Source organism: Mytilus galloprovincialis, chromosome 8 (assembly GCF_965363235.1).
Source record: "Mytilus galloprovincialis chromosome 8, xbMytGall1.hap1.1, whole genome shotgun sequence".
Classification (NCBI taxonomy): domain Eukaryota; kingdom Metazoa; phylum Mollusca; class Bivalvia; order Mytilida; family Mytilidae; genus Mytilus; species Mytilus galloprovincialis.
In genome coordinates this window covers 21,855,613-21,927,701 of record NC_134845.1, presented here as the reverse complement: position 1 = coordinate 21,927,701, position 72,089 = coordinate 21,855,613, and the positions used below count along the sequence as shown (strand labels likewise).

Genomic DNA, 72,089 nt, shown 5'->3' with positions numbered 1-72,089 from the left:
CACGTTTCAACGGGTGCAGGTTTAAGATGCTGTGCATGTACTTTAGTTGTTGAACCCGTTAATTGATTTTTAACTATAAAACTGACAGGTGATCTTTGTTCAATTATTCTATAAAACGGCTTCCACTTACTGTCTAGTTTACTTTTACGGAGATGATTTTTAAAATACACCGCGTCTCCTACTTTAAAGTTTATGTCTTGCCTATTTTTATCTGCATATTCTTTTTGTTTACTTTTAGCTTTCTTCAGATTCCTATGCACAGTAACAAATGACTTGTGCTGTTGTTCTAATAAAATTTGATGCGGACTTTCTCCCGCATATTTACGTCTCGGTTTAAGTAGATTATCTACCGGAAGAACAGGATCTCTGTTATAAAGAAGGTAAAACGGCGAGAATTTAGTAGATTCATTTTTACTACACCTTATTGCAGCCAAAGTTTGGTTCAAATAAACATCCCATGTCGATGGATCATCTTTTATTTTTTTAGCAAGAATATCATGCATGAAACGATGTAAACGTTCTACCTTGCCATTCGAGCCAGGGGAATAAAATGAAGTTGTAACATGGTTTATTTTCATCTCCTTTAATGTTTCCCTTACCATATTGTTACAGTTTTCGGAACCATTGTCACTCAACAGAGTCAATGGACAACTATGCCTCGGAATAATTTCATCAATCAAAAGCTGAACAATATTAGCGGCGCTTTTATCAGGAACAGGAAAGCATTCTGGGTAACCACTGTAAATATCAACAAAACTTATGATATACTTATTACCGGAAAGAGACGTTGGATAAGGTCCAGATAAATCCACGGCAACTTTCGCGAACGGAAACGGTGGTATATCGGTTTCTTGCAATAATGGTTTAGCATTGTATGAGCTCCGTTGTTGACATGTTATACACGAATTAATATATTCATGTAATTCCTTATACAGATAAGGCCAAAAATATTTGATCTTAATAGCATCATATGTTTTATCTACACCTAAATGATCGACGTCATGCTATTGCTTGACTACTACTACTGCAATGGGACATACAACCTTAACACAGGTTCGCTATCTGCTTTAGATATAAAATAGAGTATGTCATCCATTAGTATGTATTTACTTTCTACTGACTTAGTAGCCTTGCCGTTTTGCAACTGAATGGCAATTGAACTTAGTTCTTTATCTAGCGACTGTTCATATTTAATATCATACCCCTTAATTTTTAAATCTTCTACTTGAACATTGTCGTCATCATTATGTTGACAACTTGAAAATTCTTTTGGGTTGAACTCATTTGAATTTAACGTACTTATCTCATAGGCCTTATTACTTATGTCCATCTCGATGTTATCATTTTCATTGATTTCTTCTAATGTTTGTGGGTCGTCCATTTTATTTTGAGGCCTTCTAGATAAATAATCTGCGATTGTGTTCTCTGCCCCAGATAGCCATTCTATCTTGCAATTATAACTAGAAATACACAATGCCCATAATTGAATTTTGCGATTAGAGAAATTTGAAGATAAAAGATACTGCAATGGTTTATGGTCTGTTTTAATAGTAAAGTTCGCATTATGCAAGTAATGATCTAATTTCTGAAGTGCATAATGAATGCTGTATGCTTCCTTTTCAATAGTTGACTAGCGCTTTTGAGTATCACTTAATTTATGGGATAAGAAATAAATCGGTTTCTCGTTTTTAACTCCATATAATACTTCTTCACTCTCATCACATGGTTGGGTTAAACAAGCGCCTATCGATTCGTCCGATGCGTCGTTATATAAGGTATACGGCTTCGATAAGTCCGGATATGCGAGCAAAGGAATAATTGATAGACTTTCTTTTAAGAATTCAAATGCTGTTTGACACTCGTCAGACCATCTAAATTTTGCTTATTTCTTAGTCAGATCAACCAAAGGTACAGAAATTTTTGAGAAGTTTGGTATGAAACGCCTATAATAACTTAACATCCCTATGAAGCTTCTAACTTCTTTTACACTAACTGGAGGTGGTAAAGATCTGATTGTATCTACTTTATCCGTTTCCGGTTTGATATCATTTCCGGTTATTTGAAATCCTAAGTAATTGGTTTCTTTTCGGAGAAATTGACATTTTTTTAATTTTAACTTTAATCCATGTTTTCTTAACCTATCAAAAACTTGTTGAATATGGGAAAGATGGTCCTCTAAAGTTTCAGAATATATTAAAACGTCGTCAATATAAGCAATGGCAAATGGTAGATTTTCTAGAACAATTTCCATCAATTGGGAAAATACAGCAGGAGAGTTTTGTAACCCAAATGGCATTACGTTATATTCGAAGAGACCTCTATGACACGCAAAAGCAGTCTTTTCTCTGTCTTTTTTCGTCCATCAAAACTTGCCAGAAGCCACTTTTTAAATCACAAGAGGAAATGTACTTAGCGTTGCCTAATTGGGCAAGTATATCATCAATCAAAGGTAAGGGATATGAAAGACTTTTGGTAATTTTGTTAATTTGCCTAAAGTCCGTGCAAAACCTATGAGTATCATCTTTCTTTTTCACAACAACTATAGGCGCGCTCCAACTACTTTTTGATCTTCTAATGACCCCAGCATCGAGCATTTCATCAATTGCCTTATCTACTATTTGTCTCTTATGTAAGGGTGTTCTATATGGTTTTAATTTAATGGGAGGGTGGTTTCCTGTTTCTATTTCCATTTTTACCGTGTCAGTGTGACCTAATTCTGAATCTTTTGCAGCAAAAATATCTTTGTTCTTACTAATTAACTTTTCGATAATACTTTTGTATTCAAGAGGAGCGTCTATTTCGCAATCATTTTCTAATTGGATTTCTTTATTTTTTATTTCATTTAAAGAGACTAAGTTTTCTTCTAGAACGGTGTTTATTCTACCAACTGCAGTACCTCTTTTAAATTTGAATGTTTTGTTTGTACTATTCACAACGTGAATCGGAATTCTATTTAAATGATTAATTTTAACAACGGAATTTCCAATTAATAAACCTGGCTCTTCACAAAAACTACCTTCTGTAACTGCAGAAGTTTCGTATAATTTCGACTCTGAAAGTTGAAAATTTTTCTTTATCCTAACAAAGCATATGTTTGAAGTTTGAGGTTTGAATACAGTTTCTTTAGAAAGTCTTAAAATGCTTGATATATGAATATCTTCCTCTAAATTTGCATAAACATCTCCTACTCTCAACATTCCTAAATCAAAGTAAAGCCTTACTCCATTTTTTACTAACCAGTCACGTCCTAAAATAACGTTTCTGTTCATATCAGAAACAACATAAAACAAGTGTGTCATTTTCTTATTTTTGATTGAAAAATCAATTTCAATACTTCCTAAACAATTAAGTGAGTTTCCGTTTACTGATTGAAGATTAACTTTCTTTTTGGATAATTTTGGCAAATTGTTTAAAGTTTTATAAATTTTATAATGTAATAAACTACATTGTGCTCCAGAATCAACAAGTGCCCTTAGTTTTCTAGTTTTTATATTTAATATACAACTGTTAGGATTTCCTGCCAAATTAATAGTAAAAATTTCATTTGTTTCTGGTTTTGTTTCTCTCTCTTTGTCGGCTTCATAACAAAGAGAGTTTCTTAGTTTCCCTGAAATCTATTTTCTTGTTTCTCAAAAGTCCTAACCCTACAAAATCTTTTAATGTGACCTTTTCTGCCACATTTCCAGCACTCTATTTCTTTATTAAATTTAGGAGTTTGGTCAAAAGCATTGACCTGTTTTCTTGCCCTACAATCCCTAGATCTATGTCCTATTTTATTACAATTAAAGCATCGTTTAGAATTTCTATAATGGTCTACTTCCATTGCTTCTTCACCCGCACCCTGTACTTCAAAATGTCTACTATTATTCGATCTTTCCGGGGTTCCCCTTCTCAATTCGAACCTTTTTCTCAAATTTTGTTCGGTCATCGTTACCGCAACCGCACCTTGAAAGGTGTCTGGGTTTAACCTAATAATTTTCATTTTTAGGTAGTCTAAAGAAAGGCCATTTATGAAGAAGTTTACCAATTGTTTTTGTATTATAGGTAAATTTACATTCTGATCCTTAAAAACTTCTTCCGCGAGATTATACAGTCTCTCCGCAAAGATTGGAACGTTTTCACCATGTTTTTGCTTAATTTTGCTTAAAAGGTCAAAAGCATGTTGTGGATCCGACACTTCCGAAAATCTCACAACTAATTGAGCTTTTAACTCATTCCACCCCACAGTTTCGTCCCCGTCATTTTGCTCTAACCACCTATGGATGAAATCACTAACCGGCGGGTCACTAGCTTGATATGCTACCATTTTCGCTTCGTTTCTGCCCAACCCTGCCAAAACAATATATTTTTCAATTTGTTTGATCCATGTCCTAAACTTTGTAGCATCCCCCGAAAATTTTGGTATGATTTGATTAACCCCCTGTGCCCCTAATTTGTTTGATAACCCTTGCAGTTGGAAAGCTAAGTTATTAAACGCTTGTCCGATGTCTTGCTCAGCCATTATGAGAAAGTAACAATAGATCAGAAAAATCGCTTACCTGATTACGAATAAAAGGGTTATCCTGGTCACGGCAACCAATTCCCAGGTGTTAGACTCTCGAAAAGTCAAGTTAGTCAGCAACCCAACAAATCAGACAAGGCACACAATAACGGCAAACAATGGCTGAACTGGTAAACGTTTCTTTATTACTGATCAAGTTACAATCTGAACTGTCTGAGAAAAACAGTTCTTTTATACGTCTACCAACGTGACTTAAATTTAGAAAGAATGTTGTGTGTTTCTACCTTTGACAGGTACTTACTTTTAGAAAGCCAAAAGCGATATATAAATATGTTATAAACAGTGGTCATTACTTTTGCTTCCATAGCTAAGCATTGAAGTTCATTTAATACAAAGCAATAAATGTCAATTAACTGACCACTACACGATGACCACCTGCCAAAAGTATAGGTTTACCTTAAAGCCAAAACATGTACGTACTAAGTCACGTTGTAAAACAATTATATATCTGCAAGTTAAACTTTAATATATATTATAACTTTACTGTCCATTTGTATATATGTCCTTTTGTATATAAAATTATATTGAATATTAAAGTTATTATATAAGCACTGCATAGTGTTACATTCCCTCGAAGTGCTAAATGAGGTATAAAACGCAAAAAGTCAAATAATCTTATCCGTGAGAAAAAAAAAGCGTTGTTAACACATCTGATACCGCAAGCCCTTGCTTTAAAACAAAAAAATCATTAAGTTTGATTTAAAGAATGATAAAGACGACACTATCCATGTTGAATATGATAGATATGTAAGAAATACTCGGTCCAATAACGTTATTTAGATATTCTGGTGCTGGGGTGAAAATACATATTTCGTACATTAAATTCAAATCTGTCAATACCTGTTTCTTCGCATTGCACAAGGTCATGTTTTTCTCTGATTCTATGACGTCTTTACACTAAACCCATTGTATGATGGATGTTTACTAATTGATAATTTAGACTTAGATGCATGATTTATTTTAGTAGTTGTTAGTGGCTTTAAACTAGCTGTCTGTAACTGCGAGTCTCTCAGTACTGTACGCAGTATCTTTTTGTTGTTGGGATATACAAGTACCCGGCTACGTCAACTCTGTGTAGTATTTCTATTTGTATCCATCTGATGAGTTAAGCCTTTTTCAACTGTTATAGTTCGTTCTTATGTTGTACTGTTATACCACTGTCCCAGGTTAGGGGGAGGGTTTGGGATCCCGCTAACATGTTTAACCCCGCCACATACCGTATGTATTTGCCTGTACCAAGTCAGGAGCCTGTTATTCATTGGTTGTCGTTTGTTGATGTGTTACATATTTGATTTTTGTTCATTATTTGTACATAAATTAGGCCGTTAGTTTTCTCGTTTGAATTGGTTTTCATTTGTCATTTTGGGGCCTCTTATATCTGACTATGCGGTATGGGCTTTGCTCATTGTTGAAGTCTGTACGGTGACGTATAGTTGTTAATTTCTGTGTATTTGGTCTCTTGTGAAGAGTTGTCTCATTTACAATTATACCACATCTTGCATCTTTGCATACGGTGATTATATTTTGTATCGTTTTCTGTTTCTGGTCAAAGGAGAACAGTCCACAACATTAAGTATGGGTTCTTAGCACAACTGTACCTACTTTTTAAAGATGGTTGCATTACTGTTCGAATTAGGATATTTATATAACATATAATGCTTAACATTACATTAATTACGGTTTTGGTGTCTATTCAAACAACTTAATAATATTTAATATCAATAGCAATGATAACTAACAAAACTAAAAGCAACATTAACAGTATGAATTACACTTCACTTTTGTCGATATTATCTAAAATAATATGACAGTCCAACATTTGCTTAAGGCTCGTCGATAAAAATTGTATGTACATCATGGGACTCCCTTTGCGTTTATTATTGGTACATTTTATAATGTCCCTCGAGTTCAACATATTGACCCATTCACAGTGCTTGTAAAATTTCGAGAAATGGGATTATCACAGGCGAATTTAGGGGCAGTGTGCCCAGGATCCATAATTGAGCTACATAATTCATAGACACTAGATTATATAGCCTTCAGTTAAATTTAGTTTCATACATATTTTGTAGCAGAATTATTTTTTTCATCTAATGCTGATGTTGGAATCCTTCCTATTGTCTTTACCTCATACTATAGTAACAACGGACACTTGCCAAAATGTCGATTTAATGTCACATATCACAGTTTTAATGTTATCATCTTAATTGCTACTAATGTAGGAAGAAAATCCTATCAAAAATACCTACAGCACGACAAGGTTGCTTCGTTAGAGAATGTTTTGTTCTGATCGGTATTGGCGATAGTTTTAAATATGTAAACAAAGACACAAATGATGATGGTTTACGTCTTCTTAAACAACAGATACAACGAAATAGTTGAGATATTTTACTTTCATTTTTTCATTGATCCAAAGGAGATATATAAAACTAATTACCGTTTGAAATCTGTTACAGCTTAGGCATGTCCCGATACCGTGCTGGTGGGTCCAGACTCTTTGCTAGTGGTTTCTTATCTGCTGCTAGTGATATGGAATCTAATTTGCAGAATAAATAGAATTGAATATAGAAAACTATTACTAGATTTATTCAATCGGATTGGTGACACACACTTTAAATGTAGACATCAATTTGACTGTTTGGTGAGAATTTTCATATCAATCAAACAAATATGTTTATCATCTTAATAACGTGTTCGTTTTTGTAAATTTTTACTTTTATTATTTAGTCTATTATCGATGATGTCCATTGGGCATTGTGTTGTTGAGCTGTGGTAAATTTTTATGTTTTTGTCTTCTGTTTTTACTTATGTTCTTGTGTGCTTTGTCTATGATATGCCTTTTTCTGTATTGACATAAGAAAATGCCTGTACCAAGACACTATTAAGAATGTTGTTATCCATTCGTTTGATGTGTTTGAGCTTTTGATTTTGTCATTTGCTTAGAGACTTTCCGTTTAAAATTTTCCTCGGAGTTCGGTATTATTGTCATTTTACTTTTTGCATATTATTACTTAAAAGGGTAACATCTTCAGCTCAGTACTAGAAGAAAATATATTAATAAGGTGAACGATACCAAATGGATAATCAAAATATTGACTCGTCGAAAACAAACTGCCAATGCCATGGGGAAAATGACATAAAGACAAACAACAGTACTGTATACAAAACAGAACATATATATGTCTTGCTTACTAGTTCCTTTATTCGTATGTGGCTGTTTTCATAAAAGAGCTACCTTAATAGAAAGACGGAAATGAGATAGCAATATCCTTTAAAATCACTTACCGCTATAAAGATGGTGTTCTTTCACTAACAATTCAAAGTTTGGTGACTATGTTGGACGTATCCACCAAATATTCATGACTTGACAGAGGGTTACTGCACACAAAAAGATATCAAACCAGACGTTTCAACTAAGAAAAGCAAATTCAGTCCTTCGTAGTTTTACAGACGTTATCGCGGGTAGACCGTTATGAAATATTTATTCACAGATGACGACGGTTATGTTCCAATTGTCGTTACCACAATCCAATCTCCCTCACCCCGAAAATGAGTAGACGAATTGGACGTATCGCTAGATGCAATTTTGAATAGTATTCTAAGTAATGAGCCGTTTATTAAAAAAGGCGATTCGTTTGCATTAAAGATTACTAATAATTGCAACTATCCCTAATGTTAATATCATGGAAATATCACAAGTTTCAAAAACATAATATTGCGAAATAAAAATGGTATATTCCTGGTGGAGACATCACCAGCATGCGTTGGTTTTTATCGAGTTTATATACTTCTAAACCGATATCTCATCTATGTATACTTTACTAGAAAAAAAAAACTTGCGCGAGTTAAGTTTTCTACAGCTTGGGTTCGTGTTTCTCAAACTGTTTTATGCACTGATGCATTATGTTGATAGCTTGATTAGTTTATAAGTTTTTCTTTCATTGGAGTACATATAGTAATGTCCAAATTAGAAGCTACTGTCTCGGTGATGCTAGAACGGAGAAAATAACTTAGAGAAGATGAAGACAACCTAGAACATTAATGATCATCAAAACATATCTCCGTTTTGCTAATTTTTAGTATTTCCTCATGTTTCGAAAGGTGCGAGTCAACTCCTGTCTCTTAGTGATACGGGTGCTTCAAGAACAGAGGACATAACTGAGTAAAGACAATCTAAAACTCTCAAGATCTGTCTCTGTGTGAAACGGGCGCTTCGAGAAAGTAGGAAAGATAAAAAAAAAAATCAAAAAAATCTAATGGTTAAACACATGTCTACGAAAATGTTATTTTTCTAGGGTTGCGAGTTTGATAGCGTGATGAAAGTTGTAATAATAAGTGATAATGTTTGAGTAGTGCCTTCTTCGCAAGCCAAGGCAGACGATTCACTCCCCTCTCTTCCACCCTTGGCGGATTAAGAGAGAATTTTAGATCCACGAGGCAATGATTTTTATTGGATGCATCCCATCTAAAAGCGCCTAAAGCTTGATAGCGTGTAAAAGTAAAAAATGTAGGTAAACAACAACAAGTCTATCCACCCCAACAAAAAAAACATAGGACAATATTTAGTGACAATTTATATGTTCTTTATCAACTAGTAGACGTTTCTGTGTATGTTTCTTGCACATGTGTTGTCGGAATGTCAGCGTATATTTTCGTGTCTTGCTTCATAATGTTTGTAAACTATAGACGCTACAATGTTTCACATCCACACTAAAGAGTGTTCAAGTGCTATCATTGGTAAAGAATAATTTATTCGGAAAGGGCGGGACATTAATTAACCGAAAAGTGGCGCAATATTGTTGACACACATGTTGGCTTACCCTGCCAGGGGGAGGAGGAGCGGAGAGGATCGTACCCTCTTGTCTAGCGAATATGGAGTGGTGCTAGTTGGCTGTGAGCCAAGTTGTAATGAATTCAAGACAAATTGAATAAAAAACAATTTCAGCCTGCTTACAAAACGTAGACGGTAGTAATGCGAAGAACCCAAAATCATTTAGTCAAAGATCATTGTTTCGGTTTTAATTCGTCTGTCCCTCAGGCTAGGGTTCATCAGACAACAAACCCTGTCCGCCCTGAGCAGTCACATAGGATTTGTCCGATTTGTCCTTTGTCAAATAAAACAAAACAGGAAGGAAAGGAAGGCGAGTAGTCGATTTCTGTTCTTGTAGACGGTTTTGCTGGTTGTATGGTGTGCAACAACCCATTATCGTTATCTCATACAACTGAACGAGGGTTTTGGAACACTTTTACAGATACCATGAAAAATACAGTTTGCGAGTACATAAACACAGTAACCACTGGAAAGTGACATCAAAGTGTCTTATGTGAACAGAAAGTTAGCCACGGCATGCAAGAAATGTTTCATTACCAATCTATATCGCATGGAACATGTATATAGACATAATTGTCTTTCTATGTTTTGATGTTAGACTATCATTTCAGGTAAAGTTGGCGCCTGTTAAAAATTTAAACCCGCTGCGTTTGTTTTCATCTGCCCTAATTCAGGAACCTGTTGGTCAGTGGTTGTCGTTTGTCGCATGGTGTGGTTCATACCAGTGAGAGTTTCGTGGTTTTTTTTACCTAGATAAGACCGATTGTTTTCCTGTTTGAATAGTTTACACTAGTCATTAGTGGGGCCCTTTGAATAGCTTGCTGTTCTGTGTGAGACAAGGCTCTGTGTTGAAGTCCGTTCTTTGACCTTTAATGGTTTACTTGTACAAATTATGACTTGGATCGATAGAGAGTTGTCTCCTTGGCACTCATACCACATTATATTTACATATAGTATATATATAGATATTTACACATGAACTACTTTGCATTAAAAAAAATACTTTCATAATGTTCATGTTCAAATAACTTACGCTAGATTTTTCGAGTGGGCAAACTTAATATAAAGATTAGTTAATTACTGACAAACTGTTAAGCAATTTGCGTTCTTCATCGGGAATTTCTACTTACATTGAAAGTATTTGACACGATTGCTTAATTAGGACAGACTGTACTGATTTTAATGAGCTGTCACCCGTCGTGTAGCTCATGACAAAACCAAATTCGGAGTTGTGTCTTGATTTTTCAAATGATTTGACCTTGAGCATCGGCCAAGAAACATTTGTTGTTGAAATACTTTATTGGTGTAGTAACATAGGTACAACATGCACAATTGGTGTTATTATATTCTCGTTGTCTAATTCAAACGAGTCTGGTGCAATATACGTAAATATGTTCTATAGGTCTTCGAAATATCACAGGACAAACGTAGATTAACCCTGTGCAAATAGTTATTTAATAAACGTGAAAAGATACAAATCACGTGACAAAACATTTTTAATTGTATGATCTTACATACTATTTACAGAAAAGCACGAAGACACTGCTGGTTCAGAGATGATGTGTCTATTTTTACAGAATCCAAGCTTGCTTTTTAGAACGCAACGTATTTGTTTACTCATTATAACATATATTATAAAGTTTGATATGCAGGCAATTACTATCAACAGTCTTGTTATTTCAATAACCATCTTCAGCTTTAACCATACGTCTATATCCTTAACTTTGATTTTAAAAACTACAAAGGCTGAAATCATAAATTGTGTACTTGGATCAACAAGGAGTTGACTGCTATGAGAATCCTTCTCAGAAAACAGCTGCATTATCCCAAACATGCATATTCTAGGAAACTCAATAACGAGAAACGTCACTGTTACAACAGCAATTAACCTAGATGATCTCCTTCTAATGTTCTGTAAATTTTCACTTCTAGTGCTTTGAATATTCCCTTCACGTATAAGAGACCATATGATAAATATAGACGTGAAAAGCATAATAACCGATGCTAAAAGTAAAAATATTGCGGTCATGGAAGAGTAATATATAAAACTGTAATTCAAAAGTGATTCTGATTTAGCTGCTATTTCACATTTGTTTGCGTCGAACTCTCCCCGTCTGAAATCTGCTACAAGAAATTTAGGAATATGCAATCCGACAGAAATAGCAAATATCACAACAACTACTGCTAACATTTCCCTCCTTTTTACATTGATGTAGCTCCAAATTGGCCACTTGATAGCTACGAACTTTTGAATTCCTAAAGCTGTTGTCAACAAAACGGATGATAAATGAAATAGATCTATCATTATTAGTTTGTAATGATGTAACTTGCATATTGGAAAATAAATAACTGTTGTTTGTTTAGCATATTCATCTCTGATGTAGCTTTTAAACAAAAATGGCTCTAATCCATAAGAGAATAGTGCTGTAAGAGCATCCGACAACGCAAGTCCCTGCATTAAAACTGCAGACGGTGTTCTCAAAGATTTGTGAAAAAGAATGATAATGACAACAATGTTAAATAAGATAGCTGTATAGAAAATAATCGGTCCAACAATGTCATTCAGATATTCTGGAACCGGCGTCAAGAAAACGTATTCTGTAAATTTGTACGGCGATTCTCTTTTGTAACGCATCTCGGTTTTCTGTTTTTTAATCAGAAAAAAACAACTTCTTAGTTATTAAGTATGCATTCTAAGCAAACATGTATGTTTTATGTTTTCACGATATTCCATTCAATAGACAATACATTAAGCACAAGTTTGTGGTTCATATATTATACATAAACTGTTTGACCTTTCCCAAGGTATTACAATCAATTACAATTTCAACGGCTACTAAATGGAAAACAAATTATGTATATTAAATATGAATAATAGATGAGATTTTCATAATCTAATTGCTGATTTTACGAATCAAATTTTGTTTCATTTTGACCGATATAACATGTATTTGTTACAGTCCAGTGGCAAATATATCATGGATATTCAGAACAATCCTTGAGGAGACATGAAGAGATTTACTACACGAGATCTTACAGAAGTAGTCAACAAATTTATTATATTTGATCTTGTTTTATTTGACCGGACCTTTCTTAGAAATATTCCTTGAATGCATCAGATTTTTAGTGTAATTGCTTTTGCAAAGTAAGCAGTTGAGGCTTCTAGAAGCCTCTATTTTTTTTTCTAATGTGTGTTATGAATAAATGGCATCATAAATAAACATACCTTTGCAACTGTCAATAATTCCAAGGATGTTCTTTTATTTCCAATGATTATATCTTGATTTGCTTTAAAATAGTTTCATATTTTTCTCTTTTCCATATAACGCTTGTCTGATTTTCAATTGATTGGTTTTATAAATCTTTGTTATGTTGTTAGAACAATATACCCATCTGTCATTGTACATGGCCCTCTAAAATAGATCAAATAGTTTTCCTATACGACAGGAGTTCTAGTTTTAGACATTAAACTAAAAAAAAACTCAAATTTACCCGCTATCAATATTTCATAACTTTTCAAGCTATACTTAATATATATTTTATGTCTATCATATTTATACAATTTACCTGAAACTGAACAGGCAAATTGTTCAATTTCATTAGAAATTTATGGTATTTAAGAAAATGACTAGCATGCACGTTTATGTTTAGTTATTTTTCAAACGCCTAAATTTAGAAAAAGCCGGTAACATATAATATACAATGTATCTGTAATACTAAAATTACGAGGTCCAATTTGTCAGCCGTCATCACGTAAAAACGACGAATCAAAGAATTCACTAATATAGTACAAAGGTGTAGATTAAAAATTACACTACTCCAGGCCCTTTTGTTTTCCACGTAATTGATGTTGCCAATAATTAACAAGTTCCGGGTCGAGTCCGATACCGACACCAATAGTATATTCACCTGTTACCTATTACCTTATCTGTATGTTCTGCATCTGACAGGCGCACCACCAAACGGTGTATTCAGGATTAATATGCTATAAACACGGGTCATAATCACAGGGTTGACACTACTAAATTGTCAAATTGTTACCTATTGTCGTATTTCAATCAGTAAGACTTTCTAAGATAACAATACGAATACTAAAAATCTGGACAAAAAATAAGGCGTATAGGTACAGTTTTCAATTTGTTAGTGGGCAAAACGTAAAACAGCGAATCAAAAATTCAACTTTATTTATAACTAATATAGGACAATGCTGTTGATCAAAACATACTCCATTCCAGGACCTTTTGTTTTCGAAATAATTAATATTACCAATAATTGATAAGTTCCAGTTCGACGGGTTCAAACAGAAACATTTGAAAGCAAGAAAACTGTGTGTCTTATAATCGGCATGAATTTATCAGATGACAATACTATACAATAAGGCTTGCGCATAGTTATATACTTTAATTCAGTCACGGACCCGCGATATCACGGGTGTGTTCTAGTAAACATATAAAAAGGCTAAAACTAATGACATGAGAGTAATGTGATCGTTTACCGACGGTCTATTTCCTTTTTTCTGGAAGTTATTGTGGTAGTTGTGGACTTCTCGTGGTGACTAAATGTATAGTTGTGTTGAACTGGCTTGGCAGCGAAGTCGGGAGTCGCATCTTAGAACCTTTTTAAATAGACTAAGCAGCACAACGCATTTTGGTAATCACAATTCTTTTTTTTTCAATCATGAAATATAACAATACATAAATTATACAAATTAACAATAGTTCAAAGAAACGTTATCAACAGGTATTTCTGCTTTAGAGATTGATTGACAAACGGTGTGCATTTACTAGTATGATGTTTATAAGCATCATCCAATTATCAATATCGGAGAAATACATCCAATCTGGAAAACAGCAATAGAAACTCCGGGGGATACAAAGAAAGCCATAACAAAAGCTAGAATACTAACTGGGACTTACCTTTTACTAGCATTCAAAGCTAAATTTAATATAGGAAGTACAGACCCAATTTGCCCGCTTTGCAAACTTGAGGAAAAAAACCTTCTACATTTCCTAACTACATGTAGATGTCCATCTCTGGAAGGGGTCCGTAGGACTTTTTATGCCCCATTAAAACAGGATGTTATAAATAAAATTGGGATTGATCAGTGGAAAACAAATTTTTAAAATAGGGAAACATTAAGCCAATTAATTGTTGACTGCAGAAAACTAGTGGGTTCTATACTTCCAAACGACAACAATGTTTTAAATATGGTTGAAACAATTTCTAGGAATCTGTGTGATAAATTACATCAACAGAGGTTAACTGAGATCAATGCTCTATCATAATATAAACATTCATTATTCTTCACATGGAATTGAGCTTTCTTTCAATCCTTTTCAGAGCACAAAATAGTGGCGTACATAAAGATCAGTTAGAAGTGAGAAGTACATAGAGGACAGTTGAGCTATAGATGTACTTAGGAATACGTTGTTGTTAATAATAATATACGTAATATACAGACAATTGCTGTTTCAGAGTGGTAGCTGATGTTCTGAATATAGAGACATGCAGATATTTTTAATAGTGTCAGACCACGGTTTTACTAATGTCATAAAGTGATTCAGTGACATTTTAGATTTTATACTATTTTTAACGAGGTATCAAAGTGAATAACTTTTAATATCGTCCGTGTAATATAAGCCCATCGTCTTATAATATATGCAATTGCGTTTTATATTGTAAAATAACAAAGTGATTTTAGCTTTATAAGACCGTGTAATAGAAGCCGAGCGAATAATCAAGAAATTGATGTGCTCCCAAACACAGGAAGAAGTTACTGAAAGAAGAAGAAGCATCAATACAATAAAATGATGCATCTGAATTTAATTACTCTACATTCGTCTTATTTATTATACATGAAGTGAGTGCCCTGATGAAATACATTTACTATGATGTTATATCTAAATAATTTTATTCTGGATGTTACACGTCTTCTTGACTGAAAGTGTTTTAGTCTATCACCTCATAGACATAGATTTGTCATGTGACCTTGAAGTTATCAACGTGTTTTCTTTATGATTTACTCCTTAATTTTTTCTAATGTAATTTATAATTAAATTATTAGAAATGACTGTATTATTTTCCTGTGTATTCGAAATAACCTAAAAAAAAACGTGGTGCTCACTTTAATATGACTCGCTACGCGGGTTAATCATTGTACACCACAGTTTTTTATGATATTTCTTCATAGACATAAAAATATTGAATTATTGGAATAGAAATTAAAAAAATGTTTTATTGTCAAATTAAGAATAAAATTGATTTATTGCAATTACCAAATTAGTTTCTTTCGTGTGAATTTACAATAAATTTGTCCTGCTTTTGATCATCCCAATGTATATATTTAAATATTAGAGATAAAAAAATCTAGCTTACCTTTTCAAATGGAATATACATTACAACTCAATTTGCTGTAATGCAAAGATGCCAGGTAAACGACGTAATTTGCTAAATAAATATACGAGTAATCATTGATATCCGTCACTCTCACTCCCAGTCGAACTTGAGTTTTCCCTTGCAAACGATGTATACATGTATTCCTAACTATTAATGAGGCTGAAGCTTATTTTTGACGATAATTCGAAATGCTACGTACTTCTTGCAGAACATCTTACTTACTAGTATAACATGGGTTAAGCTTCCTGTTATCTGTAACCTAATCTGTATGTGTTTGCTTGCCTCCGTCAGCCGCAATAATAAACAAATTCTTGATTGTACATTTGTTGATCATTTAGTGCCAAGGAAAAGTATGTTCTTTGTACAAATAATATGTATTAAAATAAATATTCACACCCAATCTCTTATGGTAACATTCTTTATAAAGCAAACAAAATGTTGTGATACGGGTAATGTCTACTAAAAAAAGACATATATTTTATGATGGTATGATACATTGTACTAAACCCCTAACGGAAGGGATTGTGTTTGATATTTACATAATGAAGACATAATCTTTCAATAAGTTAAATTGATGTCTGGAACTGGCATGTCAGTAACTGCTAATAGTTCTTTGTTAATTTATGTATCATCGTCATTTTGCTTAATTCTTTTGTTACCTTTTCTGACATCGGACTTGGCCAGGTAAAGTCCAATGCGGGTTCGGGATTTTATCACTGTGTTGAGGACCCATTGGTGGCCTTCGGCTGTTTTTACTCATTGGTCAGCTTGTTGTCTCTTTGACACATTCCCAATTTCTATTCTCTATTTTATCTTTTTATTTCATATCCCTAAAATAATTATGAAACTACATGTATAATTAAACATTCTTATGTATTCTTGAATGTGTTAATGAAAGCAGAAATATAGGATTGAACTTTATAACTTGATGTGACAAACTGTGTTCTGTCTCTAATCTTAATTATTTTCAATAGTGTCCAAAATCTTTTCATGACATCAATTTAACATAAAAAAATTACATAAAAACTTATTATACGCGATAGCAATAATCATTATACTTAATATGTACAAGTTTCTTATTCTATTTATCCGATTGAATCATTACTGTGGATGTGGCTTTATATTACCTCCTATACATTTCTAGGAATGTGATTGGTTAAAAGCGTCCGCGTGAAGACCGTGTATATTTGATATTAGGTTAGTAGGAAGGCGGGGCTCATTTCATACACGGTTAGTAGTGGAGTACGTCCCTTTATATTCCATATTAGGTAGTAGGGAGGCGGGGCTTATTTCATACACGGTTAGTGGTGTTACGTCCCTTTATAAAAACAAAACGGAACTGAGAAAAAATCTTGGAAGATTTCAACAGACGAAGAAATTGATGATTAAGATTGAAATAAATTCATTAAACACATTTAAATCTAACAAGTTGTTATCGTTAGCTATTCTTGTAGGATCAATGGAAGTAGTTTCTTAATGCTAACAGTATTGAAGACTTGCTCATTTTTATAGATCACAAGTCTTACACGTTAAGATAGTCGGTAAGATAAATTCGTTACATAGTGTGGTGCTAGTGACGTAATACGGTATATATGGGGTCAGTAAAATCCATATAGGTATTCGAGCTTCGCTCTCACCCCATATGGAATTTACTGACCGCCAATGTATTGTATTGAATATCACATGTATTGATTTGTATTATCTCCCTTACTCCATGTGTCATGATTATACATGTATGATTGATGGGTTATTTCCCTTTATTGTTTACCGACTCATGTTCATTATTAAATGAGCCTTTCTAATGATCACATGTGTTATAGTTTTCTCTGCTTACTGGTGTGGCGGCAGCGGTTTAAGAAACCCACATCTCAAATAACTCAACAATTTGAACATTATTCCACTCTAGAAGTAAAAGGTGAGCAGGAAAATTTGTTATTTATTTTGACTAACACGACAACATTTTCTATTGTTGGACTTAACTGATCTTTACAAAATGGCAGGCACACGTGCTCCAAAACAATGGTCACTTTCAAAAGTTAAAACAATAACATCGTTTGAAGCATGGAAACAAAACTTACAATATACCTTGTCCCTTGATCAAAACTTCGCAGCATTCCTTGTTGATGGATTTACATGGCTGAAGAAAACCAACGCCAATCCTTTACGTGGCATTGCTGACGATAGCGAGGCGGTTGCCGAAGCTTACCTACGATCAGCAGCCCAAAAGTGCACACATTTGGACCTTATGCTTGGTCAAATAGCAAATTACTGTCCGATTATTTCAAGAAACACTATAATTAAAAATTCGACATCAATTAATTCTATTTGGCAGTCAATTCGTCTACACTACGGATTTCAGTCTACTGGTGGACACTTTCTTGATTTTAATAGCATCTTTTTGGAACCAAATGAGCGTCCTGAGGACTTATTTCAGCGATTGGCTAGTTTTATTGAAGACAATACGCTTCGTGCCGGTGGCAATATTCATCACCACGGAGAGGTTCCTGAAACCGACGAAGAACTATCGCCTTCTTTGGAAAACCTGATTGTACTAACTTGGTTAAGACTTATTAATCGTGACTTGCCCAACCTAGTGAAGCAGCGATGTGGAACTCAGTTACGGTCAAAAACATTAGCTTCTTTGAAACCTGAAATTTCACAGGCACTTGATAGTTTACTTGACGAAATACATTCAGCCACTGATGCCAAGGTTTTACGGGCGTCAATAAAAGACAAACATTTTGACAGAAGTGCAAAAAAGACAGGTAGTATAAGAACTGGTCGTCAAATAAAGTGTTGTATTTTATGTAAGCAAGCAGGTCGTCCGTCCCAACATTTTTTAAGTACTTGTAAATATTTACCTGATGAAGACAAACAATATATGTCCACAGTTAGGCAATCTTATTGTACAGAAGTAGGTGATAGTGAGTCTGAGGACAATGTTGATAATGAACAAGTCTCATTTTTAAATGATAATGTAGGTCCTAGTAAGCTTAGAGTTGTATCTGCTTTAAGACGGGTGAGCACTAAACAGTCCCCTTACTTTAAGGCATTTTATAAACATTTCCCGCTTGAGTTAACACTAGATACGGGTGCTGAGGTGAGTATGATAAAAGCTTCGTCCGCGGGTTACATCGGCGTAACAATCAAGAAAAGCAACCATTCCGCTCTACAAGCTGACGGTGTTACCCCGTTAAATATAGTTGGTGAATGGCATTTCACACTTTCGAGAGACGGAATCGAGTAACAGTTAGAGGCCCTAGTAGTGAACGACTATTTGATTAGGCGAACGATACCAAATTAATAAGCAAATTCTTGAGTCAAATACAAACTGACAAACTCAAGAGGAAAAAAGGCAAAACGACATCAAGACAAACAATGCAACTGTATACAAAACAGAATGCATATATTGAAAAATAACGACTGAACAACACGAACTCCGCTAAAATAGTTGGAGGTGATCTCCAGTGTTCCTGGATGGTAAGCATGGTACCATGCTCTACGTGTACATATGACATTTGTCTTGTTGCGCATGTGCACACAAATTCACAATTAAATCTAATTCGATGTGTCACATTAGAAGAATTGGGGACGGGTTGTGCTAAGGACAATTTGAAAATGACGTGGCAAGTTAGACGTATACAAGTAGCTAGATTTGTACTTGAACTTACATTATCAATACGACGGATGCCACATGAAGCATGATATGCCTATCCTTCCGGAGGACCAGAGATCAACCTCAATTTTTGGTGGGGTTCGTGTTGCTCGGTCTTTAGTTATCTATGTCGTGTTTAGCTAACAGTTGGAAAATTTCTTCTTTTGTCATGCCGTTGTCAGCTTATTTTCGACTTCTGATTTTGAAGGGTCAAATCTTTGTGATATGATAATTGATAACTCAATTTGATAAGCGCATTTCAATTTGTGTTGTAGGGTGTCTCTCTCTCTCTCTCTCTCTCTCTCTCTCTCTCTCTCTCTCTCTCTCTCTCTCTCTCTCTCTCTCTCTCTCTCTGTGACGAACTGATACACACTTTAAACTATACTTTAACATAAATGGAACTATACTAACTTAAAAAACGTTGTGATATTGTATTTGTTCAATTTTCCACAACCTTTCATCGATATAAAAAATAACAAATAGATATAGGAAGATGTGGTGTGAGTGTCAATGAGACAACTCTCCATCAAAATAACAATTTAAAAAAGTAAATCATTATAGGTCAATGTACGGCCTTCAACACGGAGCCTTGGCTCACACCGAACAACAAGCTATAAAGGGCCCCAAAATTACTAGTGTAAAACCATTCAAACGAGAAAACCAACGGTCTAATCTATATAAAAAACGAGAAACGAGAAACACGTTCAAAATACATATTATAACAAACGACAACTACTGTACATCAGATTCCTGACTTAGGACAGGTGCAAACATTTGCAGCGGGATCAAACGTTTTAATGGTACCAAACCTTCTCCCTTTTTCTGAAACAATAGCATTACATCAAAACATAGAAAAACACACGATAAAATATCAATTGGCAGGCTTAACTCAATCAAAAAACGTAAATTAATACACTATGAACGAAATCTGCCCATAATCTGTCAATAAATGTTATGCATTATTAAAGGTTCGTAGTTTTGACCCGTGTCCTGAATTATGAGTCTTTTGTTAAAAAGGGCGCTTCGTTTGTATTAAAGATTACTTATAATTGCAACCATGTCTAATTTCATCATTGACATATCACAAGCTTAATCCATACACATGACATTGTGAAATGAAAATGGCCTCATCCCTTTTCGGAGTTGATTTTGGATTTTCAAATGATTTGACCTTGAGTATTTCGGCCAATAAATATTTGTTGTTGAAATGCTTAACTGGTGTAGTAACATTGTACAACATGCACAATTGATGTTATTATATTCTTGCAATTGTTTTATGTATCGAACGTTTGACAGCCAAAACAAATATTTGTCCAATTCAAACGGGTCTGGTGCAATGAATGTAAACACGTTCTATAAGTCTTTGAATTATCAGAGAATTAAAGTAGATTAATCCTGTGCAATCAGTTAAATATTTTAATTTTAATAAACGGGAAAAGAAAAGATACAAATCACGTGACATGCAATACATTTTGAATAGTATGATCTTACATACTATTTACCGAAAAGCACGAAGACACTGCTGGCTCAGAGATGATGTGTCTATGTTTACAGAATCCAAGCTTGCTTTTGAGAACACAACGTATTTGTTTACTCATTATAACATATATTATGAAGTTTGATAAGCAAGCAATTACTACCAACAGTCTTGTTATTTCAATAACCAGCTTCAGCTTTAACAGTACGTCTATATCATTTACCTCCATTTTAAAAACTACAAAGGCTGAAATCATAAATTGTGTACTTGGATCAACAAGGAGTTGACTGCTATGAGAATCCTTCTCAGAAAAAAGCTGCATTATCCCAAACATGCATATTCTAGGAAACTCAATAACGAGAAATGTCACTGTTACAACAGCAATTAACCTAGATGATCTCCTTCTAATGTTCTGTAAATTTGCACTACTGGTGCTTTGAATATTTCTTTCACGTATAAGAGACCATATGATAAATATAGACGTGAAAAGCATAATAACCGATGCTAAAAGTAAAAATATTGCGGTCATTGAAGAGTAATATATAAAACTGTAATTCAAAAGTGATTCTGATTTAGCTGCTACTTTACATTCGTTTGCGTCGAACTCTCCCCGTCTGAAATCTGCTACAAGAAATTTAGGAATATGCAATCCGACAAAAATAGCAAATATCACAACAACTACTGCTAACATTTCCCTCCTTTTTACATTGATGTAGCTCCAAATTGGCCACTTGATAGCTACGAACTTTTGAATTCCTAAAGCTGTTGTCAACAAAACGGATGATAAATGAAATAGATCTACCATTATTAGTTTGTAATGATGTAATTTGCATATTGGAAAATAAATAACTGTTTTTCCTATGTGTTCAGCATATTCATCTCTGATGTAGCTTTTAAACAAAAATGGCTCTAATCCGTACGAGAATAGTGCTGTAAGAGCATCTGACAACGCAAGTCCCTGCATTAAAACTGAAGACGGTGTTCTCAAAGTTTTGTGAAAAAGAATGATAATGACAACAATGTTAGATAAGATAGCTGTATAGGAAATAATCGGTCCAACAATGTCATTCAGATATTCTGGAACCGACGTCAAGAAAATGTATTCTGTAAATTTGTACGGCGATTCTCTTTTGTAACGCATCTCGGTTTTCTGTTTTTAATCAGAAAAAAAAACACTTCTTAGTTATTAAGTATGCATTCTAAGCAAACATGTATGTTTTATGTTTTCACGATATTCCATTCAATAGACAATACATTAAGCACAAGTTTGTGGTTCATATATTATACATAAACTATTTGACCTTTCCCAAGGTATTACAATCAATTACAATTTCAACGGCTACTAAATGGAAAACAAATTATGTATATTAAATATGAATAATAGATGAGATTTTCATAAACTAATGATTTTACGAATCAAATTTCATTTCATTTTGACCGATATAACATGTATTTGTTAGAATATTGATTCCTTGAATGCATCAGATTTTTAGTGTAATTGCTTTTGCAAAGTAAGCAGTTGAGGCTTCTAGAAGCCTCTATATTTTTTTTCTAATGTGTGTTATGAATAAATGGCATCATAAATAAACATACCTTTGCAACTGTCAATAATTCCAAGGATGTTCTTTTATTTCCAATGATTATCTTGATTATGTTCAAAATAGTTTCATATTTTTCTCTTTTCCATATAACACTTGTCTGATTTTTAATTGATTGGTTTTATAAATCTTTGTTATGTTGTTAGAACAATATACCCATCTGTCATTGTATATGGCCCTCTAAAATAGATCAAATAGTTTTTCTATACGACAGGAGTTCTAGTATTGGACATTAAACTATAAAAACCTCAAATTTACCCGCGAGCTACAATTTTGTTAGAACAATCTTTATTCTAATCACCATTTCATAACTTTTCAAGCTATACTTAATATATATTTTATGTCTATCATATTTATACAATTTACCTGAAACTGAACAGGCAAATTGTTTAATTTCATTTGAAATTTATGGTATTTAAGAAAATGACTAGGCATGCACGTTTATGTTTAGTTATTTTTCAAAACGCCTAAATTTAGAAAAAGCCGGTAACATATAATATACAATGTATAAACATATAAAAAGGCTAAAACTAATGACATGAGAGTAATGTGATCGTTTACCGACGGTCTGTTTCCTTTTTTCGGGAAGTTATTGTGGTAGTTGTGGACTTCTCGTGGTGACTAAATGTATAGTTGTGTTGACCTGGCTTGGCAGCGAAGTCGGGAGTCGCATCTTAGAACCTTTTTAAATAGACTAAGCAGCACAACTCATTTTAGTGATCACAATTCATTTTTTTTTCAATCATGAAATATAACAAATAAATAGATCATAAATATTACAATAAATAGATCATACAAATTAACAATAGTTCAAAGAAATGTTATCAACAAGTATTTCTGCTTTAGAGATTGATTGAAATAACTTATGAACGGTGTGCATTTACTAGTATGATGTTTATAAGCATCATCCAATTATCAATGTAGGAGAAATACATCCAATCTGGAAAACAGCAATAGAAACTCCGGGGGATACGCAGAAAGTCATAACAAAAGCTAGAATACTAACTGGGACCTACCTTTTACAAGCATCCAAAGCTAAATTTAATATAGGAAGTACAAACCCAATTTGCCCGCTTTTCAAACTTGAGGAAGAAAACCTTCTACATTTCCTAACTACATGTAGATGTCCATCTCTGGAAGGGGTCCGTAGGACTATTATGTCCCATTAAAACAGGCTGTTATAAATAAAATTGGGATTGATCAGTGGAAAACAAATTTTCAAAATAGGGAAACATTAAGCCAATTCATTGTTGACTGCAGAAAACTAGTGAGTTCTATACTTCCAAACGACAACAATTTTTTTAAATATGGTTGAAACAATTTCTAGGAATCTGTGTGATAAATTACATCAACAGAGGTTAACTCAGATCAATGCTCTATCATAATATAAACATTCATTATTCTTCACATGGAATTTAGCTTTCTTTCAATCCTTTTCAGAGCACAAAATAGTGGCGTACATAAAGATCAGTTACAAGTGAGAAGTATATAGAGGACAGTTGAGATATAGATGTACTTAGGAATACGTTGTTGTTAATAATAATATACGTAATATACAGACAATTCCTGTATCAGAGTGGTAGCTGATGTTGTTCTGAATATAGAGACATGCAGATATTTAATAGTGTCAGACCACGGTTTTACTAATGTCATTAAGTGAATCGGTGACATTTTAGATTTTTATACTATTTTTAACGAGGTATCAAAGTGAATAACTTTTAATATCGTCCGTGTAATATAAGCCCATCGTCTTATAATATATGCAATTGCGTTTTATTAATGTAAAATAACAAAGTAGTTTTAGCTATATAAGACCGTGTAATAGAAGCCGAGCGAATAATCAAGAAATTGATGTGCTCCTAACCACAGGAGGAAGTTACTGAAAGAAGAAGAAGCATCACTACAATAAACATGATGAATCTGAATTTAATTACTCTACATTCGTCTTATTTATTATACATGAAGTGAGTGCCCTGATGAAGTACATTTACTATGATGTTATATCTAAATGATTTTATTCTGGATGTTACACGTCTTCTGATTGACTGAAAGTGTTTTAGTCTATCACCTCACAGACATAGATTTGTCATGTGACCTTGAAGTTATCAACGTGTTTTCTTTATGATTTACTCCTTTAATTTTTTTAATGTAATTTATAATTAAATTATTAGAAATGACTGTATTATTTTTTTTGTCTATTCGAAATAACCTTAAAAAAGTGGTGCTCACTTTAATATGACACGCTACGTGGGTTAATCATTGTACACCACAGTTTTTAATGATATTTGTTCATAGACAGAAAAAATATTGAATTATTGGAATAGAAATTAAAAAAATGTTTTATTGTCAAATTAAGAATAAAATTGATTTATTGCAATTACCAAATTAGTTTCTTTCGTGTGAATTAACAATGAATTTGTCCTGCTTTTGATCATTCCAATGTATTATATTTAAATATTAGAGATAAAAAAAAATATCGCTTACCTTTTCAAATGGAATAGACATTACAACTCAATTTGCTGTAATGCAAAGATGCCAGGTAAAAGACGTAATTTGCTGAATAAATATACGAGTCACCATTGATACCCGTCACTCTCACTCCCAGTCGAACTGGAGTTTTCCCTTGCAAACGATGTATACATGTATTCCTAACTATTAACGAGGCTGAAGCTTAATTTTGACGATAATTCGAAATGCTACGTACTTCTTGGAGAACATCTTACTTACTAGTAAAACATGGTTTAAGCTTCCTGTTATCTGTAATCTAATCTATATGTTTTTACCTCCGTCGGCCGCAATAATAAACAAATTCTTGATTGTACATTTGTTGATCATCTAGTGCCAAAGAAAAGTATGTTCTTTGTAGAAATAATATGTATTAAAATAAATATTCACACCCAATCTCTTATGGTAACATTCTTTATAAAGCAAAAAAATGTCGTGATGCGGGTAATGTATACTAAAAAAAGACATATATTTTATGATGGTATGATACATAATTTGTACTAAACCCCTAACGGGAGGGATTGTGTTTGATATTTACATAATTAAGACATAATCTTTCAATAAGTTTAATTGATGTCTGGAACTGGCATGTCAGTAACTGCTAGTAGTTCTTTGTTAATTTATGTATCATCGTCATTTTGCTTAATTCTTTTGTTACCTTTTCTGACATCGGACTTGGCCAGGTAAAGTCCAATACGGGTTCGGGATTTTATCACTGTGTTGAGGACCCTTTGGTAGCCTTCGGCTGTTTTTTATTCATTGGTCAGCTTGTTGTCTCTTTGGCACATTCTCAATTTCTATTCTCTATTTTATCTTTTTATTTCATATCCCTAAAATAATTATGAAACTACATGTATAATTAAACATTCTTATGTATTCTTGAATGTGTTAAATTAATGAAAGCAGAAATATAGGACTGAACTTTAACTTTATGTGACAAACTGGGTTCTATAGCCAATCTTAATTATTTTCAATAGTGTCCAAAATCTGTTCATGACATCAATTTAATATGAAAAAAATCACATAAAAACTTTTCATACGCGATAGCAACAGTCATTAAACCTTTGTACAAGTTTCTTTTAAACATTATTGTATTCATCCGATCGAATCATTGCTGTGGATGGTTGTGTCTCGTACAGAAGAAAATATACCACGTATAATCTTGAAAGTAAATTATTATAACGCGGAAAATGACAAGATAGTATTACGTTTTACTAAACCTACACGCAAAATCGGATTTTTTAAAGGAACTAGTTTTACGTTGATTGAACTTGATGTTATATCAATTATTCTTTTTTTACGATTGTTTAGTACATAATTTAGGCCGTCGGTATTATCGTATGAATTGTTAACATTTGATCAATACATGTTGGTACCTAATATTGCTAACTTTGATATGGTATGGGTTTTATATTCATTATTGATATCCGCACGGGGATATTTATTTGCATAAATCTGTGTCATTTCATAACCATACCCCATTTTCGTAATGTTATATAGCTCACACAGCTCTCCGCATTTGTAAGCGGATCAGTATATCCAGACACGTTATATCAGCTTTGAGCCGATTGCCGCCATTGTTAATCTAGAACGCTGCACGTGCTTGCTTGAGAAGACGTTAATACATATGAAACAGTCTACCTACTGTATAACCAAATGAAATAGATAACCTTTTAAATTAACATAAAATAAAGTCTTCAAGTATGTCTTTGTTCCCGTCACTTTGCAAAAATGCGTTCAGTGTTGAATTTACTGTTCTGATTAATATCCAGAAACCTATCAATAACTTAGTACGATATATAAGATTATCCAATAGTAGTACTTATTAATCGTAGACTGGTTATCTCCCTTTATCTGTTTGGCTCTCTGTGCGGATACCCGTATGTTGCAAGGGAAAAGCCCAGCCTATAATTTATCGTAGGACATGTTGGAAAATTTGCCGATTCGGAACAAATATGAACTAGCTTTATGCATACAGGCCCAGGATCCTCCTACAATGTAGCCAACATTGATATTACAATTTCTACAAGTAGATATTGGAATTCGGATTTGCACTCATAATCTGCATTTAATTACACAGTATCAATTAGAATTATATTTTCTACTTAGATAGATAAATGAATTCAATTTGTACTTTTGAATTAGGAGAATCCTTGGTTTTACTGAATTTCAACTTGTACTGTAGTATAAATGTCACTCAGAACAGAAAAAAAATGCAATTTATGATTTTTAACAAAGTTGACATATTTATAACCTAGTTGAAAGAAAGAATTATAAAAGTTAAAGTTATATTCGCGTTTTATGGGACTAATAAACGTTGCCAGTTTGTTTATCTTTGGAATTATCTGGAACTTTAATAACTGTCAAAATAAATAAGTACGACGTATTATGGATACTTATCTCCGTGGGTATTTATTACAATATTTTATACAAAGATCGCTAATTTGGGGTGTTTAAACCAGTCGGACATAATTGTGCAATTTCGATCTATACTTGTAAATAGTAAATATAAGGGAATTATAACGTTTTATAAGTTTGTGTGTGTATGCAAATTGCAACTAAAAATATTGTGGATGTCCGTTTTATCATCATGTTCAAAATTTGACAAGGAATAATAATACAAAAATGTCAAGTAATTCGTCTGGTACATCGGGTATTTCCGATCCCTTTGAAGCATTTACATCACCATTTTATCGTTGGCTAGAAAATGATGTTTTCCCTGTTGTTGTCGGAGTTACAATTCTCCTAATTTTGATTATAGGAATAATACTGAATTCTGTTTTAGTGCATGCTATTAGAAGAAAACGACTAGAAATATCATCAGGAAGGATATATTTAATAAGCCTCATAGTTTTAGACTTCGTTGCGTATTTCTTCATTTTATTCCCATCACTTATTGTTTCTTTTGCAAAAGATTGGATATTATCCGATTTTGTGTGCATCGTAAGCGGCGATTTGGTAACCGGATGTCTGTTAATGACATTTTATATACAGTTGATTATATTCATAGAACGTTGGATGAAGATTTCGGGCTCTGATCTTTATGACAAAACACTAGGCAGAAATAAAGTTTCAATAATTATCGTTGTTTGTTTGTGTGTTATGTTTCTGTTTGTCGGAATACTACCACTAACCGGATGGGGTGTTTTGGAGTATATTTCGTACGAACATCTCTGCAATATTAAACATACTGACAATATTATAGGTATGAATCTATTATTTATATTTGCTATTTATATTCCATCTGTATTATCCATTGTTTTTCTTATTCTTATTGGAAGAAAACGCAAAAATATTCTCAATATGCTCTCAGAGCTACAGACGGAAGTAGATGTAGCTAGCAAAAAATTAAATAAATTTCGTGGGGTTGAAGTGATAAACAATAATCACGTGCTAATGTTTGAAAAAGAAGATACTTGCAGACTTTCGAGGGAAACCACCGAAGCTTTATCTGTATCACATATCGATACGACAAATTCAAGACTGGAAATCGGCCCGGAAATAGAAGTTTTAAGTACCGAGATACTACAGAATTGTGATTTACCAGGGTCAACAACATCTCGATCGGAAGCTGAGATACAGGGTGAACTGTTCCCGTCCCCTTTATCGAATGAAAAAACGAATGCAGATCATGCTACATTGATAGAACACGTTTATGAAAAATCAGAGGAGCATATGGACATACACTTGACTGTGACTTATGCAATCATGTGGGGTGTTGCCTTGGTAATGTGGACTCCATACGTCATTGTCTGCTACCTTGATGCGTATGCCTCGTTTTCAATGTGGGGTGGATGGTATTCTATGGTCGTACCAATAACACATATGACGTACGTTATGAAACCTATAATTTATCTTAGTCATAATAAAGTTTTTAGAGACGCAGCTTACCAAACTATACCAGAAAGTGTGAGAACAAGATCTCAAAAGGTACGGAAAGTCTTAAAAAAATCAATGACCAAGATGGATGATTTCGTATTCCCTCAAAGAAAAAGAAGCATTGGTATTGAAGAGTCTGACAATAAGAAACAAGTTAAAAATGAAACTTTTTCAACTCTCAAAACTACAAAGTCAAAACGAAATAGTGAAACAAGATTCTAATTTTTGAAAGTGTTGCTATAGTGATGTTTTTCTCAACTTGCATTGAGTGACCAAGAAACGTCAATCAAACATATGTATCGATCATAATTATCTAAGATGAACGAGAGAATTATCATATAATTTCATTTAGTAAATAAATACGTAAAGTGACAGTGTGAACACGAACATGTATTTTATCTGCCTCTTGAGGTCTTAGTCCCTTCTTGCAAACTAGGACAAAGCTAATAGTACATGTAGACTGATTTGAATATTCTGTGAATTCTTATTTGAGTTTCTCTATCTACCTCTGAACGAGAAAAAAACGCCTTCCTAAATTAAATTCTGGACAATAGGAACCATTCTTTCAAGTCTCAATATTTGGGGTTAAAGTTGTGGTAAAGTAATACTAACGAAATCCTTGATTTTTATATTATTATTGATTATGACATGATAAGAACGTTTTTGATGTTTTTAAGTAGTTGCAAACGCGCACAAAGCAATCCTGACAGTAGATTTTCCCTACCAGATTGTCAAAATATTGTGACTGAGCAAAATCATGCAATTTCCAATTTTGTTATTTTGGACTTTTTAAATTAATTTACTGTGTTAAATCGTTTATTTCATTCCTTATTTTCGTATATTTCATACTGATACAGTCTTTAAAACTAACATTTTCGTATTTCATAATGATACAAGACTTTAACACTAATATGACTCGATATAATATGTCAGTTAAATATTATCAGATTATCAATTTGACTCTATTATTCCAAGTTTTAAAAATAGTATAATATTCGACATGGAACCGTATCACTTAATGTAAATGTCGGTTATTACGTATATTCATGTCAAATTAGTTACATACAAACTGTAAATAAATAATTTTGATTCAGCTGATTGGTTTAAGGACTTTAGATTGAACACAAACCATCCATAACAAAAGAATTCCATGTAGAATAATTGAATTATTAATGCATGGCGTGTTCCAAAGATTGAACCAGAGTTGCATATTCAAAAATTCGAGCAATTAGTCATCCGTCTGTCATTGCCAGTCAGATTGTTCCTCCATTGTGTGGTCAGGGGAATCACACAATCCAATAACTTGTAGCCAATCATTCAAACTCTTGTTCCACGATCCTTTCAGCCTTGATCCATTCCCCCGATGACAATGTTAACGTTATCATTTAGTAAAAGAATATTAGTTTAAGGACAGCAGAAACAAATATGACACACGTATTATATTGATATTTTATTCTATTTGATAATATATATCTTTGTATATTTTCGTCTTTATTTGATAGGTTTATTTCTTTCAAAAGAATGCTGAACAGTTTTATTGCAAAACAGATTATTCAAAATTTGTAAAGTTAAACAAACAAAACGAAGAAATTAACTGACTCTAGGTTAAATACATATACATACAAAAATAATTCTAGTTTACATTTCGTATTACTTTCAGTGTATATCCTTATACGTAATAAAATAAACTTAAATGAAATAATAATAATTTTTATACAAGTTTTCATTGCGCGGAAGTAATCTTAAAAGTAGAAAATAGAAGACAGTTATGGGAGTTCTTTTATCATGTTGAATAAGTTTAAAACTGTTATAATGAATTTCATAACAGCGTGGCCAACCACAATACTTATGTTGGTAATATTACTGAATCATTTGCCTTTAAGGTGGTACCTAACACTACAGGGAGATAACTCTGTAAAATCAGCTAAACGTTTTAATTACGTTGTGTTCATAAGGGAATTTTAAGCTTCTCAATGATTAAAATTAGTGTTTGTCAAACTGCTATATAACCAGTGTAATTTTTCTGATAAAATGGTTGGTTCAAATTTTTAGAAATTTTTATATTCTTGTCAAAGGGTCAAAGTAAAGACTTTGTCAAAATTTTATGAAAATTAAACCAGCCAAAATAGTTTTAGGGAAGGTGTTGGGTACCACCTTAACTTGTTTGTCATCGACTATCGGTAACAGATATGTTACAATCACTCAGTCTGTTAGAGGCCATTTCACCAGGGGAATTACATAGTATAAAAGAGTAGAGTACATGTAGGTGCAAGAGAAAAAAAACCAGAAAGTTTAAGCATTCAACTTTTAAATCAACACATAATGTTTAGTCCTCTGCTAGTATAATTTGATTTAGGCGTTTAGAACCTTTGGCGACCCCACACTTCTTAAACTCGTACGATATGACAAGTGGGAATGACAGAAGAACGTTCACCTTATATGATCCAGTCAATTGATAACCAGAGCAGGCCAAAAAATTGTCTTTTACATTTGCTTAGAATTAAATTAAAGGACCATGATGTACGCACTAATATTTTGACCTATTCAAATCCTATCTCTTCTTCTGTTTTGTTCTAAATATAAAAAAGGAAAATGCAATAAATATGTATACTTTATTGAGACTTTATTTATTTTGGCAGAAATTATGAACTTCCTTACTCAAATAATTTGTAAGTGGTGTATACTTTATATATGAACCTGACAATTACATAAACAAAATATGAATAAAAATCATCAATATCTTCACAATTATTGTTATAACGTATACTATTATTTGTATATCTTTATAAGTTGTGCTTATATAGTGACACTGCTAAACGCCCGAAGATTTGTTTTTCAAGTTTAACTATTGAACTTTAACACAGAAAGTCGAATTTAGCTCCCAAGACTTTCCCGGTCTTTGCCACTCGAACAAGCACCCCTAGTTCTGTACCAACGTAATGGAAACTGACGAGTACACTTTGTACTGATGTATTTGAATCCCCAGAAAGCGCACTTTGTATTACTTTATCAGTATCCACAGGAAGCGCACTTTGTACCTTTTCATCTTTATCCCCAGAAAGCGCAATAGACAAACATCCTAACACAGTACATGAGTCATCGGTAACAAACATTGGAGATTTAGAAGTGGATGCATAGACATACAGAGAGGCAGTATTTGAAAAATCAGGTTGAACGCGCCGATGGTAGATTTTTTCTAACCTGGGTTGACTTATTTCAACTCTTTCTCCCAACCTCACGTGAATATCAAAAATATCATCACAAATTTCTATACCATTAACAATACGCTTCTTTGTTTCCGGATGGATTCCTTCATGAAAGTTAACGTGAGTTCCAATTCCATAGGAACACTTGGAAATTCTTGATCTAATCGCTTTTTGGTCGTGACCAAACAACACGGCACCTTTTAACACTGCCATCGAACAATCGTCTGGGTTTATAACACGAACTAGGGGGAAGTTTGTAACGATGCTGTTTTTAATCACTTTTGATTCAGCAAAACCCCCTACAAGAAGTAATGTTGTTATGTCTGACAATGTTTCTACATGTAAAAGTTGTCTGAGATGATTAACAAGCTTATCCAAAGTTTCAGTATAGAATCCTTCATACGTATCCGCATATATAAGTAGCTTATCTCGGACAAATTTAACCTTTTTACCTGTACAGGTAGTTTTAACATCTTCCCTGATGCTGACACCATGTATTTTTTCATATACCTCAAACAAATAGGAAGGACATTTAATACTGATATGAGAAGTTACACCAGGTTCATAGCTCCTCTTTTTCATTTCAAAATCGAGCAGTACATCTATCATTTCATTTGGATATTCATCATTTATTTTAGAAATGATATCAGATCCAAATATCGTGCTTAACAAAATCTGAAATTCCAGATCTATTGTTGTACCACCCCAGCAACCACCTGTTGCTTGGTATAATTCTCGGAGAGTTCCATCTCTTTGTATTTCATGAGCTGTTACATCAACAGTCCCGCCTGAAACATAAAAAAGGAGATTCTTACTTTTTTGTGTTTTCCGAATATTCTGTCTGCTATATTTCAATAATTTTCAGTTCTCTAATGTAAGAAGGTTTTTAACTATTTTCCACTCTATGAGGGAGCCAGATGCTAAATCAAATGCTGAGCAAGTCAAATCAAAGTCTTACCTGGATAAATAGTCTCATACATTGGAAGGAAGTCATTAATTTTATTATTTTTTATGACACTAATCGTGGATCAATGTAGTAAATAAACTCGTCATAAATACATGTACCAGGATTGTATTTACGCCAGACGCGCGTTTCGTCTACAAAAGACTCACCAGTGACGCTCGAATCCCAAAAAGTTAAAAAGGCCAAATAAAGTACAAAGTTGAAGAGCATTGAGGACCAAAATTCTTAAAGTTTTACCAAATACAGCTAAGGTAATCTATAATTTCTGATATAGAAAAGCCCAAGTATTTATGGCGATACCCTCGGGGAATTCAAATTCCACCAGCAGTGGCAACTACCCAGTGGTTGTAAATAAACTGTTACCAAAAACTATCTTTGACATTCTTATCATGACTTATAGCTGTTGGGATATATTAACATGAACCTACGTCCAGTCGGTACATGGGTATTAACTGACTCCAATGTTTAATTAGATTTAGGATAACAGCATTCTAGAGAGATATAAGTTATATGTAGCATAAATGTTATTGATTTAGGGATCCATAGACAGCCTGTCTCATATATCAAATATTTTGCTTTGATCCAGAACAGCTTCAGTTTTTGATATTCATTGTTAATCCTAGTATGATATTTACCCTGGTCAACACACTTTGCAAAACCTGTTGGATTATTTGTAATAAAAAAATCTGTAAGAGTTCTTATGAATTAGAATCATATTCAAAACAGTGTGGTTGTGGCCATTGATTGACGACCTAAATTATCCCATTGACTGGGGCAGATTATGTGAACGTTTGTCTGTAACGATCACTGCTTACTATATACTTGTTAAAGACACTTAAACTGTGGGTCACCAAGGGTTCTCAACACCTAAATAAAGTAATTCAAAAAACTAATCAGGAATAACAGGAGGTTTTGGTTTATATCAATAATATAAATCAAAACATACAGGTTATTCCTGGTTAATTTTTCGAATTATTTCATTATTGAAGGCGTTAAGAACCTTTGGTGACCCCACAGTTTAAATTCTATAATAAGTAGTGAACAGTGGTCGTTACAGAAAAACGTTCACCTAATCTGCCCCAGTCAATGGGATAATTTAGGTCGTCAATCAATGGCCACAACCACACTGTTTTGAATATGATTCTATTATTTTGGACGTACAAAAAAATACATGGAACATGCAATACAAATCAACACAGGAAAAGTCTCATCAAAAGCAAAGACACCAACACAATCAAAAACATATATCGGTACGTTGTTCTGAATATGTATGACATAAACCATTTGTATAGCGACAACATGCATCGTTACAACAGGAATAAAGGTAAGAGGTACAAGAAGGTTAATTGTAATGCTTATAGTTTTTTATATCTGCTTAACACAGACTGATCGTTTACGAACAAATGTTCTTTTACTTTTATATAAGCATTTCGAGTTCATGATAGTATGAACAGAGTGAAATACTGAAAGAGAAATTAAAATTTTAGTATCCTATTGACCTGTATTTTCACATATGTATTTCTGCACGTTACTGATCAGGATAATTTATGCTTATCCTACTGAAGCACATGAGATCACCACATTTTTGTGTAGGGTTTTGGTTGCTCAGTCTATATATTTCTATGTTGTCTTTTAACAGCTATCAATTGTTCTTTCGTCGTTTTTCGTTTTAAATAGATATAAGAAGATGTGGTATGAGTGCCAAAGTGACAATTCTACATCCAAGTCAAACTTTGTGAAAGTAAACCATAATGATTACAGTTCAAAGTACGCGGGTCTTCAACACGGAGATTTTTTATGCCATTTTTTGTATGACTTTAATCGATTGAAGAATTTTGTTGTCTTTCGCAATATCCTGCCCCTTGTTTATATTTATACTGATAATATAATAAAATACCTCCAATGTCCAACACTATGTACTTTGTTCCATTTTCTAATGCGTTATCAGTCATTCGTTTGCCTTGCATGGTGATGCATTGTGGTAGATGTTTACAGTATAATGATGCACCTTCCGGTTCCAAGGCGAGAATAAGGTGTTTACTCGGAATACCACCCTGAAAATCAGGTACATTCGATTTAAGTTTAATGCGGCTGTATTCATGACAAAATTACACTCAATCTTTTTATGTGTTCATTATAAATCAGAGTTACATTATAAGTAATCATGAACAATTTTTAGATAAATTTAATTTTAAAAGTTTATTTCTATTAAAACTGTTTAAATGTTTTTAAAATACCCATAAAAAAATAAATAGGAAAATTTATTCATAAACAACTTAGTTTCTCATATTCAAGTAAATTCTTTTAATGCTCGTCAACTTCGTACTTTATTTGGCCTTTTTAACTTTTTTGGATTCGAGCGTCACTGATGAGTCTTTTGTAGACGAAACGCGCGTCTGGCGTATATACTAAATTTAATCCTGGTATCTATGATGAGTTTACTTATTAACTACCTTATCCGCTGCATATCGCATGAACTGTTTTGCCTTTTCACTCCATATTGCCGGAACAGTTAGAACCCATTGTATCGTGTTTTCGTCCAGTATATTATCAGTATCACGGTTCTGTAGTCTTTGCATCAGATGGTTCCGTAGGTATCCAAGTACCAAAGCAAACATATCTATAGCAAGCATCTCCTTTCCAGAAATATCACGTATCAAAGTTTTGTTGTTCAGATTCTGAAATATTTGTTGGACTATAATGCAGCAAAACTGACGATAAAATGTACATGTTTTGATAAAAAAAAAAATAATAACTGTACGGTGAACTATAATATTGTTGTTATTTTTTTATTTTTTTTTGATCACCTGGAGATAGTCGTCTCATTGACTAGCATACCACATTTTAGTTTAAGATGTAGCATGCATGTTATTTATTGGTTGTCGTCCATCGCTGTTTGCCATACTTGTTTTTCGTTGATTGTTTTGTCAAAAAACAACACTATTTGTATCTTTTGTTTGAATTTGTTTCACATTGTGTCAGGTTATGCTTTTTATAGCTGACAAAAAAAAACGGTTATGTCAACAGTATGCATATTCTAAACATCAATTTATTCTTAAACTGCAGTTGATTTTTTATTTGAGAAAAGAAACAAGCTGCATATTTGAATGTTTTCACGTTGCCATTTTATTCATTTTTTTTTCTAATTATTTATATGATAGTAATCTTCATTATACATTTTGTTAAAACTATGTATTAATTCTTTCTATTGGTAATGAATAAAATTGAGAATGGAAATGGGGAATGTGTCAAAGAGACAACAACCCGACCAAATAAAAAAACAACAGCAGAGGGTCACCAACAGGTCTTAAATGTAGCGAGAAATTCCCGCACCCGGAGGCGTCCTTCAGCTGGCCATACTAATTTCCAAATTGTACACAAGAAACTAAAATTAAAATAATACAAGACTAACAAAGGCCAGAGGCTCCTGACTTGGGACAGGCGCAAAAATGCGGCGGGGTTAAACATATTTGTGAGATCATAACCCTCCCCCTATACCTCTAACCAATGTAGAAAAGCAAACGCATAACAATACGTATTAAAATTCAGTTCAAGAGAAGTCCGAGTCTGATGTCAGAAGATGTAACCAAAGAAAATAAACAAAATGACAATAATACATAAATAACAACAGACTACTAAAACTGAATAAATGTACATGTATTTAATTTATGATGTACATACTGTTGTTTTCTCATATATTAATACATTTTTTTTCTTTCAAAACCGTTGCCTCATAATGTTTCTGATGGAGGGTAGTACTAAGCTTGTCACGTTGTCGATCTAAGCAATTTGATTTGGTTAATCTTGAATTTTTATACCTTCGTGGTAAACAACATCATTTTGAACTTTTCGAAGAATAGATGATCCATGGCCTCTTCACGTTCTATTAATTCGTTGTATTTTCTGTGTGCTTCATATCCAAATGCTTTCACTTGACGATCTGGACCAATCAAAACTGCTGATGGAGCCTTTGCCGATAGCCCGCTGTTATGTGCCCACATATTGGTATATATTTTAAGCTTGTCTCTTTCATAATCGTGACGAAATGAATAGGCGTATCCAGAAAAGGTTGTTCCAAAATCAATGGCTGCCACCAAGATGTAATTCTTTATTGGCGTCTGGAGAATATATATTTTAAGTATTTCTTAAAGTGGTGTTAAGGTTCATGTGGACTCTTTGCCTAAAATGGCTGATTTTTCACCTCAAAATTTACTCTTCGTACAGACAAACCTATGCATTTGGAAAATATTTTAAGCATAGCATGCCCTAGATAAATATATTTATGTTTTATGTTAAGAAAAATAAAATAAGTTGGAAAAGAGGTAGTATTAAGTATTGCAATTTTTCATTGTTATTAAATATAATATCAGTATTTAGTACAAATGTAATCTTAAATCAATCCTAATTCTATCTTATTTTTGATAGATAGTTTTATTCATTCAAATGTGACGTTATTTTTTTTGTGTCCTTTTTTACAATTTCAAATATGACGTCACTTTGCGTTGAGGCCTTGACTAATTCGGGTGTGTCTAATTTTTGTGTTGGATTTTGTCGGTTTATGTAATGTATCTGGTTGTTTTCTGTAATTAGTTAATACTTCAGTTTTATCATGTATATCTTTTATATAGTCATTTTATAAAATTTACTGTTTGCAAAGTATAAATTATTCTAAATGATAGGGATGTTCTTGTCCCAAACAAAAACCCTTGGCTGTTTTTGCCACATCTTTTTTGAAGTTTTGGTTCTCGATACTGTTCAACTTTGTGCTTGTTTTGGCTTTCAAGCTTTTGTATCTGGGCGTCACTGGTGGGTCTTGTGTGGACGAGACGTATTTCTGACGTATTAAATTTTAAACCTGGTGCCTTTTGTTAGCTATTATTCGTGTGTTTCTTTGTCAAATATGTTCTCCTATTTATTTGTATTGTAGTCCTGTAATGCTGTGTTGTCATTTTAATGTTATATTTAACATGGCCATTAAAGCGGGAGGTTTGGAATGCCACAAAACCAGGTTCAACCCACTATTTTTTTTTATTTTTTTAAAAATGTCCCGTAATAAGTCAGAAATATAGTCATTGTTATATTATAGTTCGTTTCTGTGTGTGTTACATTTTAACGTTGTGTTTCTTTTGTGTCGTTTGTTTCCTCTTATATTTGAGTGTGAATTCACATTATTAAAAGACGTGTCACGGTACTTTTCTATCCCAAATTCATGTATTTAGTTTTGATGTTATATTTGTTATTCTCATCGGATTTTGTCTAAATCTTAGTTCGTTATTGTGTGTGTTACATTTTAATGTTGTGTGGTCATTTTCCTCTTATATTTAATGCGTTTCCCTCGGTTTTGGTTTGTGACCCGGATTTGGGTTTTTTTTTCTATCGATTAATGAGTTTTGAACATCGGTATACTACTGTTGCCTTTATTTAGAGAACTTCCCCACATGTAATAATTGAAGTGTATTCATTGACACGGACATTAATTGGACAATAGATACCTGACAATAATTGGTGATTAAAACTGTGTACCTGAGTGGACCATATCAAGCGAATTCCAATTGTTTGTTAATTTTATCATCTTCTGCAGGGACAAATAAAAGTGCACTGCGAAATACAGTTAATTATTTAATTTTCTAAATCATACCATGCATTTGATTTTTTTTTATCTAGAGCATGCTATGCCTTAAAACGTTTTGTTTTGAGATGCACATGTGTGTCTGTACTCTTTGAGGTGACAGACAGCCATTTTAGCCAAAGGGTCCACATGAACCTTAAAACAAATTAATGTTTTCATTATATATATAACGGATGTTAGTAGATGAACTTAAACTACTTATCCACTGGAGTTTTTCGATGGTCCTCTTCTTGATTTATCTTTCTGTGTAACGTGCAGTTTGTTATTTTCGGAATCTGATTACTGCGTTATTTAAATCATGAAAAACCTAGCGTGTATACAAATATTGTTATGCTATGACATTTTTCCGACATAGTCGGTATAGTTTCGGTTTGTGCCCTTTGAAGTTAAGGACGTTTAACTATGGCAACAGAATACGCATGCTCGAAAATCCTTTCTGTGATTGGACAAAGTGCTGTCATGGTGGGTGATTTGATTGTGTTTGAAAAAACGTCTCGTTAATTATATCGTGATGGAAAGCAAGTGAAAAACTATAAATATTTGAACTAGATCTTACAAAGATTTATATTTTTATTAAAATAATTGTTTCTCCAATAGCTGTTTGCATCCGTGACAGCTGTTTATTCGGGACAATTATATAATTTTTAATGTAAACTTTGTTGTACGAACGTACATGACTTTTAGAACGCACCTTAACGCATGTGAGATTTCCGCGGGGTTTTGGTGAATGTAAACAGAAAGATACGAGGACCGAGAATAATGAACACAAACAGAGAAAACGTTATTTAAATGGTATCTTAATTTGTGCTTCTGAAGGTTATCGAAATGATAGTTTTAAACATATACTCAAATTTAAATACGTCGGATATCTTTTTTAAAGATACTTCTTGTTTATATTATCTGTGTACTATTTGGTGCACGATCATAAAACAAAATTTGTATGAACATAACCAACTTGTATTGTATTACATTTGACACTGAAGAAGGTTATTTTTTTTGCGACGTAATTTTTCAACACGATTTTATAACATCCTCTTCGTATAATATAATATCTGAATTAACTTGCTTGCACGTATCATCATAGTTATTTCCTGTCTCCGTCAGAATTTAGTTTTAGTGAATACTTCCAAGTCAATTGAACGTAGATTAATTGATTGAAACCATTATAATATGTTATATTTATAATTATTTACTGCATAGTGTCTGTTACAGTAGTTGTTTAAATATAATCATATTATACAATTAACTATCCAATTCATTCATATAAAAAAAGATGGGCATGTTTGATTGTATTTTTGGCCAACAAGAAGTGTGGTCATTGAATAAAAATTCTATAATGTGCATCAATGGTTTATAAAAAAAATCCATACTAAAAATAATTGCCCAAGTTATAAGTGAAATTTAGTGAAATTTTGTACAAATTGTAATTTATACAAGCACTTTTTGTACAAATTACAATTCATACAAAGTCAAAATGCAAGTTGTAGTTTGTACGAAATGATAACTCGTACACAACATTTATATATACTTTTTCACTTTTTTGGTCTTTTGGAAAATGTTGTTTGTGCTGTATTTAGACCCTTCTACAACGAAATTTGTTTTACATGCACACGTATAAAAATTGCGGTTTTTTACCAACGCAATTATAGGTTTGAACGTAGTTTTCAATTTAGACTTGAGTATATTTTTTCGTTTGGGCTTGTATCATAGTTTCCCTCAGGTTTATATGATCCGTTCATCCTATATTGACTCTTAAAATTCAAGAGTCTATCTTAAATTGAGGGTACATTATATGGCCTTCCAAATACCGTTTCGATCCCTAACATCACTGAAGAGACATATATTGTCGAAATCTAGATCTGGTGTACAAAATAATATTGACACCTTATGTTTGTGGCATAACATCTGGGCCACAAGTTTATTATGTTCTGTTTACTATTAAAATAATATCAAAATCCCTTTTTTTACATCTCGTGATCAATTTTATTTGGCAATCGCCAATGGCAGTCAGCAGGGTTAAAGAACATCAGTTGTTCAACCTGTTAGTCAAATGCGTTTTGTTTAAATATACTTTATCACGTTTTTGGTCTTTTGGAAAATGTTGTTTGTGCTGTATTTAGACCCTTCCATTGGAACTTCTGTTAGGTGGAACAAATATACGTTGACACTACAACGAAATTTGTTTTACATGCACTCGTATAAAAATTGCTGTTCTTATCCAACGCAATCATAGGTTTGAACGTATCTTTCAATTTAGACTTGTTTATAAAATAAAGAACAGGTTCCAGCCCCGGCACCGGGGAGGAAGATACAAATCAAATCTACTCTAACATCTTCTAGGCACTTTATATAAAAATATGGCCACAAGTTAATTATTTTCTGTTATATTAAGATCCATTTCGTTACATCTCGTGATCAATTTTTTTGGCAATCGCCAATGGCAGTCAGCAGGGTTTAAGAACATTAGTTGTTCGATCTTTTTTGGTCTTTTGGAAAATGTTGTTTGTGCTGTATTTAGACCCTCTACAACGAAATTTATTTTACATGCACACGTATAAAAATTGCAGTTTTTATCCAACGCAATCATTGGTTTGAACGTAGTTTTCAATTTAGACTCGTATATATATATATATATATATATATATATATATATATGAGTCTGAAAGATTGTGTAACAATACCGATAAATAGATGGAAAACAAAACACTAAAAAGTGTTGAATATCACTGCACAAAGATGGAAAAACTGAACAGATGATATAAATTATACAATAATTGCAAATATTTCGGCTCAACAAATGGCCTTCTTCGGTGACAAAAGTTTTAACAATAATGAGATATAATGTATAAGGTGTAAACATAGATCACTAATAATACAGGTAAGTTTTGGTCGATTGATTTTAATCCAAAATCCTGAATATAATAATATAAACACTAGACTGTAAATTTAATTATTTCTTTCTATTGATTCCATCTGGATGGAGGACACCCAGTGTTTTTATCCAAGACCTCTCCCGATTTTCTCTTTGCCTATTTTGCCATGTACAATCCTGTTCGATCACAAGGATCTTCATGTGATCAAAAATCTTTCAGATTGTGATCTGGTAACCTGAAATGTTGGCTGACAGGAATATACGGTTTTTTTGTGAGGTCACTTCTGTGGCCATTGAGGCGTTTGTGAAATGGCTGCATAGATTCACCAACATATTGGAGACCACATCTAGGACACTCAAGAACGTAAATCACGTTTGAGCTTTTGCAGTTGACATTGCAAAAGATCTTGTATGTCTTTTCTGTGGTCTTACTGTGAAATGTTGATGAATGCTGCAATTGGTTGCAACATTTGCAGCGCTTGTCCCCACAAGGCTGACAATTACCTACAGTATGGTTAGGTTTGGAAAGGTCAGCACGGACAAGTATATTTCTCAGGCTGTTAGGTTGTTTGAAGGCAATCATGGGAGGCTCAGGAAAGATTTTGGATAACTTCGAATGTTCTCGATTGCTGTCCAATGATCACGAATGGTCTTGAAACTATTTCTCAGGCATGGATGGTAGGTGAGCACACATGGGATTCTTTTACTTTTCTGTTTATCTTTGTAAGTTAGCAGACTGCTTCTGGGGATGGATTCCGCTTTTCGAAAACTATTTTTGATGTTTTTGTGTTTATATCCCCTTCTTTTTAAATGTCCTTTAAGCTGCCCCAGACGTTGTTTTGCAGTGTCTTCAGAGGAGCAGATTCGCCTTATTCTGAGAGCTTGGCTGTATGGAATGCTCTTCGTGTAGTGTGGAGGATGGCAACTTTCAGGCGACAGGTATTGATGAGTATCTGTAGGTTTAGAGTATATATCTGTGTTTATTATACCTACAGAGAGGGTGCTAGATGTATCAAGGAAGTTTATGGTGGAATTAGATGTTTTATGGGTGAATTTGATGGTAGGGTGTTGATTGTTAGCATTTGTTATAAAAGTTTGTAATTTTTGGTCTCCCTTGTCCCATTTCATGTCAACGTCATCAATAAATCGATACCAGGAAAGCGGTTTTTCGATGGAGCACTCCAGCAGTTGCTTTTCAAATTTACCCATGAATATATTGGCATAAGATGGAGCCATTTTTGTACCCATAGCAGTGTCATTTGTCTGTAAATAATGTTCTCCTTGGAATGTGAAGTTGTTCTTTTTCAAGACCATAGTAAGCATTTCAACTAAGCAATCAGTAGGTGGAATTTTAAGAGATCGAGAGTCCCAAACTTCTCTACATGCTTCAATACCATCCGCATGGGGAATATTCGTATAGAGAGAGGTGACATCCATAGTGACAAGAGTAGTATTGGCAGGTAGAGGGTTTAAATCCTGCATCTTTAGTAAGTAATCTGTAGAATCTTTAATAAAAGATGGCAAGTTTTCTACATGTGGTCGAAGATAGTAATCAACGAATTCGGATATTTTTTCGGTGGGATGACCATTAGCTGAGACGATTGGTCTACCTGGGTTACCAGGTTTATGAATTTTAGGGAGCAGGTAGAATCGGCCAGGTTTTGAATTTTCAGGTTTTAAATACTTGAAAGTATCTATATCAATGATGTTATTGTCACACATTTCCTTTAAACATTCTGTTATTTCCTCGCTGAATTGGAGTGCTCCATCGAAAAACCGCTTTCCTGGTATCGATTTATTGATGACGTTGACAGGAAATGGGACAAGGGAGACCAAAAATTACAAACTTTTATAACAAATGCTAACAATCAACACCCTACCATCAAATTCACCCATGAAACATCTAATTCCACCATAAACTTCCTTGATACATCTAGCACCCTCTCTGTAGGTATAATAAACACAGATATATACTCTAGACCTACAGATACTCATCAATACCTGTCGCCTGAAAGTTGCCATCCTCCACACTGCACGAAGAGCATTCCATACAGCCAAGCTCTCAGAATAAGGCGAATCTGCTCCTCTGAAGACACCGCAAAACAACGTCTGGGGCAGCTTAAAGGACATTTAAAAAGAAGGGGATATAAACACAAAAACATCAAAAATAGTTTTCGAAAAGCGGAATCCATCCCCAGAAGCAGTCTGCTAACTTACAAAGATAAACAGAAAAGTAAAAGAATCCCATGTGTGCTCACCTACCATCCATGCCTGAGAAATAGTTTCAAGACCATTCGTGATCATTGGACAGCAATTGAGAAACATTCGAAGTTATCCAAAATCTTTCCTGAGCCTCCCATGATTGCCTTCAAACAACCTAACAGCCTGAGAAATATACTTGTCCGTGCTGACCTTTCCAAACCTAACAATACTGTAGGTAATTGTCAGCCTTGTGGGGACAAGCGCTGCAAATGTTGCAACCAATTGCAGCATTCATCAACATTTCACAGTAAGACCACAGAAAAGACATACAAGATCTTTTGCAATGTCAACTGCAAAAGCTCAAACGTGATTTACGTTCTTGAGTGTCCTAGATGTGGTCTCCAATATGTTGGTGAATCTATGCAGCCATTTCACAAACGCCTCAATGGCCACAGGAGTGACCTCACAAAAAAAACCGTATATTCCTGTCAGCCAACATTTCAGGTTACCAGATCACAATCTGAAAGATTTTGATCACATGAAGATCCTTGTGATCGAACAGGATTGTACATGGCAAAATAGGCAAAGAGAAAATCGGGAGAGGTTTTGGATAAAAACACTGGGTGTCCTCCATCCAGATGGAATCAATAGAAAGAAATAATTAAATTAACAGTCTAGTGTTTATATTATTATATTCAGGATTTTGGATTAAAATCAATCGACCAAAACTTACCTGTATTATTAGTGATCTATGTTTACACCTTATACATTATATCTCATTATTGTTAAAACTTTTGTCACCGAAGAAGGCCATTTGTTGAGCCGAAATATTTGCAATTATTGTATAATTTATATCATCTGTTCAGTTTTTCCATCTTTGTGCAGTGATATTCAACGCTTTTTAGTGTTTTGTTTTCCATCTATTTCATCTATTTATCGGTATTGTTACACAATCTTTCAGACTCATATAATTTTTTCTGTTTGTGTAGTATTGTCAATTTTGATGATCCAATACCTATTAAGTTTACTGGTTGGTAGATTCTTATAGACTCTCTCTCTCTCTATATATATATATATATATATATATATATATATATATATAAGTACGTCTGAGTCAGTGAGTCTACAACAGATGTATCCATCGGATCGCCATCAATGATGGTGATACATGTTTAGACGAGTTGTATGTATATATATATATATATATATATATATATATATATATATATATATATATATATATATATATATATATATATACATGTTTAGACGAGTTGTATATATATATATATATAGATATATATAGATACATCTGTTGTAGGGTTGTCACTGACTCAGACGTACTTATAAATATAATTATTTTCTGTGACTGTATCTTACATTCATTTGTAGGATCCTTTACTATAGATAATTTAGCTGATCTGTAACAATAACATCTTCATGCCTTATATATCATGTACTGCAGTACGCCGCTAGATTAAAACTGACGTGGAAAGGTAACACACGGCCAGCGAAAGCTCTTTTTTTGAGAGCCCAGGTGGTCGTGTGGTCTAGCGGGACGGCTGCAGTGCAGGCGGTTTGGTGTCACGATATCACAGTAGCATGGGTTCGAATCCCGGCGAGGGAAGAACCAAAAATTTGCGAAAGCAAATTTACAGATCTAACATTGTTGGGTTGATGTTTAGACGAGTTGTATATATATATATATATATGTATAACTCGTCTAAAAATCAACCCAACAATGTTAGATCTGTAAATTAGCTTTCGCAAATTTTATGTTCTTCCCTCGCCGCGATTCGACCCCATGCTACTGCGATATCGTTACACCAACTCGCCTGCACTGTAGCCGTCCCGCTAGACCACACGACCACCTGGGCTTCATAAAAATAAAGCTTTCGGTGGCCGGGTGTTACCTTTCTATGTCAGTTTTAATCAAGCGTCGTACTACAGTACATGATACATAAGGCATGAAGATGGTATTTTTACAGATCAGCTAAATTATCTATAGTAAAGGATCCTACAAATTAATGTAAGATACAGTCACAGAAATAATTATATTTATAAGTACGTCTCTGAACTAGTGAAAACTCTACAACAGATCTATCCATCGGATCACCAGCAGTGATGGTGATACATGGCTGTGTACATTTTATTATTTTGTACAGGTTATTACTTGTACAAAAACTCTGTATGAGTAATTACTTGTATGATGCCATCATACAAGTAATTACCTGTACAAATATAATTGTACCAGTAATTACTTGTACAATTTTTGATGAGAAAAAGATAATAACTTGTACAACACCATATCTTTGAGTTGTATGTGCGTCTACTTTGATCTATTAGGTTAAATCTATAATTCCAATATATGATATTACATTTGCAACTTTTATTCATGATTTATTTTCGAAATGAATTGTGGAAGGGTTTTATTTTATTTTTGCTTTTAACGACTTTGTCACTTTGCACTAGTAGTCAGTATTTAAGTGGCAACAAGCTGTTAAGTGAAATTTGCTCAATGTCTCATGCTAGGTTATGTTGTTACTCTGCGTTCGTCGTGTTTCTGAATAATAATACTAATATAAAAAAGAAGATGTGATCTAATTGCCAATGAGACAACTCTCCTCAAGAACCCAAATGACCGTTATAGAAATTAAGAACTATTGGTCACCACACAGTCTTTAACAATGAACAAAGCCCATTCCGCAAAGTTAGCTTTGAAAGGCTCTGACATGGCAAATGTAAAACAATTCAAACGAGAAAATTAACGGCCTTATTCATGTACAAAAATGAATGAAACAATATGTAACACATCGACAAGCGACAACCATTGAATGACAAGCTTGGTACAGGCACATACATGTACACAATTTTGCCCGGGTTAAACATGTTAGCAGGATCCCAACCCTCCCCTAACCTGGGACAGTGGTGTAACATTACAACATAAGGAAAGAACTATGAAAATCAGTTGAAAGAGACTTAAGGTGGCTCGGGCCTATTCGAAGTTTCTATCAGAAGTGCCGTATTTTTTGTTATTTTATTCTTTACAGATAGTGAATCAAATTGGTCGAAAAAAAATAGGGGGTCACGGACCATTTAAGCTCAACATTTTACTTTTAAACAGTATGTAAAAGGGACTATTTTTCAATGAAATGATAGGGAAAATAGAGGTGTTGACACATTTTTATCGGAATATCAAAAAAACGTTCTATGACACTTGGTCCAAAACTGTAATATAAAAAGCTGAACTATAGCTTCAAAGAATGAGCAAATAAAACACATAGGTCACGGATAACGAAAAAAAAATATTTTGCCTTTAAACCCAAATATTGGCGGGAAAATGGTGAAAATGGGTGAAATGTCATTTTGACCCTTTAACAAATACGGATAATAACGAAAATATTCTTTTAGTCACATAACTACAATGATTTAACATTTCTAATCAATCAAAATATTTAAAAAAAAATATATCGAATTTACGACAAATACTTTTGTAATTCATGCGTGAAATTATGCGCAGTCGAATAGTCCAGAACCACCTTAACTCATCCGATGGATATAATCAGAAATACTACACAGAGTGGACATGACTGGGTACCTGTATATCCCGTACAACAACAAAAACAAATACCCACTAAGCACAGAATACACATTTGAAAAGAAAAGAAAAACAAAAACAAACTTAATATAGATTTCAAAAATACATACTCTCTATGATAAGGAAAAAAATGTAAGGGTTCTACGGAAGCCAGTGTCTCGCCCACTTTTATGTCAATGGTAGGCTCGGCAAAAATGAGTAAAAAAATCAATAAAAATATTACTCTCGATACTATCTTTTGATTGCAAGAAGCTTCTGTCCAAGTTTGGTAAAAATCTAGAATAGTTTAAGAAAGTTATTAGAATTTAAAAAAATTTAACCACAGAGTGAATGTTAGTCCATTTATAAGTAAAAAACGGGAAAATGTAACAAATTTACTTATGGATACTGTCCCGGCAGAAAAACTAAGTCCATTTACAAGTAAAATACGGAAAAACAGGAATTTAATTATTACAAGATTTACTTCTGGATACTATCTCATGATCATAAACAAACAAATAAATAAATACGAGAAAACAGTAAAAGAAAAATAATACCAACAATCTCAGACTTAATAACTCAAAGAAAGGTGTTTTTCAATGAAACATTTTGTTTAAAGCAACAGTAGAAGCATATACAACTCAAAGATATGGTGTTGTACAAGTTATTATCTTTTTCTCAACAAAAATTGTACAAGTAATTACTGGTACAATTATATTTGTACAGGTAATAACTTGTATGATGGCATCATACAAGTAATTACTCATACAAAGTTTTTGTACAAGTAATAACCTGTACAAAATAATAAAATGTACACGACATATACAACTCGTCTAAACATCAACCAAACAATGTTAGATCTGTAAATTTGCTTTCGCAAATATTTTGTTCTTCCCTCGCTGGGATTCGAACCCATGCTACTGAGATATCTGGACACCAACTCGCCTGCACTGTAGCCGTCCCGCTAGACCACACGACCACCTGGGCTTCATAAAAATTAAGCTTTCGGTGGCTGGGTGTTACCTTTCCACTTTCCTTTTCAGTTTTAATCTAGCGTCGTACTATAGTACAGGATATATAAGGCATGGAGATGTTATTTTTACAGTCAATTTAGTGGTCTAGCGGGACGGCTACATTGCAGGTGATTTGGTCTCACGATATCTCAGTAGCATGGGTTCGAATCCCGGCAAGGGAAGAACAAAATATTTGCGAAAGCAAATTTACAGATCTAACATTGTTTGGTTGATGTTTAGACGAGTTGTATATATATACACACACAAGTCGAGAAAAGAAACGATACAAGGCAATGTATTTTCAATATATATAATCAAATTGATTACACTATTCCTAGGTAAATAATAACACAATTGGTCTAATATTTACAGAGTGTTATTTTCTTATCAAAACCCTTAATTCAAGGCAAATACATGTTTTTTTAGGTCATTTATTTGTTATTTCAAGAATCGTATTTTCATGCAAAAAAAACTATAAAAGAATATTTTTTTTAACCTTTGAACTTAAAAGAATGGTCTGCTTAAAAATTTGAATACCTTTGCAGATATTTGAATAGTATATTCTTATCTTCGAAATTAAGAGCCGACTTTCGTCATCATTTTCCGCAAAATAAATGTGTTCCCTGTGTTCAAAAACATTTTTGTCACTTTCCAATTTGGTCAGATTCTTTTTATCATCATGATCAAAGCAAATGCATATTTTTCATTGACTGATTTGACGGTCTTTCCTATTTATTAAATCTATGATAAATTGGAGTTTAAACTTGTGTATCGAAACTTTGTTGACTAGTATTATAGTATATAGACGGACCAGTTCGTGATGTTTTTGAATGAAAAATATAAACACTGGACAATCGTCGTTCCTTTTTGAAACAATTCCACACATTTAAAAAATTCAGTTATTTAACGGCTAAAACATTTTCATAATGTTTACATTTTTGCGACTTTACCTGAAAAACCAATGATTCTGCACATGGTATTCTGTTCACTTCATCTATTCTGGAATATATTTCATCATCTTCTGGATAATCTGGATTGGGTATGTGTGTATCTACCTAAAAGAAATGAATCATACTATGACTTGAAGAAAGCTACTTTTAATTTAGAAATTCTATAAACTGTCAAACAAAAATATTTTTTGATATAAATAAAGACTACAGTAGTAAAACGCTGTTCGAAATTCGTAAATCGATTGAGAAAAAACAAATCCGGGTTACAAAAAAAAAAACTGAGGGAAACACATCAAATATAAGAGTCGACACAACAGAAACACAACACTAAAATGTAACACACACAGAAAAGAAGTATAATATAACAGTGGCCATATTCCTGACTTGGTACATTGGTACAGGACATTATTAAAAAAAATGGTTGGATGAACCTGATTTTGCGGCTAGCAAAACCTCGCGCCTTTATGACAATGTTAAATATAACATTAAAATGACATAATCACATGACAGGACTACAGTGCAAATAAATGCAAGAACATTCAGGACAAAGAAATACACAAATAAACATTACAATAGGACATTTCGACATGCTAATAGCAAAGATACCAGGCTTATTCTTTAATACAACATACGTGCGTTTCGTCTATATAAGACTCAACGGTGACTCTTAAATCAAAACTGTTAAGAAAGCCAAACAAGTACAAAGTTGAAGATCATTGATGACCCAAAATTCTAAAAAGTGGTGCCAAATACGGCTAAGGTTATCTATGCCTGGGATAAGAAAATCTTTAGTACCTAGAATAACTATTACTTTTCCGACCGGTCAATTAATAAAAATGACCATATAAATGATGTTCATGTCAAGACCGAAGTGGTGACTTATAAAAGAATATAACAAACACGTAAAACAAAAAACGAAAGGACATTAAACAGTACAAAATAACCTTGCATTGTCACCTACAGAATAACGCTACGCTACAAAACAAACAAACTATTGAATTTGTTTTTTACTTAATGTTCAGCGGGAGATATGTCATACCTATTCATGACGAGACCAAGTGGACGAGACAATTTGATAATGTATCAGTTGGTAGGAAGTATTTAACTATGGGCTCAGCCTCAATACAGGATCAGAAGTATTCGTCATGCACTATAAATAAACTCATTATAGGTACCAGGATTACATTGTAAAGACTGTGCATGATGTCTTAACACTAAACTGTTGGGTGGAATCTTATAGATATTTTATTCTGGGGAGACATGTTTTATTCATAAGTTGTACGCAGTTTGGACGCATGAATACTTAAACGTGTAGTTTTCCATTTTTTGTAAAGGGGTTTTAACCAGCTTCCAGATCTGCGAGTACACTTTGATCGGTACTTCGTGTCAATTTTTTTTTATATTAGTGTTGGTTTGAGCTTCGTGTCTATCTGAGGAGCAGTTTAAACTGATTGTTAAAGTTTGTTACTGGATGAGGGGCAAAAGATACCAGAGGGACATTCAAACTCATTAATCGAAAATAAAACTGACAACGGTATGACTAAAAAGAAAACAATAGTGCCTTGTCATCGATGCATAAACATAGAGGAAAGATTGAGCGCTCACAAACCCATTGTCGTCTATTTCTGTCTGCTATGTTTGTGGTTTGTTCTTAAGCATATTTCAGACAGTTGATTTTGTCATCTGAAATCGAATTGGGGATTTTAATAGCTTGACTAAATGGTATTAGTGACCAAAGCTCCACGTCCTTTAATCTCTATTGGCTTGTTGTCTCAATAACGATTGAATCTAACTTCTCCATTTTAAAACATCTGCCCAAAAGTCTCACGTTAAGCATTTATTTTAAACACGAGCTTTGTATTAAAAAAAATGTTACAGTGTGTAAAATGTATTTATTTGTACAGCGATGATGACTCGTATTTCTCTTTTCAAATGCTGTTTTAATCTAATATGTCAAATTCGAGATGTGTGAAATCGTAGTGAATCTGATTACTAAGTCTTATTTATTCAATTAACATAATTTTAAAAGGTTTAAATGATTTTACTGATTGTGATTCTTATCAATACATTATCTTTTCTTTTGATGTCTTTGTATAAGTTTTGCCATTTTCTGTCATTCTTGTTTTTAATCTAACTTGAAATTATCAAACACAAAAACTTATTTTGCTATCAAATTTATCTAAAAACACGTTTTTAAATGAATACAGTTTCAAATGAAAAGAAAATCAAAAGTAAATAAATACATTATCCGAGGTAATGAACCTGCTGGAAATAAGTATTTTCTATGATCAAATATAGGTTAAATCATATTGAACCAAGGACGTTTTACACTTTAATACTTATATAAAGTATAAGTATACAGTATTTACATAGTTAATGTAAAACACCCTTAATGCAATCGTTAATTACTGCTCATAAAGCATCGAACGTTCAAGTACTAATACAGCCTTGACTTTCAACCTTTTTTTGCTGAGCGTTCTTGGTGAAGGTAAATCATAACAAATGCTTCGGAGGCACAAATGTTTTATTAAGTGTTTTATTTTAATATTATTATTATTTTTACCGAGCGAATGCCTCGAATATTAAGGACATTAAAATCCCACTATTTGAATAGTGTTATTACTTACGTAACCATGATTCCTTTGCTTTGTAATACAATTCCCCATCCTTTATCTACAAATTAGTTTAATACACAGTAGAGAAACTTTTCTTTAATTTGTATTGCGCACTTGTTTTATTAAGTATGAACAGTAGCATACGAGTCACAAGCCAGTGAACATTATAAAGAAAAGTATTCTTAGCCATTAAAACTTGACTTAATTTTAGGATACGAAAACCTCAGGTAAAGCAGAACAAAATGTACATTATTTGTTTAGGGGCCAGTTGAATGACTCCTCCGGGTGCAGGAGTTTCTCGCTGCATTAAAGACCCATTGGTGGCCTTCGGCTGTTGTCTGCTCTATGGTTGGGTTGTTGTCCCTTTGACACATTCCCCATTTCCATTCTCAATTTTACTAATATCAAACTCAAAAGAACCAAACACCAAATATGAAATCAGGACATTCTAGTAATGCTGTAATACTGACGGCAATACTTTTGAGATGAATAATACACTGTACTCAAAGAAAAACCAACACAAAACTGGTGAATGTTGAATGATAAAAAAACAACAACACAACTTTAAGTTAAGTAAAGGGAACGCAATTGCACTGATTGTTTTCTTATTGTTTTCTCAAACTTCCTTTTCCTTAATTTTTTGAATTCATATTGATAGCTGATATATTATCAAATGTTTAATATTATCATAACTGTGTATAGCTATAGATGAATTATGTATTTTTTAAAGACTCCTAATTAAACAAACAAAAAACACATCAAAATTATATATCCTGCTTTATCTATACTTTGCTAGCCACCAAAAATATCCGATTATTTTAAAAGAGAGAGAGGGGATACCAAAGAGACAATCGAAAACAAAAAGTCCAATAAAAACAGGCAGCGTCCTATTTAGACCCGCATAAGAATATCAATGACATAACATTGCACAGAACATCAATTGAGTAACACTAACCCAATGAAAACATGTGACAGTATATGTGGCATCATTTATTTCAAGTTCATTTTGATGGATGCATTTAACTTAGTCGCCTCATTTTGAAGTTCTGTCAGCGAAAGGGTATCATCTCAATAGCGGAAAGTAAGTTGCAAGATATTTTTCTATGTTTGAGCTTCTTTTGAAAGGTAATGTCTAACGTCTACCTTGTAAAAATGACGGAATAAGACGACTAGTAGTAAAAAAAAAATTAACGTGCTAATTTTCTTGCACTAGAAGCGCATTTCGACAATACATGTCTCTTCAGTGATGCTCGTGTCCTAAATAGTTGAAATCAAAAGCTTATATAAATAATGAAGAGCTATAATCCAAAAGGTCCAAAAAGTAGAGCCAAATTCGTGAAAGGAATCAGAGCTTTGCATGAGGGAGATACATTCCTTAATTTATAATAATTTCTATCATTTAGTAACAGCAAATTTTTATAACACAAAAAGAAATCCGTATTTTCATGCCAGTACCGAATTACTGGCTACTGGGCTGGTGATACCCTCGGGGACTAATAGAGGTGTCACTGATAGTTCCTATAAACAAATCCTCTAATTAGACCAAATTTTATTGTTTACATTAGAGACATTACCATACTCCCTGTACGAGGTAAACAACTATACTAATCCACAAGTTATAAGCAAACTGAGGAAATGCATTGACCAACTTCTAATTCCACACGACTGCATGTATAGAACACCCATTTAAGTATCCGATAGGAAATTCTATATAGTACTGAATACTTGTAAACAAAATGAATTTTTCATCGAATCTAGGTTTAAAGCAGGTGCCCGTTCATCAGAGTTAGATGATATCATTCAGGAACGAAAACACAAGGTCATAAATGTCATAAAAAAAATCATTTCACATTTATACGCCGGTACCTGTTGGTTGACTGCTCAGAAAAGTTATTGCTTAGAACATAGAGACAACGAAACAATTCTACAGTCAACAGAGCAATACAAACAAAAATCCTCTCCAACTACAACAAATACAAAAGTCACAACAAAACAGATACATACAAATTGGATGCTTTTTAGATAACAAGATGGATCAAACTTCTTAACACACAACTTGGTGAAATAAATTAGCGGCTGAACAAGAACACAATCAACCAGGAAATATTTCTTTCGAGGCGGAGAAAAAACAGAAAAGATAACTTCATTCAAGTGGAGGAAACGGAACTCCTGACTCTTCTTAGGATAACAATATATAAGATAACCAACTAATCTCAAGAGAGAAAAACACTGGGTGAGAGAGCAACCTACCGGATAATCTATAGTTTAGGGTTAAGGCGAGTTTATCTTATCAGTCTTTACTATAATTCACAGAAACGGACAAAGTGATAATATATTACTATAATATAACAACTGCACTCCTTTTCAGTACCAAAATGTGGTTGTGTACCACATAGGTAACTAAAATCACAACATTGATACGTTAACTGTAAACAATTATCATACTTCTTTAAATAACATACTTGCCAACATATCAGAACGGATACACACTAATAGTAAATCAAGCAATAATGATAGATACATCCCTGTTCTCGTAAATGCTAATCCGAACTTAGCAAGCAATACACTTACCTTAAATACCTACCACCTATTCAGGGACAAATATCTAGGCAAAATGGAGGCCATCAAACAGAGATCACTACTAGCATAACAAAATAGAGCTTCTTTTTTAACCTATTAATCAGATCATTTAATTTGACAGAAATACACCAAACTCCATAACAACCTGGTATTCTGTATTACCAATATATTACTGAGATAGCTGTAAAGTTTAAAAATAATAAATCCAATGCAAGTTGATTTGAAACAGTAATAACCAAATTTAAATGTGAATATCTGAATTCATTCCGAACTGAAGTTTCTAGCTAATTTTTTTATCTACCGGTATTAATCAAATCTTTTAATTTGACAGCAATGAACAAATCTACCAAATCACCCGGAATTTTGTAACATCAATATAAAATTTAAATGTGAATATCTGAACTCATTCTGAACTGAAGTTTCTAGCTAATTTTTTTATCTACCGGTATTAATCAAATCTTTTAATTTAACAGCAATGAACAAATCTACCAAATCACCCGGAATTTTGTAACATCAATATAAAATTGAGTTAGATGGGCAAATTCAGACCAGTCAAGACTTAGTCAAGACTGGTCAAGACAGGTTGAGACTGGTCGAGCCTTTGTCGAGACCATTTCAAACAACACCAAGATTGTCAAGTACTGAATTAGACTTATTAGGTGAAGTTAAAATATGTGCTCGACCAGTAAACCAAAACAAATCATCATTTCAAACTCTAAGGAGTTTGCAGTGATATTCAAGAAAGGGAAACGGTTTAACGCAATACACTACCGTACAGTCTCACTTACCTGCATTTGCTGTAGAATCATGGAACACATTGTAACTAGCTCTTTCTGACAAACATTGAATATGTTACCTACTACAGCATGGATTCAGGAGAGACCTATCCTGCGAAACTCAACTGATCGACTTCAAGGATATCACAAAAACATGCATGCAAAGAAACAAAAAAGACTTCCTAATAATGGATATTTCAAAGGTTTTCGATAAAGCAAGTCACAGTATACTAACAACACACACTAGATCACTATATCAGAGGTAAAACCTCCTTTCTGACTGGAAACAAAAAGTAAAATAACAATACTGAACTTCAAGGAAAATTCAAAACGGAAAGTTTCTAATCAATGGCAAAGTCAAAAGCTCAAGCACATCAAACGAATGGATAACAACTGCCATATTCTAACTTGGTATATGTATTTTGAAGTAGTTTTGGGGACAATATGAAACAATCAAAAATGAATACGGCGTCTCACAAGGTTCGTTTTGCAGACCATGTTTGTTCCTCTTTTACATCAACGACATGCCAGAATGTATTCGCTCTAGGGTTAGACACTTTACAGATGACACTATAGTATGTCTTACCATTAAATCAGACGCAGACAGTGAGAACTGACAAGAGGTCATAAATAAACTCGCAATCTGGAAAGAAAAATGGCCTTTCATCCCGATAAATGCAATGTACCAACAATTTCAAGAAAAAAGCAAACTTGTAAAGTCTGCTAAATGTCTAGGTTGTACCATAAGTTCAGACTTGAAATCAAACGAACACATCAGAAAGATATGTAACTAAGCAAACAAGACCATTGGATTCCTGAAACGAAACCTAAATATCAACAGCACCCCTATAAGGGAAACTGCATTCAATTCTCTTGTTAAACCAACCTTCGAGTATGCAGGCATAGTATGTGACCCTTTCTTTCAGAACAACCAACATCGGTTAGAAATGGTACAAAGGAGAGCAGCAAGATACGTCACTAACAGATATCACAGCACTACATCTGTTAGTGACATCCTTATCGTACTACCAGGAAAAACCCCTGAAGAACAGACACAAGTAAACTTCTATGTCATTAGGTCTCTTGTGGAGAGTTGTCTCATTGACAATCATACGACATCTTCATTATTATATTTACACTGAACGAATACGATCTATGACACAATTTAAATACAACATTAAATAAAACAAGGGAGATGTAAAACAATGTCATAAGGACAACAATAACCTTGGACAACAATACGTTTAATAAGACAACGTACACAAGTAAATTTAAATATATAATAATTTTGTTGTTAGGAGTACGGAAATATTTTAAAAACAAGAATGTGTCCTTAATACTCGCACTATCATTTTCTATGTTCAGTGGATCGTGTAATTGGGATAAAAAAAAAATCTCATTTGGCATCAAAATTTGTAAGATCATATCGTAGGACACATGTATACAAAGTTTCAAGTTATTCGGACTTCAACTTCATTAAAAAATACCTAGACCAAAATATTTAACCCGAAGCGGGACAGACGGACGGACGAACGAACGAACGCACATACCAGAAAGCATAATGTCACTCTTCTATCGTAGGCGGGGCATAAAAAAAAAGTAAATTACGATTATGATTAGTAATGATAAGCTACAATCAGAATTAACATAAACCAAGACTCACATGTATTGAAACTGTAACTTTGTTGAATGCTTCTTATGAAACTACAGGAATGAAAACTATATACAAATATATTCTCAACAACAAGGAAGATGAAAAGATACAGTTACGATGTAAATTTATGAGACTATCATTTTTTAGACATTTAATAGACAATTAACATATCAAGTTTCGATATAACTACTATAGTTTGTGCATTGCTTACATTTTTATTTAATTGTTATTTAGTTATACCAAAGATACATGTATCAGTTCTAAATGATACGTAATAGGAACATTTAGTAAATTTTGGGCACTTTGCCATAGGCTTTTAGCTGTGAATTTCTTAATAAAGTAATCTTAAATTTCTTTAAAACGTCCACAATGATGGCTTTTAACATATAAAGTATATATGTTGTGTTGTACAAATTATAATATATACATTGTAAACATGGTTTTTGTAAAAGTTGCCAGTATTTTGACACATACCTTCTTTCACCAAGTGATACAAGTCAATTTTCAATAAGTATCCAGTTTGTACCCACAAATTTAGATACTTCAACATTACACCCAGCACTTCCTCTATGTCATAAAACTACAAATGAGGACACCCGATTGGTTTAGATCATTTTTGTCTTATACCCAAATCTCACAAAATATATTTTAGTGTTTTTATATAAATTTTGTGTCGGGAATAAAACAAACTTAACAAAAGACACTGTGCTTACTGTATCTTATAATTATGTAAAGAGATTCACTTTTAGTTTAATTTGTACAACATTACAATTCGTACACAACATATATACCATTCTATTACAGACAAAAAAGAAAAGAGATAAAAAAAAAATTATAACATTTAATCATTTCCAATAGTTTAGTTGTTTCCTTACTAAATCGAATAATAAAATAATGATTTTTTTTTCAAGAATGGAAAAAGTTATTCCCGTTATTACGTTATATAACCAGAGTCCCTAAAATAGGCTAGACAGTACTGTATGTTATTAAAGATAATAAACAAACACGCAAAGACTTTTTTTTATATTATGTCCAAACTTGCAATATTTATCCCATGAAATCAAATTTTGCTCTTAACATTTTGTCTGTGCTTGCTTCCCTTACGACCACTCCTAGTTCGGAGCCAATGTAATGAAAACTGACAAATATTTTCGTTTCTGTCCCCTCTATGTTCGTTTCTATACCTTCTGTACTTTCGTTTGTCTCCTCAACTCCTGAGAGTTCCAAGATGACGTATCCTATTTTATTGCACGATTCGTCCGTCACGAACATTGGCGATTCTGAAGTAGAAGCATATACGTCCAGGTAGGCAATTTTGGCAGGATTATTTTGTGCATGGTAAACTTTTTCTAATCTTGGTGTATTGATTTCAACTCTTTCTCCTAGATTCAAGTGAACATCGAAGACGTCATCACAAATATCACTACCACTTATTGTACGTTTTCTTTCCTCTGGATGAACACCTTCCTCAAATTTGACATGAATGCCGATTCCATATGAAAACTTACATATTCTTGATTTTATTATCTTTGGGTTGTGTCCATACAAAACTGCACCTTTTAGTACTGCCAGAGAACAATCTTCGGGGTTAATGATACGAATCTTTGGAAAGTTTGACAAAATACTGTTTTTGATGATAATGGAATCTGAAAACCCACCAACAAGAAGGATTGTTGTTATATCCATCAACTGTTCTAAATGAAGAAGTTTCCGCAGATGCATTACTAGTTTATTAACAGTATTATCAAACAAACTTTCAAACTTTTCTGAATTTATAATTAGTTTATCTCTTAAAAATTTGATTTTGTCACCGATTGGGGTGGTCACAATGGTTTCTTCAATACAGACATTGTTTTTCTTCTGATAAGTAGTAAAAATACACGTGGGACATTTTAAACTCACGTGTTTAGTAATGCCCGGTTCAAAAGTTCTCTTTTTCATTTCAAAATCTAGCATTAGATCTACCATTTCGCTAGGGTAATCTGTAGTTGTTTCGGCAATAACTTCAGAACCAAATATCATGATTAGTAATTTCTTGAATTCGTTATCTACTGTTGTACCACCCCACGAGCCCCCAGAGGCTTGGTACAACTCTTTAAGTGTTCCATCACTCTGTATTTCATGTGCTGTCACATCAACCGTTCCACCTACAAGCAAAACAAAATATGATTTGTAAACAGCTTCTCAACAGAAATAGTTGATAACATTTGTATATCCAACACTTATTTAACTAATTAGGGATTAATAACTGATTGTCACTGTTAAGACGGCATGTCACATAGACGGAGGTTTGTCAAGATTCACAATTTTAAGTTAAAATATAATACAATATGTAAACTTTGTTTGAACTCACTTATGAATTTATTAGTATTAATTCATTATAAAAAATGATTATATTTTCATTTCTTACTGAACAGTATAAGAATAAAATTTATAAATTAACTGTCTACAAAATTTTGAATTTTTTGAAATACTAAGGCTTTTCTACCTCAGGCATAGATTACCTTAGCTGTATTTGGCAACACTTTTAGAAATTTTGGATCTCAATGCTCTTCAACTTCGTACTTTATTTGGCTTTTTTCAATTTTTTTGGATTCGAGCGTTACTGATGAGTCTTTTGTAGACGAAAACGCGCGTCTGGCGTATATAAAAAATTAAGTCCTGGTATTTATAATGAGTATATTCGACAATTAATGTCTTTTCAATGATGCTCGAGGTCAAATATTTAAAAATCTAAAGCTTATTAAAAAGATGAAGAGCTATAAACCAAAAAGGACAAACAGCCGAATGGATGTCGTTCTTGCTTAAATGACTATATTTTTCTTATCCAATCTAGTTTGGTTGCTTTACTTTCATTCGACTTGATACTTCTCATTGTATATACATATATATGCGCATGATTAGCATCTATCAGATCAGTGATATGGACTTCTTTAATGAAGCGAGTATAGGTTAAACAAACGATATTTCTTTTTGCTTTGGTTTGTGTCAGCAGCGTATAGGAATATCGTGTCATAGATTAATACACCAAATCCTAACTTTTGTTGTTTTTTATGCATCCTCCATTTTCTCTCAAATTTCAGCATTTTTTGTATATGCATAAACGTTATCAGTAGCTTTGCATACTGTATCATTTTTCAATTACAAAAAGTAAGTGTAAACATTAGCGTGTTTGTCTTACAGTACATGTACCTCCAATATCTAAAACCAGATATTTTGATCCATTTTCTAATGCTTCTGTAAAACTTCTTGTTCCGTAAATTGTTAAACTTTGTGGGAAATGTCTGCAGTAAAGTGACGCAACTTCTGGTTCTAAAGCAAGAATTAAATGCTCATTTTGAATGCCTCCCTGAAAATTAAGGTATAATAAAAATACACTTTTGTGAGGATCACAATTTTGGACTTTGTAATTAACTGCTACATTTCCCATTTGAGACAATACGTTGGAATACGTGGAACGCTTAACGCCGTATATTTGTCATACTCGAAAGCCAAATATGTATAAGACCCGCAGCAGTTAAAAAGTTACACAACCAAAAAGGACGTAAACAAATAGCCAGAACAATCTGAAGTCAATTGTGTCTATAACAATTAGGTTCATACTTTAACTTACACACGAAAGTGTGCGTTTGTTTTATACAATAATCGAGCTTTCATAAAACAGATATGACTTCGTGTTTGTAACTTTGATCTTTTTATATTTATAAAGTACACAAAGAGTTAGACCGGCAGTCATTTAATTGTTTTCAGGTCTTGTCTGCTTCCATAATTCTTTTGGTTGTTTTAAGAAATTAATAGATAGGACTTCGTGTGCTTAAGGGCAAAGACACTTTTGGAGGTTCAATGGTCAAACTAAAAAGTTGTGTTTTGGGGTATTTAAATTGTTGTTTTTTAGTGATGTCAAATAATAAAAACGTACCTTAGCAGCCGCATTTCGCATAAATTGTTTTGCTTTCTCGCCCCATATGGCAGGAACAGTGAGTACCCACTGTATCATATCTTCCTGGAGCATTGATTTAGAGTCTTGGCTTTCCACTCGACTAAGCAGATGATTTCGAAGATATTCGATGACCAAGCCAAACACATCAATAGCAAGCATTTCCTTCCCACATATATCCTGTATTACAGTTAGGTTGTTGAGATTCTGGAAAAATGTGTCCATACTACAGATTTAAACATATATGTAATAAGTATTCTTGGCTGCACCTGTATAAATCTTCTTGAAGCGACTTACTCTGCAGTCATGATATTAAGAATATTTAATACGATAATCCGTATACACATTACACCTATTAAAATATAAATATAATTACTACCCAAACACAAGTTTTTGGGATACACTGTATCAAAAATTTGGAAAACCAAACCTTTTTAAAAACGACTACAGAGCATAACAACCATTAATAGATCTACGGTCAATTTTGTTTGCAGCCATGATTCCTTGAAATATGTGACTGGAAAAAAATTCAAGCAGTGTTTGAACTGATATTTATAATGGGATAGAAAAGCTTTTAACAAAATGTGACAATTATAAATATGTATATATATTACCTCGACAGTATACAAAATCATCTTAAACTTTTCAAAATAAAGATGATTTGTCTCATAGCCACTCTCAATCAATTCGTTGTATTTACTATGTGCTTCATATCCAAATGCTTCCACTTGACGATCTGGACCAATCAAAACTGCTGATGGAGCCTTTGGTGATAGCCCGCTGTTATGTGCCCACAGATTGGTAGATATCTTAAGCTGATCTCGTTGATATTCGTGTCGAAATGAAAAGGCGTATCCAGAATACGACGTTCCAAAATCGATCGCTGCCACCAAAATATGGTTGTTTGAAAATAACTGCAGAAGATAAAGTTTAAATTCAAAAAAACAAAATCTTGTAATATAGCTGATTAAGTTGGTCTTGTTTTACCGTGGAAGTCAAAAATCGGAAATATGTTGCAGTTAAATATGCTAGGGCTTATCAATTACTACAACTTGAGATTTCGTTATATAACCACTTCTTTTTGGTGATGCAAAACTCGAAATTGAAATATAAAAACAATTTCAATGTATCTATAATGTTTATGACAAGAAAAGTTACTATTTAGAAGAAAAAGAATATCCCTTTTTGTTATTGTTATGTTACCTGGTCATATATACTGTTTTCATCTGTATTTACTGGCTCTGCTATATTATCATGATAATTGTTTACTGCGTTATCATCTATAGTTACATAGACGTCACTTGGGTCATTGTAACATGAAACATTGATATCCTGCAATGGACCAAATTATAAAACATCATAGTTCAATTAAGAATGCATAAATACTCATAGCATAATAAAATTGAAGAGAATGGGAATTACAAAAAAAGGAAGAAAATAATGTAAAATAATACAATCGTATAGAACAAGGTATTTTATAAAAATAAAACTGGAAATCAACATCAAGTTTAGAAAACCTGCATTACTTTTACTGCTTAATTTTATGACCGCGTCACACTGTCCCGATTTTTACGCCGATGGCAACACGATTATGGAAATTTTCAAAATCGGGACTGATCGTATCCAGATCGGGCTATTCGTAGTGCCATCTTTAACCATCGTAGAACCATCGGCCACTTTTTCTAGTTTTCCGGGGACAACTTCGGGAAGGGTTCTAAATTTTTTAACATGTTAAAAAATCCCCGAAGGTGCGTCCGATGTTGAGGGTTCGTATTGAGTTCGTATCACCATCCTCACCATCGTAATGTCACCGGGAATGCATCTTTGAACATCGTATTGCATTCGTGTTTCCATCGTTTCCATCGGGCATTTTTGACATTACGATGTCTACACGAATGAATCACGAAGCTATCCAAAGGTCTTACGATGGCAACACGACTTCGTGAAGACCTCGTAATTCCGTCGTGTTGCCATCGAATAAAAGTACAAAGGCGACAAGATGGAACTACGACGGCAATAAATCCAGCTAAATGTAAGTTAATTTTCGCTTTAAAATACATTTAAAGTGCCATATGCGATATGCACTGGTCAGTCTAATACGACAGTTAAGAAAGACGTTCACAAAACATGGAGCTCATATCATATGATTCTATGAGAACAAGAAAGGCGACAGCGTTGTTTCTATTAATTCAGCAGCTATTACAGGCTCAGGATTTATTACATAGGCGGATCCAGGGGGGCCTGGGGGCCTGGACCCCCCCTTTTGTGGGAAAAATTTGGTTGATCATATAGGGAATCATTGAAGCATGACTGGAGCGCCCCCCCCCCTCTTTTAGGTCAGTCAGTGCCCCCCCCCCCCTTTTTAGGAAAAGTTCTGGATCCGCATCCGATTAACTTTTACAAGTAAAATATTATTTTTTCTCAATTTTTCATATCAAGTAACATAATGAAAATCATAAACGCGCCTCGTACACCAACACTGCAGGTACACGTATATAGGGAAAAATCTTTTTCTTCATTATTCTGATTTTTTATGTATCGTCTGAGTTGTTGTCACACGAATGTTTACTCCATAACCACTTTGTTTTCTAGATGTCATATGTTGCCGCATTTGTTGCTTTCCCCACATCCTTCCTTTTGTCTATATTATTATGATATTCTCCTGGAAAGAGCTTTTTTTGAATAAAAGAGATCAACGAACCCATTACCTTACCTTTAACATAGATCAGTAAACATGGGCACAATTTTGGGTGATTATTCAGACTAGTGCACACATTTTACAGTTCAAACAAGGCAATGCCGAGCGTGGCATCCCCTCGTATGTAACATATTGGGGACAAATATGGACACTATATTTGTATATGACACATGCAGAAAATGGTAAATTGAATATAAAATTAAGAATGGAAATGGGGAATGTGCATATTTGATACATAAACTATTTGTTAGGAAATCAACAAAAACATTCAGTAACTGGAAATACCTTTAATATTGTCTTTAGAACCAGCAGGTAAACAAATGAGCAACCAATTTCCTGTGTATTATGCTATTTCAAGGAGAAACAAAAAGTCCATCTGCATGACCTAGACCTTTGGCCTTCAACGTAAAATATGTCAGATCATTACAAGGAGGAACAATATACCAAATGTGGTTGAAATCGGCATATAATTTAAATGCATCGTAAACTGTACACGACGTCTTTTAGACATCGTATGGCCATCGCGCCATCATCGTAATCCATCGTGTAGCCTTCGTAATCCATCGTGTAGCCTTCGTAATCCATCGTGTAGCCTTCGTGATCCATCGTGTAGCCTTCGTGATCCATCGTGCAGGCTTCGGCTGATATGAAGCTTAAATAACCGTCTTCGGTTAACCTTCGTATGTCCATCTTTTGCTATCGTATTTAATTTCGGCACCATCGTATAGACTTCGTTATTCATCGTACTTGCTTCGGTCACTTTTTGGTATTTTAACGAGATCGGGACCAACTTCGTACGAACTTACAATTTTCGCATTCGGGTGTCCATCGTATATAAAAATCGGGACAGTGTGACGCGGGCATTATGATTTAAGTTCAATTTTTTTTTATTTGATGTTGCTTTCATTTTCTTCTTCTTAGTTGATTTTTTCATATTCAACCTGTTTATTAGGATTTAAAGACATATTGTGCATTAAAACTTACCTTAAGAAATAAATTGCAAACATTTGATAGTATGACTAAACCTTTAGGTATTTAGCTAACTCAATGCAAGCATGGACGAAGGCAACTAACGTTAACTTAGTCCATGCATGCATGGACTTAGTCTGCTTGAACTATTGAATAATTTCCAATGTCTATGTAAAGTTAATTTAGTTCATGCATTCAAGAACTAAGTCTGTTGTGTTAGTCCATGCAAGCATGCACGAAGTTAACATAAGTTGCCTTCGTCCATGCATGCATGGACTCACTCTGTTGTGTTAGTCCACGCAAGCATAGACTAATTTAACGTTAGTTGCCTTCGTCCATGCATGCATGGACTAAGTTAACGTTAGTTGCCATCATCCATGCATACACGGACTAAGTCTGTTGAGTTAGTCCATGCATGCATAGACTAAGTTAACGTTATTTGCCTTCGTCCATGCATGCATGGACTAATTCTGTTGTGTTAGTTCATGCTTGCATGGACTAAGTTAACGTTAGTTGCCTTCGTTCATACATGCATCGAGTAAGCTAAGTTTCCAAGTTTTCATGTTTACATAACATGAAAAGGTTTAGTCATACTATCAAGTGTTTGCAGTTTATTTCTTTAGGTGAGTTGTAATGCACAATATGTCTTGAAATCCTAATACATAGGTTGAATATGAAAAAATCAACTTACAGGGAAAAAAAGATAGTTACAACAAATTAAAAAATAATTGAACTAACATTATGAAATAAGGCGGTAAAAAGAAATGGAGGTTTTCTAAACTTGATGTTGATTTCCAGTTTTATTTAATATAATTTTTTAGATACATTTGTACTTTGGCGGAATTAAAGGCAGCACGTTTGTAATTGTTACAGAACTGTAAAAATTTAATTGGCCAACAAACAGATAACATATCGACACAAGACGGCAACAAACGTTTAAGCATTTTTGACAGCATTTTCAAATTGCAATCTACATATTGCTTACTCATTTATTCAATAAGTTTCTAAACATTCTATGAAATATGAAGTAATTAAGAATTGAATACTTCTTTTTGTAAATTCATTGGGGTGTAAAAGCGTTGACCGAAGTACATTATTCTAAAAATAAGCACACGGTCAACGCTTTTACAACCCTATGAAGTTACAAAAAAAGAATTCAATACTTATAAATACATTTTTTAGCTAGGCTCATGAAAACACGAATTTTGTCATTTTTTTATTTAATTCACCTGTGCACTTAATTGTGGGACCTAGTGTTATCATAAATGATAAGTTTTATTGAGTAATGCAATTGCTTAAGGGATAACATGTGATGTGCAGTTAGCCAATCAGAATAACGTATTATAATGAAACATACATCTAATGTAATTATTTGAGTATAAACGTCTATTTAATGCGAAACTTTTCTCAACGATGTTTGCTTTAATTAACTACTTACACAATCTGTTTCTTCGTGTGATTTTGAAAAACAATTTCCCATGATTGTTTATCTAGAGAAAAAAAGAAATTAATACCATTTAAAGACGCGTATGTATAATAGATAAATTTGCATTCACGACTGACAAAATTAATAGCTTATCTGCAAGGTCTAACAAACATCATTTACTGATTCATATCACAAGATGAGCCCGACGAGGAAAGCCATCACTCGACTTGCGACAATATTATTTTCAATAGAGCTTTATACTTGACCAAGTGGTCTAGTGCGATGCAGACTTTTTTTAGTATATTATAGAACGGTCATGGTCAATCTTTATCTGAATAGAGCATACAGTATTATGAGTAAATCTTGCGTGAAGTATTGAAATTTAATTTATAACTTTAAAACAAACGTTTACTTATTGATACAAGTTGATTTCCCTTCTCACACTGTCATTTTCCCCCTTTCTAAAAATCTCATCTTTTGTGATTATTCTTTGTATCTACATCTCAGACTAATGTATAGCTTGTACGTGTATGAATCATTGGTATTTTTACAAAAGGTTCTCTTGTATAGTAAATTCACATCTGTCCCAATAACAAAAAGCCGAACAGGTTTAACTTAATGAAATTGATGTATCTCTAGTTTTAAGGGAGTTACGGTAAACTAAATATTGTTACTGTGAATTATTCTCCTTTACATATAAGATGTCATTTTGGTTTTTGTTTTTTTATTTCAAACCGAATATGCTACAAAACTTATCCAGACCTCAACCATAAAATGTTTATGTATTTAAATGCAACTATACGACTTGTAAATAATTTTGTATGCATGTATGGCAAGAAATTAAAACAATGTGTGTTGGCAAAATATGTTAATAATAAATCTCAATTGGAAGCATGAAACTTACTAGTGAAAATGAATATTGATATTTTTATAAAGACCTTTTTTTGGTATATGCGTTATTTAATTCATCTGGGTAATTCTTGACCTGACCAGCTTAAATGTATTGTTCATTGACATTTTACGAAACAAAGAGGTTTTAAAGCGGCTTATTGAATGTCTTCTTGGTTCACAGATTCTCGGTTATATAGTACAAGCTTTACATTATCAAACCAAAATTATTAAGTTACTTTCATCCTTATTTTCTCATTTAATTATTAAACACAACTAATATATTGAAACTACATTGTATCTAATAAGAATTAAGCCTCTGATATAATAAGGATTAATGGATTTGAAATTTATTCATATAATTTTTCGAACATAAATGACAGTGCATCATAAGCCTCTAAAGGCTGATTAGTATAAATATACATGTTAATTGACTGCTTATGTTTAAAATTGTAATATATTGTATGTCATGTATATGTACCAAGTTGTACTTTAAAATAAAAATATCTATCTATAATACATCTATCTATAGTATCGTATAATTTACAATGCGTCATCCTATTGTCGAATTTTTTGTACAGAAAAAGAATACAGTGTTGTAAGTATCGTCTTTTACGTTTTCATTTCGTAGGTGTTCACAGTTTTTTGGCAGTATGATTAACGCTCGATCATCCTGATTTGCTTGTTTGCAAATTAATTTTCTTAACGTCCAGTGACAAGTATTTCATTCACATTTAGGACAAAAGATTTCGTTCAATAGGTTGATTAAGCAAAATGATTCATTCGACATTGAAAAGGGTATTTTGGGTAGAGGAAGCAACGATCTAGCCTACAAACCCATGACTAATTGTTGCGTAACGTCTTGGAACGTGACTGCGTATTTATACATCCTGGATAGTCAAACGAACACTTGTCATTGGTATTTTTAAAATAGGTACTACTGTCGGTTTGGAGAAATCCGGGTAGTGATTTTAAACTTTATTAAAATTTTGTTGAAAAAATTTCAAGTCAGGGAAAATGGGGGGAGGGGGATTTCTAAAACAATCCCATAACACAAGGTGCAAAAATACAATATGCGTGCAATTTTTTCTTATATCAAGTTCAAATTATCTGGGTTTAAAAGTTTATGAGGTCTGGAGTTCATTACAAAAGGCTGACACCGTTCTAAATTGTTTTCAAGTTAAGATTACCAATTTGAAGATCCCATGTCAATACACTTCATATGAGGTGCAATGTGTGTGGATTTTTTTCTGTAATGTCTAGAAGGGTATGATTACAAAAATACCATAACCACTTATCCTATCCCGCCCATCTAAGACCCCCCATACCCGACATCCGTTAACTATAGGTTACTTTCGGACTGTGACCGAATCGAGTCATATATAGGAGCTATCTTTCCTTTTCATTATTCAGCGAAAGAAAGAAACAAGGAAGTCCACAATCAGTGCCTGGTTTTGTGTATCATCATAACGTGAAAAACATGAGGTTTTACGGTATACATGTATTACAGCAACGTTTGAAAGAACGGTGGTCTTACTATTAACAAATTAATTGTTAATACATGACCATTATAAAAATATAAAATAATAATTTACCTGTTTTGCTAGGACAGTCCTGAGATACGGCATCAAGTTGACCTCAATATAAGACATATAACTTCACATAAGAAACTAATACAAAATACTTTAGGTAAATCTATGTGTACTTATAAAATTATCGAAGCGAGATATTGTAAACAGCTACTTTAAAGGGCAGGACAAAAGAAGAGAGAGTTGGTATTTTGTTATAAGATTATTACTCGTGACTAGAATAGTTCATAAGAAAGATCAAACCGGATCATATTTAAAAAGAGATGTTATATCTGATTTATATATCTATAATACTAAAATTACGAGGTCCAATTTGTCAGCCGTCATCGGGTAAAAACGACAAATTAAAGAATTTAACTCTATATATAACTAATATAGGACAATGGTGTAGATTAAAAATTACACCACTCCAGACCCTTTTGTTTTCAGCATAATTAATATTGCCAATAATTAACAAGTTCCGGGTCGAATCCGATACCGATACAAATAGTATATTCAGCTATTACCTTATCTGTACGTTCTGCATCTGACAGGCGCACCATCAAACGGTGTATTTAGGATTTTGCTATATACACGGGTCATAATCAAAGGACTGACACTACTAAATTCAATCATTGTCAAATTGTTCCCTATTGTAGTTTTATTCAGCAATCAGCAAGACTTTCTAAGATAACTAATATAGGACAATGCTGTTGATTAGAAAATACTCCATTCCTGGATAGCCAGGACCTTTTGTTTTCCAAATAATTAATATTTCCAATAATTGATAAGTTCCAGGTCGACGGGTTCAAACAGAAAGATTTATAAGCAGAGAAAACTGTGTATCTTATAATCGACATGACTTATCAGATGACAATACCAACTACTAAAATAAGGCTTAGGCATAGTTATATACTTTAATTCAGTCACGGACCCGCGATATCACGGGTGTGTACTTGTATTACATAAAATACATAATCAGTACAGTGGTATGAATCTATATCTTATACATGTATCTTATTGTTTGTAGTTAATACAAGTCCGGTCAAAATATGGACTTGATACCCGATACCCCGTGACGGGAATATACCACACTCTCTTTTATGACCCCTTCTGTAGCCATTTGTGTACGAACTTTTCAAACTTCAATTGTATCAAAACTGCAGATATTATGTATAATGGAGATATGCCATTTTGTACATATACAAGGGGAAACTTGATGCAAACCATTATTATTTACTGTATCATTGCGTTTAATAGAAAAAGAGTAGTTTGTGGCAAATAAACCAAGATTTTTATAGAAAATCCGCAGCCTTTAAAACAGATTTTTGTTATAAAATTTGAAACATAGATTACTCACTTGCTTTTCTATGATGTGCTAGTGTTTATTTTTTACAAAAAGTTCTAACCAACCTGTAAATTCCAAAATACCTCGTGCTAAGTCATTAAAGTCGAGCGCACCCTAAAAGGTGCATTTGATTTGGTCCATATTTTTATTTATTTTAACAAATAACTACATTAATAATCTTGTTTTAAGGAAATCAATGCTAGCATTCCATGCAGTCATCCTATACACATCAGTCAACAAATTGCCAAATATAAGAGTACAAGGATAAAGGCTGTTGATTTTATATAAAATTGCCATATGTTTAGCATTGAATCAACACAAGGGTACATGAAATATTTTTCACTGAAAGTTTAACAACAACCAGGAAAGATGTATGTTATGATATAACATTATAATAAAAGTGATTACTAATGGTTCGTCAAATAGTCCACAGACTATTTAAATAGTCCAGACTATTTGATCAACTTTATAAAAGTTAAATAAACAAATTTCCTTTATTCGCTTTAATCGATTTCGATGTGACTGGGTACATGCAAGTATGTATTTTTATTTTTAAAGGCATTTGATTATAAGAGGAATTGTTAATAAAAACATGTTTTATAATGTCAGCCAATCGTTCTTAACAGAAAGATGCAATTAGTCGTCACATTTATTACATAACAGTGTACATTCCCCAAGATTATTAAAAACAAATCTAGTTTGATATATTATTGTTGAGAATTATAAATAACTTTGTCGTGGTATGGTGACAAAATAATTTAGGGATACGGAATACTTGTAAAAACAAAATTTTTGGGATATTAGGGGTAATCATTATAGGGATATGGGATATTGGGACAAAAAATTAATGGGATATGGGATATTGATACCCCCCTAAAAAAGCCTCAATAAATGTTTTAAAATTAGCAAGTTGCCATACAGTTGAAAACAAGTTGCCATACAGTAAATTTGTCAACACGAGCAAGTTGCCGTACCCTAGACTTTATTTTTATGGTCGATTTTCTTTAAAATACATCTTTTTGACAACAAGTTTCAGTAAATATGATGTCACATAATAATAATCTAAAAACGTGTTTGGAAAAATTGAGTTGAGTATCTTGACAATGGGACGACAGAAGACGATCGACTTCGAAATTTTCCGGTACTAAGTGGCAAGTTTTTGAGTATAACACAAAATCTTGTCTTAATTTTGTACTTATCGGCCTAATGATTTAAAGAATTATATATATCAGAAAATCATTTATCAAACGGCACCCTCATCAAATGAGTGGAAATGCTTTAATTTGAATGAATTCTTAACTTGTTTACTTTTTTTTTCTTTTTCTCTCCGCTTCGTCAGTACCCAATTTCCGGTGGCGATGATCAGTGCTAAATAATCTTCACATTCTCAAAAACCTCATTTGGAGTCTCTAAAGTCGAGCGCATCCTAGAAGGTGTACTTGAATTGCTCCATATTTACTTTTGTTTTAACGAATATCTTAATTTATGAACTTGTTTTAAGGAAATTATTGCTAGCCCTGCATGCAAGAATCCTCTATCTATCAAGCACCGAATTGTCAAATATTAGAGTACAATGGGAAAGGCTTAAATTTTCCATATGTTTAGCATTGAATCAACACAAGGTTACATAATCGTAAGTTATGCTAGTGAATTTCACACTGCATGGGCTCAATTTGCTTATGTCGTAACTACAACCCGGTTCCATTTTCACAAATGAAAAAAATTGTCCAAAAAAAAAACATAGCCCCCCCCCCCCCCCCCCCCCCGGTAAATCAAATGGTTGCTGCCTAAGATCACACCCAGTTTTTGGTAGGATTCTTTTATGTTATGTCTTGTGTTCTATTATTTGACTTGTTTATCTTTTTGTATGAGTTTGACACAGCGCCTGCATACGGAGTATATATCACCCAATTGATACGATATGTCCGGGCTTGTATTTCCTATCATGCATATGATTTCCATGATAGAGAGTTGCTGCTCACAAGGTCCTATTAATGAGGGGGCAAGGGGTTTAACTGTTATGCTGTTATGGGGCAATTTAATTCTTTGTTATTTGTTATTTTGAAAATATATTTGCTGTTAGCTGTTATTGTCTTAATCTTTGTTAGCTGTTATTGGGCTATTAGTTTTTTTTTTGTTATCCATTATTGTGATAATGTATTTGCTGTTAACTGTTATTGAAAATTGGAATGTTAGCATTTTTTTTTTGACAGTCAATATTCGGTATAAATTGAAGATCATTGGACATTGGGGTATACCATTACTAATATGTTTGTCCCGTATTCAGAGAAGGATTCCATTAACATTTACCCATC

The 72,089-nt window shown here is 33.3% G+C and overlaps 2 protein-coding genes across 5 annotated transcripts; both read right to left on the bottom strand.

The window, feature by feature from the left end:
- Positions 1-31,500: 31,500 nt before the first annotated feature.
- Positions 31,501-57,023, bottom strand: LOC143085327 (heat shock 70 kDa protein 12B-like). Of its 3 annotated transcripts, none has more exons than XM_076261608.1 (7): positions 56,950-57,023; positions 51,943-51,988; positions 49,316-49,420; positions 36,891-37,190; positions 35,526-35,750; positions 34,970-35,126; positions 31,501-32,896 (listed from the first exon to the last, which is right to left on the bottom strand). In XM_076261608.1, exons 2-7 carry the CDS (start codon positions 51,979-51,981, stop codon positions 31,758-31,760), a joined length of 1,965 nt encoding a protein of 654 aa, XP_076117723.1. In that variant the 5' UTR covers positions 51,982-51,988; positions 56,950-57,023; the 3' UTR covers positions 31,501-31,757. The 3 variants fall into 3 exon arrangements, with proteins under 3 accessions (XP_076117723.1, XP_076117724.1, XP_076117725.1); XM_076261609.1 differs by lacking the exon at positions 56,950-57,023 and adding an exon at positions 54,502-54,690; XM_076261610.1 differs by lacking the exon at positions 34,970-35,126 and having other exon boundaries at positions 32,762-32,896.
- Positions 56,515-68,588, bottom strand: LOC143085328 (heat shock 70 kDa protein 12A-like). Of its 2 annotated transcripts, XM_076261611.1 has the most exons (7): positions 68,454-68,588; positions 65,983-66,034; positions 62,081-62,209; positions 61,492-61,791; positions 60,860-61,084; positions 60,133-60,289; positions 56,515-59,087 (listed from the first exon to the last, which is right to left on the bottom strand). In XM_076261611.1, exons 2-7 carry the CDS (start codon positions 66,022-66,024, stop codon positions 57,988-57,990), a joined length of 1,953 nt encoding a protein of 650 aa, XP_076117726.1. In that variant the 5' UTR covers positions 66,025-66,034; positions 68,454-68,588; the 3' UTR covers positions 56,515-57,987. The 2 variants fall into 2 exon arrangements, with proteins under 2 accessions (XP_076117726.1, XP_076117727.1); XM_076261612.1 differs by lacking the exons at positions 56,515-59,087; positions 60,133-60,289 and having other exon boundaries at positions 60,875-61,103.
- Between the last annotated feature and the right edge of the window lie 3,501 nt (positions 68,589-72,089).

Coding starts and splice junctions, on each gene's coding strand:
- LOC143085327 (XM_076261608.1), bottom strand. CDS start 51,981: ATGGGGAATTGTATTACAAAGCAAAGGAATCATGGTTAC. Junction 49,421..51,942: donor AGCAAAGGAATCATGGTTAC/GTAAGTAATAAC, acceptor CATTTCTTTTAG/GTAGATACACACATACCCAA. Junction 35,127..35,525: donor TGCGATATGCAGCGGATAAG/GTAGTTAATAAG, acceptor CCTGATTTTCAG/GGTGGTATTCCGAGTAAACA.
- LOC143085328 (XM_076261611.1), bottom strand. CDS start 66,024: ATGGGAAATTGTTTTTCAAAATCACACGAAGAAACAGATTGT. Junction 62,210..65,982: donor CACACGAAGAAACAGATTGT/GTAAGTAGTTAA, acceptor GGTCCATTGCAG/GATATCAATGTTTCATGTTA. Junction 60,290..60,859: donor TGCGAAATGCGGCTGCTAAG/GTACGTTTTTAT, acceptor CTTAATTTTCAG/GGAGGCATTCAAAATGAGCA.